Source organism: Miniopterus natalensis, chromosome 9 (assembly GCF_054644295.1).
Source record: "Miniopterus natalensis isolate mMinNat1 chromosome 9, mMinNat1.hap1, whole genome shotgun sequence".
NCBI lineage: Eukaryota > Metazoa > Chordata > Mammalia > Chiroptera > Miniopteridae > Miniopterus > Miniopterus natalensis.
The window spans coordinates 60,630,159-60,702,247 of record NC_142089.1 but is presented as its reverse complement, the minus strand read 5'-3'; the positions used below and the strand labels follow the sequence as shown (position 1 = coordinate 60,702,247).

Below are 72,089 nucleotides of genomic sequence, written 5' to 3'. Positions count from 1 at the left end.
AATTGACCTACACTTCATCCTGACGGTCCGATGATAACTTACAGCCAGTCTTACTTGGTTTTAGTTGGGGGAGGGTCTTCTTTTAGGGAGCATAAGCTCTGGGTTATGAATTCCTGATTTCTCTGTATTTCTTCCCATATATCATTACATTAATGGGGTCTTAGCAAACCACAAGAACAGTGCAGATTTTGTCATCTAGTACCACCAGCTCCGCTTTGACAAAGTTAGATATTAACTTTTGATCATAGATATTTACAGAATACTAAGCTTCGATAAAGAAAAGGTAACATTATTAGGTTTTATTAATCACTTATAAGGATGGAATTCTGAAGAGATCATTGCTTTTTTCCCTTTGTTTATTACCTTTCAATCACAGAGTTTCTTTACTCACATCTGTTCTCTTTTTCATGTGTATATTCTGCCAGGTATTAATTATCTTTTTTAAATATTGGAAAATGGGGGTGTTTTCTTAACAGAATGATGACACATGCTTGAAAAATATGATATCTGTGCAAACACATGGCACAAGTAATAAAAAATACCATATGAGGGTCCTAAACCAAAGCATGAGCATAGAAAGACAATTAATGCCAAGTAAACTCTGGAAAAAAAACACCAATGCCCAGCTTTTAGAACTTTAATTATTGCCTGTGTCACATAGAAGAAAAAAACAACAACACTGTTTCCAGCACTTTGAGTACCTACTAAAGACGCTAAATGGAATCAGATATAGCGGTATTTCTCTGGTAGTTAAAAGAGGTTAGTATCCAAGCACTGTGTAAAGACATTAATTAAATCCCGATTTCAATCTGTACCAAGAAACTGTTCTCTTGAAGTTGTAAATAAATAAGAACTGCTCTAAATAGATTAAGTGCATTGCACGCCAAGGAAAAACAGGAGTTTCGACATGTAGATAAATGCATTGTGAATTAGCTCTTTCGGGAAAAAGAAAAAGAAAAAAACAGAAAAACAAAAGTGAGGTATTTTTAAATGTCACTGAGATCGGCAGATCACAGTGGGAATGCTGGTGGACCTCCCACACATAAATACAGGGCGTCCTAAAGAGATGTATACACACTTGGAACGATTATAAGGTCAGTGTTTATTAACATACAGTTCACTTTCAAAACTTAAAAGAATCTTCAGAAATGAATAATTGTTTTTGGTCAAAGCCTGTTTTCAAACTTATGACTGTTCTGCTCCCGGCACTGCTGATAACTCGAAGCAATAGGATCGCAAACATCAAGAATCATTTCATTCGTATTTGTGGCATTTGTGCACTCTCAATTCATCAGCTGTTGCCGGTTTTGTACCGTAAACTTTATTTTTTATGTATCCCCATTAAAAAAAAGTCTAGTGGCACTTTAGGATACATTTTCTTTGTTCAAAATTTTGTCTGCCTTCACCCACTATTTCAGAGCAGTTAAACCTGAAAAGGAGTGAAAATTAAGTGAGTTGTCAGCTGTTAAAGTGTGTGTACATTTTGGGGACACACCCTGCATATATCAGGCCTCTTCTATTTGTGTGGCATTGAAACATGCACTGCCTAGAGGCCCTCATCCAGTTGATGAAAATGCACATACATTCAGAAAACGACATTGTCACAGTTTTCTAAATAGAAAATCACAAGAGACAAGCCAAAAATAAAGGCTGAGAATTATACATGAGCTTAGCACAAAGTCACAGGATACAAAATCAACACATAAAATCAATTGCATTTCTATATACACTTATAACAACCATACAGAAAGCAAAATTTCAAAACACGATATTATTTAAAATCTCGTCAAAAAAGATGAAACGCTTAGGTATAAACCTAACAAAACAAGTGCAGGATCTATATGGATAGTATTAAAAAATGCTGGTGAAATAAATCAAAGAAGGCCTATATAAATGGAGAGAAATTGTTTCATGGATTGGTAGGCTCAATATAGTAATAATATCAATTCTCTCTAAATTGGTCTACAGATTTAATGCAATTGTCATCTAAATCTCAGCAAGATATTTTGTAAACACAGGCCAGCTTATTCTAAAATTTATAGGGAAAGATGCAGGCCCTAGAATAGCTGAAATAATCTTGAAAAAGAAAATTAAATAGGAAGAATTACTTTATCCAATGTTAAGTCCTATTATATAGCTACAGTAATTAAGAGATAAACACATGGATCAATGTTACAGAATTAAAAATACAGAAATAGACCCACACAATTATGCTCAACTGATTTTTGGCAAAAGTGCAAAAGCAATTCAATGGAAAAAGGTACCCTTTCAACAAATGGTGCTGGAGTAATTGGATATAATAGACAAAAAAATGAATTTCAACCTAAACCTCAAACCTTAGGCTAATCTTAACTCAAAATGAATCACAGACTTATATGTAAAACAAAAAAAACTATAATTTTTTTAGAAAAACATAGAAGAAAATATTCAAGATCTAAAGTTAAACAAAGAGTTCTTAGGCTTGACACCACCAACAAAATTTGTAAGAGAAAAAAATGAATTAACTGGACTTTGTCAACATTTTTAATATTTGTTCTGTGAAAGACTCTGCTAGAAGAATGAAAAGACATATCTGACTAAGGGCTAATACTTAAACCATAGAAAGAACTCTCAAAACTCAACAATGAAACAAATAATCCAATTAGAAAAAGAACAAAAGATATAAAGGAAAAATTCATTGAAGAGAACAGAGAGATGGCAAATAAGCATATGAAAAAATATTTGACATCACCAGCTATTAAAGAAATTAAAATTAAGACCACCATGGGAAATCACTACATAACTATTAGAACAGCTAAAATAAAAAATCATGCCCGGCTGGTGTGGCTCAGTGGATTGAGTGTCATCCCAGGCACCAAGAGGTCATTGGTTTGATTCCTGGTCAGGGCACATGCCCGGGTTACAGGCTCGATCCTCAGTACGGGGCATGCAGGAGGCAGCCGATCAATGTAATGTTCCTCTCTTATCGATGTTTCTCTCTCTCCCTTTCTTTTCTTCTCTCTCTAAAAATCAATAAGAACATTTAAAAAAAAAAAAATCATAATAACACCAAATGCTGGCAAGGTTGCAGAGAAAATCAATCTTCCATACACTGCTGATGGGAATATAAAATTGTAAGGACATTCTGAAATACAATTTGGCCATTTTTCATAAAAAATAAACATACAATTACCATGTGAGCTACTAATGGCATTTTTAGGCATCTACTCCAAAGAAATGTTCTCTAAATAACCCAGTTGGAAAGCACAGAGGCAGAGCGCCCCAGTTCTCCAAATAGAACAGCTCAGCTCCTTCCTGAACATCTGAGAGTGAAAGGGGTCTAGTCAGGCTGTCTTTAACAGTATAGAACAATAACCTTCCACATCATAGCCAAACTCTCTTCCTGCTCAACAGGTCTTGCCATAAAGACATGGGCTGTAAGATGGAGCTCGAAGAGAACTCAGTAGACACTTAGAAGAGAGACAGCAGGGTGCATCAGAGCAGAGGTGTAGAAGAACAGCAAGGAAATCAGAGGGTTAGAACCCGTTTCTAGTTCTCTGTTTCAAACCAGTGTCCCTAAGAAGGGATACCAAACACTTCGGTGCTTAGAAAACAGTCAAATTTTCTACAACTCCTCAGTAGCACCCATGTTCTAATCATCATTGCTACCCTCAAGAATAAGTTATGCCACCACCTTAAGCATAAGAGCAGTTAAACAAGATTTGAGAAATAAATGATAGTTTTGTCATAGGCTCCAAAGAAGAAACTGTCTTCCCATTTCTTCTGTGAATTATTCTTCTAAGAATCAATCTGTTTTTGTATTTGCAAAACCTCACTTTTTAGAAGTCCTTCTTTATGGCTCATTTTAAATCCCTTATGTTATAGAATAACTCCTTTTTCATTGCGTTCCAACCTCAATAGAAATAAAAGAAAACTGATTCCTCCACTATGACATGGTTTCATTGCTTTGAAGATTTGAATATGATAGGACCTTATTTAGTCCAACCCCCTCTTCCAACAGGTAAGGAAACTTGAACTCTAACAGGTAATCGGCCTTACCTGAGGCCCCACAGCTAGACAGGGGAACTGAGAGGTCAGATGTGACTGACCAACTGGTTGGTGAAGTAGACGTGACTGTAACTTTGAGAGAAACCAATTATCTATTAGAGCCCTTGATGTCCAGGGAAAGGAATTCTGAAACTCCTTAAAGGTTGGCTTGAGATTTTAGAAAAGTTTGGAAAACACATCAGATAAGCCATCTAAAATGAAAGCAAGTAAAGACCCCTATTTGAGGGAGGGAGAGGAGAATGGGGATGGTTACATACATCTCTGGAGGAATAGCTTTTGAAGGCTACCTGAAGCGGTTGGAATGAGAAAGACTATCAATATTAAATGCCAATCACAGACCTATAACTTGAATACTGTCAGAAATTCTAAACCCCAGAACCAAATACGACTGCAAAGAAAACCTGGGCAATAATAATAATAATAATAATAATAATAATAATAATAAATAACTAGTATAGTAAAATGGCTTTTTAATTACTCTATGAGAATAAAAGAATGAGTGTTTTATCCATTTCTAAAGGCAAAGGGTTTTACATGAATTGGACCAGAGGAAGCGAAATCACCTCAGGTTTCACTCTGTATTCTCTGTTGAAGAATCTTAAAGGGTGGAACAAACCTATTACAAGGGAACAGGGCTCAATATTCTCATTCATTCCTCCACCCATAATTTAAAAAAAAAGTTAGGGTCATACAATATGCTAGGTACATTGCAAAGGGTACAAAAGTGACCTAATGAAAGATAAAATTGTGACAAGGATCTAAAGGTGAGCAAAACAAGGTTGTACCTGTTTTGTCAAAACGTTCATTGATTTAGTGAAAGAGACACTTAATTCCATTGTCACTCAGACAAATGTAAAGTTGTATTTCCAAAGTGCTGAGACGTGTATGGTGCTATGACAACATATGTTAGGAAGAGATTTAGAGCCACAAAGGACTGTGTGAGAAAGTGGTTGGGAAGGGCCTGCTTGGGGAGGGAGGGCTAAGCTGAGACCTGATGATGAGCGGGAGTTAAATTAGGATAAAGCATGGAGAGAAGAGGCTGCCTGGCAGATGGAATTATGAGTGCAGAAGCCTCCTGGCAGGGAGTCTCATGTATGCTCACACACGGAAAGCAGGCCAGTGTGACCAGGCATGGAAATGAAGGCAGGCTGAGGTGTAGTTACGGAGACAGGCTTTCTAAGACATGGTCAAAATTTTAACTCTCATCTTAGAACAAAGGGAATTCATTGATGGAATGACATAATCAGATTTATATCTTAAAAAGGCCATGATGCCCATCAGGAGTAGACTTGGGCATCCAATTAGGAAGCTATTGCATTAACTAGCCCAGGTGAGAAATGATTTATTTTGAACTGGTGTGAAAGAAGGGAAAGATTTGAAAATATATTTAGAAGGTACAATCCATTGAATTTTTTAATGGGTTGGATATGGATAGTGTCCCAGGTTGCAAAATATACCAGGTGGTGGTGCCCTTCACCAAGCTAAGACACAGTGAAGAAGGCCATAGTAGGGGCTGGGAATCATGAGTCAAGATAATTTGAATTATGTTTGAGACATCCAAGTGGAGATGTCACAATTAGCAGTTGGATATGTAATTCTGGCATCTAGAGGGAAGGCAAGATTTCAAAAGAAAGTCTTTTGCTGCTTGATGTTAAAGTGTATATATGTGTGTGTGTGTCTGTGTGTGTGTATTTACATATATACTTTATATATATATCTCATCTTGTATCTATGGATTTTAATCTTTTAGGAATCACGCACTAAGGGATTAAGTATCAAAAGAATGGGAATGGAAAAATGTTTTGAAGGGAAAGAAGCAGATTCCACAAACAAACTTTGATTTCAAAGTTAAGCACCAAAGGACTCTAACACAGATGAGTAATAGGATGATTTATGAGGTCTTCAAAAAGGAAAACCATAATTACTAGGTGCCAGAACAGGATAAGTTTAGTCACACTCATTCTATCCCTTTAAAGTATTATCATTAAAATGTCATGGACTTAGGATCTGAACTCAGCAAGGCTTTTGGCAAACATTCTCAAAGGACCCTTGTGAACGATGTCAGCTAGATAATATTGTTAGTGGATTGGCAACTGGCTCCAAAAAGTAGATTTATGGTCCATCAGGAAGAAGGTAATGGTGATCTGCAGTGCTTTGACCTCAGTCCTGTCCTTTTTTTTTTTTTAACATTATTACAACTTTTACATCCTAGCATTTGGCTACAGACAATGATTTTCAGTAAAATTGCGAGATGATAAAGTTAAAATAAAAAAGAATGACTTGAATTTAATGTAGGTCAGTAGCTTTTCAACTCATGATAAATTTGCCCCAACCCTCCCCCCCAAGACATTTGGTTATGTATGGAGACTTTTGTTGTTGTTTCCATAACTGGGGGGAGGGAGGAAAGGGGCGAAGTGGTGCTATTAACTTCTAGAAGCCAGAGATGCTGATAAACATCTGAGAAGCTGATAAACATCCTACCTAATTAGTCCAGAGGACAGCCCCCTCCATGACCCCACCAACCAAGAAAGAATTATCCAGTCCAAATGAGAAAACCTAATATAAGTGAACAGATTAGAATGAAGGGCCAAATATAGCAAGATTTAATAAAGATCATTATAACATCTTATATTTACTTCTTCCAAATGTCAACTGTATAAATCGTGGGCAAGGATTTAGAATCGCTTCCTTTCACAACAGTAGGAGCTGAAAAAAGCCGTCTTTGCTCCAGCTATTCATTCAAAGAATTTAAACCAATTCCCAGAAACTGACTTACCTTCTCAAGGCTTCTGTTGTTTTTTTGTAGAAAAAGGAGGTTGAATATGATAGTATTTAGTGTAGGTTGAAAAAGGAGCCCCCATCTGGAAGACATCCACATCCTAATCAATGGAATGATATTTGGAAACAGGGTCTTTGCAAATGTGATTAAGGATGTTGGTGTGGGGGTGATCCTAAGATTATCTGGATGGGTACTAAGTGCCGTCACATGAATCCTAACAGGGGAGAGACCAAAGGAAATAACACACAGAAATGAGACGGAGGCTTTGTGACGATGGAGACAGAGATGGGAGTGATGCTGTCACAGTCAAAGGAAGCTAGTAGCCACCAGAAGCTGAAAGAGGTGAGAAACAGACTCCTCCCTAGAGCTTCTGGAAGGAGCATAGTCATGCCAATGCCTTGATTTTAATCCAGGGATACTAAACCCAAACTTCTGGCTCCAGAACTGTGAGAGAATACATTTCCACTGTGCTAAGACATCAGATTTATGGTAATTTGTTACAACAGCCATAGACAACGAATACAGTTTGGTACCAGATGTGGAACGTTGCTATAATAAATACTTGAAAATGAGAAAATGTCTTTGGAATTAAATAACGTGTAGAGACTGTAAGAAATTTTTTAAATATATCTTTTATTGATTTTAGAGAGAGGAAGGAAGGGAGGGAGGGGGAGAGAGAGAGATAGGAACATCAATGAGAGAGTCATTGATCAGCTGCCTCCCACACACCCCCAACTACAACCCGGGCATGTGCCCTGACCGGGAATCGAACAGCAATCTCCTGGATCCTAGGTTGATGCTCAACTGCTGAGCAACGCCCGGTCGGGCTAGAGACTGTAAGAATTTTAAGGCATGTAGTAGCTGAAAAAAATTACCCCCAATAATATATCCACACAATCTGTGAATAGTCTTATAAGGCAACCCATGTGATTAAATTACAGATTTTGAAAAGAGGTATTATCCTGGATTATCTAGGTGGACTTACACGCAGTCACATGTATCCTTATAAGAAAGAGGCAGAGTTTAGGGACAAGCACACAACAAAAAAGTAATGGAAAGATGAAGAGGGAGAAGGTACAGCACAGCCAAGTAATGCCCAGAGCCACCAGAACTGGACGAAGCAAGGGATGGATTCTCCCCTATAGCCTCTGGAGGTAGTGTGGCCCTGTACACCTTGGCTTTTAAATTTCTGACCTCTAGAACTGTCAGATAATTAATTTCTGTTGTTTTAAGCCACCAAACGTGCGGCTGCATTTGTTACAGCAGCCATAGGAAACTGATACAGATTTTGATATGAGGAGTGGGAAGCTGCTATAACAAAAACCTGGAAATGTAGATAGAAGTGACTTTGGAATTGAATAATGGGTAGAGACTAGAAAAATTTTGAATCACACAATAGAAAAAGTCTAGATTGCTTTGAACAGACTATTGGTAGAAACACAGATGTTAAAGATACTTCTGGTGAGAGCTAAAAAAGAAATAAGGAGCACAGTAGAGAAAGCTTCTATGATCTTAGAGGAAACATATATCATCAGAAATAGAATGTTTGGTGGAAATATGAATGTTAAAGGCAGTTCTGATGAGGTTTCGGAAAGGATGAGAAACACATTATTAGAAACTGGAAGAAAGGTTCTCCTTGTTACGTAGGGGCAGAAACTTGGCTGTATTGTATCCTACAGTCATGCGGAAAGCAGAATTTGTAAGTGATGAACTTAGATATTTAGCTGAGGAGATTTCCAAGCAAAGCGTTGAAGGTGAGCCCTGGTTTTTTTTCTTGCTGCTTATAGTAAAATGCAAGAAGAAAGAGATAAATTGAGGAACTGTTAAGCAAAAAGGTACCAGGATTTGATGAACTGGGAAATTCTCAGTTTTTCTAGATTGTGAAAGATGCTAAAATTAGGAGGCTCGCTTTTGGGAAAGCATCCTCTGAAGGTAAGACCAAGAGTGTTAATTGATGACCTCTGGGTAGTATTAAAGAGTTAGGTAGGCAACTCATGAATGTACTAAACTGTCAGCAGAAGTCAGCAATAGAGGTAAGGTTATCCAAGAAAGGCCTGTGGATGACCTTCTTGTCTAAAGGTGAGAATCCTTATGACAAACAAAAACCAACAAGGTTTTCATAGACGTTATCCCAGCAGAAGCACTGCAGCACGGACTGAAAGGAAAGAAGGCTGCCAGACTCCTCAGCCTACAGTCAGGAGTCAGGATGATAAAACTACTCAACTGCAAATACGTGCTACCACCCAAGCAAAAGGTCACCCTTGTTACATAGGGACAGAGACTGGAAGAGCTGGAAGTGTGAGTGCAGAGTCAGGGGCCTGAGCCAGAGGTACAGAGGCAAAGGGTAGAGTCCGAGTCCCAAAGGCCAGATCCTCAAGTCACAGTGAACACTACTCAGGCTTTGAAACCTAATAGAATTTGCCTCGCTGAGTTTGGAATTATCTTGGAATGGGTGAACCTCTCATTCCTGACATTTTCCTTTTGGAATGGCAATATCTGTAACTATGATCCTATGCCTGTTCTACACTTGTATTTTGAAAGCAGGTAACTTGTCTTCTAGTTTCACAGGTCTATAGATGGAGAGGAAATGTGTTCAGAATGAATCTTGAGAGGAGAAACGTATCCTGGATTTTCTAGGTGGTGTCTAAATGCAGTCACACTTACCCTTATAAAAGAGGCAGGGAGAGTTCGGAGACAGACTTATACTCACAGAGGTGAAGGTGATATGAAGATGAAGCGGAGAGAAAAGCAGCCACAGGAATGCCAATAGCCACCAGAAGCCGAAAGAAGCAAGAAAAACATTTTCTCCTTAAGCCTCTGGAGGAAGTACAGCCCTGAGACTTCTGGCATGCAGAACTGCGAGAGAATATATTTCTCCTCTTTTTAAACTTGCAAGTTCATGTAAATTTGTAGTTTCTACAACACTAAAAATAGAATGAGGTGTGATGTAGTGAAGTGTACACTTGAAGAACCTGGTCTTCATGCAGAGTTATGTGGTGGTCATCAATTCAGGGTCGCCTTAGGCTTCCTCAGCAGAAGGTTACAGGATCAGGAAGCCGATGTCCTGTTTCCCTTACCATGTTTACTCAGCAGCATTACGCCCAGTTCTCTGTGCTACAACTTTAAAAAGACATTGACATGTTGAAATTCGTTTAAAGGAAAAAGACCAAGAGGAGAGAGAAATCACACATATGACAATGAGTTGAAACAACTAGGTAGTGATGATTAGTGCTTATCTTGAAAAAAACCTTGCAAGGAATCTGGCAGTTATCCTCAAACCACACAGAAGTCTGCCTTGTAAAGGAGGGAAGGGAGGACCTCACTCCCTTCAACTCTACAGAGGAGAAGCTGCAGAGAGACAGATTCAGGATCCATAAGTTTTAAAGCTTTGAATTTTGAGCATACTGCATAGTGGTGCTAGATTGTCTGTCACCTGGGGGGTTCACTGACTGAAATGGTGACCAACTGGGGCTTGCTGTCTAGAGCATTCCTGTGTAAATAAGCAGATTAGATAATATGCCTCAGGGTCCGTTCAGACATGATTGTGTAACTCTACTGCCATTAGGAGGCGTGGATGTGTTCATCTGTTATCATCCAACATTAAAGTACTCTCAGCTTTCTCTGATCACTCCAAATTCTTCTAAACTATCTCAGTTGGTGAGTCTAGGTAGAAAGCAGTCCTCAACCTGGGGGTGACCAACTTTAAGCCAAAGTAGACAATAGCCTATATTCTATTTTCCTGCTAAAGTACCTATCAACACAAACTCATTTGCTTTTCGACAACAGTAAACTGTTCAACCTTTCCTCTTCCTTGAGTATTTTTGAACTTCATTTTGTAAAGCTTGTTGGTCCTCCACATACGAGTAAGGTAAAATCTTAGGAGGGCGGCCGCAACACCAGGTGGCAGGGGCCACAGCCCAGCAGTAGCCCTGCTGTGGTGACACAAGGCCCATGGTTTCGGGCAAGCAGGGCAATGTGCTGCCACTGTGGGGCAACGGGAAGACTATGAACCTCAACCCATGATCTTGACCAACATCCTTTCCTCAGCCTACCGCGAGGTGGTGGACGAGGTCTACTTTAAGGTCACACATGTTGAACTATGGGAGAAAGGAAGCTGGAAGACAGCAAGCCAAACAGGGACGTGCAGAGGGGTCAGTAGACATTCAAGGTGTTAGAACAGGAGGAATTGTTTCTACAGCTTTATGCCTGTTATACAAATTTTTTACTCTGAAGTTAACTAGTAAGCAAGTGATGGGTCTCATAACACACAGAGACTCTCCACATATAAGAGCCATCGGATTTATGTATATAGATGCACAGCCCCCTGCAGCTCTACGGGATGGTTTGAATCCTTCCTGATGACAAGAGGACCTGGATGTGAAGATCGGTGGAGGCTGTGTAATGGCCATTGGAGAAATGCTGCAGTCTTTTCTCACACAACTGGAGAGGTTTTCTACCTTGTTTCCAAGAATTTTAGTTCTCGTTCAGAAGAATATCTATCAATAGATTAAAAACTGGCCTAGAAAAACCAAGCAAGATAGGAAGAAGGCACCAAGGAAATAGATAGACATGTTGAAGGCAGATGTTCAAGGTCTCCAAGGAGATCACTGAGTCTACAGAGGCCCCCAAGAAGATCAAGAAGGAGAAGCCATCATTGGGAGGGCCACGGGTATTCTAGTTTTGACCAAGAGTTAGAAGGAGAGAAAGAACACCAGCTACTAGACCATAAAGAGAGAGAGAGAGAGAGAGAGAGAGAAGGAGAGAAGAGAAAGAGGGAGGGAGGAAGGGAGGGAGGGAGGGAGGGAGGGAGGGAGGGATGTTTGTACATATACCTATAGCTGTCGGGTCTTAGGGCAGTGGACTTGTTTGTTCAGTGGGTGAGATAAAACTCTCCATTTTTTCTTTTACCCTTCCATCCTCCTGCCTTAGCAGTTCCAGAATGATTTAAACTATGTATTCTCTGGTTAAGGAGGAGAGGTATTAACCATTTGCTCTCAGGTGTCCTTGGCTGGGGAAGACAAGGTCTTGTGATTCACAAGCTGGCTACAAGCTGCCCAAACTGTTTAGCCTGGTTTAATATTCTTGTCTCAGTTTCCCAATTCCACCTGCCCAGGAATTTTCCTAGCTTCTTACTATCCTGCCACAGGGAACATAGTCCCAGCAAAGAAAACTCTACAAAGCCTAGCAGAAGCAAAGAACATTCCCACAAAGAAGATCACAGTGATAGTAAGAACCAGTCTGACAAACACAATCATTTAAGGAGCCAAAGTATAGAAACAGAGAGCCAAAGAAAACAACATAAATACAAAGACAAGACTGTGTGAAAATTTTTTGTGAAAGTTGATCACATTCAATTCTATAAATATTTGATTTAATCTGCTTTCTTTCCCCCTTCAAAATAAAATAAAATAAAATAAACCTAGCAGGAATTGAACTCAGTTTTATTTGTTTCTAACCTCTGATTAAATGCTAATTCTATTCTCCAGAGATCTGATGTCCTCAGCCAACTGACACTGAGTGTCCTTTCTCTTTCCCTCTCATGTTCTCTAACCATCTAGATAAACAAGACAACCCAAGGGAGAAATCTGAACCTTCCTCTTTGGCTGTGCCTATAAAAGAGAAAAGCAATGCAGAAATCAAAGAACCAGTTATTTGAGAGATACAATATTAAACCACTGGTTTTTTAACTATTGTAACTGCTTCCAGAAGTGGCTATTATCTTTTCCCAAGCTGAAAGTGCTTCGTAGATTACATTTTCTAGGCCTGACTAATTATGCCCATGGCTCCAGCCTGGGATAGAATTACCCAGGAGAAATCAAATCTTTACCAGTGAGTTCCAAGTATTCCACAGAAGCCCACAGTTCTAATATGGGTTGCCCTTTTTAGAAAGCGATTCTTGAAAGGTGATATTAATATTCATGACCACTTACAATATGCCCACTTTGATATAATTATTTATAATAAATAATAATATATTTGGTCTTCACCCCCATGTTTAGAACAGAGCTCCTAAAACCCTTGGAATTTCTTAAGTGATGACAGCAATCAAGCCCCCAGATAACCTAAGTTTGAGGCTGGTTGCCTTGGAGCTCAACCACGTGATTAGAGGGTGAAACTGTTAGTCCCACCCACTCCCCAACCTAACCTAAGAGAAAAGGAGACCCAAAGGAGGTGAAACAATGGCTAATAATTTAATCAATCATGGGTATATAAGGAAGCCTCCATAAAAACCCAGAACAGGATTTAGAGAGCTTCTGGATTGGTGAACATGTGGAGATTTAGGGAAAGAGGTGTGCTTAGAGAGATAATACAAGTTCTGAGCCTTTTCCCCATACCTTGCCCTATGCATATGGCTGTTCCTGAGTTATATTGTCTTCTAATAAACCAGCAATGTGGTTAAGTAAAATGTTTCTCCAAGTTCTGTGAACTGCTCTAGCAAAATAATCTAACCTGAGGAGGGGGTCATTGGAACCTCCCACCTACAGCTGTTGGGTCAGAAGCACAGTTGACAACCCGCATTTGTGATTGGTGTCTGAAGTCCTCTGGGAAAGGGGCAGTCTTGTGGGACTAAGTCCTTTACTTGTGGGATTAGAAGCTATGTCCAGGTGGACAGTGTCAGAATTGAGTTGAATTGTAGGACACCCAGGTGGTGTTGGAGAATGAACTGTTTGGTGTGGGGAAGAAAAACAACTGCACATTGCAATTGGGTGCAGAATTGTACCCATTTAAACACACAACAGTGAGACTAAAAGTACACTACCAAAAAAATTATATCCACAACTACTTAGACTTACTACTTAGACAACTACTTAGACCTGTTCTAAGCTACTTATGTGTGCAATTTTGGCTTCAACTCTTCTGGAACAAAATTCCCAAAAAACACTTTTACCCAATATGGGAATTTTATTTCTGAGACATGCAAACAAATCAGCAAATATTTATTTGAATCTATTAGTAATACGTAAGTGAATTCTAAAGTCAGGATTTTCAACTTAACTTGAAGCTTGCATCTAAAAATTGGAAAATGGGCTGTTATACTCTAAGGTTGTTGTTGTTTTCTTTTATATAGACAGAGAAATTCACTCATCAACCAACACAAATGCAACAAAATCCCAAAAGGCACATGATCATCCCCAATAAAAATGATAGATGCATTTTGTTCATATAAAAGTGCCGTATAAATGCTGAATAATTGTAAGTCATTATTTCAAATCTGATTTAAGAGGCAAAGCATCTATATTTGGCAAGACTTGTTCCTCTGCTCCTAATTAGTCAGTAAACAAGAAATTGACAAACAGTGACTGATACCTTATTTACAAAAGCTTTCATTTTTTCAGGCTATAACATTTTCTACCACTATTGACAGTTCTTCTTTAGTCCACTTCACGGAAGACTCACAAAAGTTTGGACATGTACAGTGAATGTTAAAAGTATTTTCTAGGTACTAGAAAACCATCTTGGTTTCCATCAGCAAGATAAAGAGCAGGCCTCCAAAAGCAATATCAACTAGTACATTAAAGTGAGTTTACTAAGCCAATTAGATATAAACTACTTACTAGCACGAAATGTATTGAACTCCACTCTCCCTAAAAGCGAAATGACTACTATATCTTTCCTTCATAAAATAATCCAATATTCTATCAAGTATTACAGTAGTTTTCAAACTATGTTCGATCTTTTGGGCCCAAACACAGGCTTTGCCTGGCAGGACTCATGTTGAGAAAGCTGCTATCCCCACAGTTGGTGCACAGTCAGTGCACTACAGTCTCTGGAGGGCACTGCTGTCCAGGACTCTGCCCTTCCCACCCTCCCACCCACCATGCTCATACACATATTTGCATTCCTAGCCTAGGAACCTCTGTTCAGAAGCCTCCTTGTGTGGATTGGGGGAGGGGATGGTGCTCTCCATTCCCTAGGCCCTAGGAAGCCTAAAATAGCAGGACCCTTTTACGGGGCTCCCTTAAAAGTGAAAACAACCCCCCCACACACACACACAAACACACTTCTGTGCTGATCTATCTAACTCTGCCCGTAGCCATTCCATGGGGTAAAATGGGATATTGGGAAAGCAGCACTCTCTCTTTATGGCCTCTCTGTTAAAATATCACAGTAAGTGAATAAAGGCTTAATAGTTATTTCCCATTTGATTTGTTATCTTAATTGACCACCAGGACACCAGCCAGCCCTCTAAGTCCAACAGTTCCTTGGAGGTGCTTTGAGGATGTCATATGAAACACAGAGGTTACGTGACAATAGTGCTCCCAGAAACTCCCTTCCCAAAGCATGCTTACCAGCCGCAGTTGGAGTGGCTCTGTGTCTGTTTTAGATGTTGAGGTTATGAGCAAGACTTCAACTGAGAAAAGGATTATTCAGGGCTTATCATAGCATCTTATCATTACTGCAGATTTGGAAAACATTATACTAATAATTCTCGTTTTTACATTCTAAATAGTCATGCCATTTTGAAAAGGAAATAGCCCAGCACAAGTAGTGAGGTCATCATTCATTAAGGATGCCTCACCCTCAGACCAGGGAGGGCTCGATTATCACAGTAAAGAGGGATTTTTTTTTTTTTTTGATATGTCTTTCTTGATTTCAGAAAGAGGAAAGGAGAGGGAGAAAGAGAGAGAGAAACATCAATGATGAGAGAGACATTGATCGGAAGCCTCCTGCATGCCCCCGACTGGGGATGGAGCCAGCAACCCCGGCATGTGCCCTGACTGGGAATCAAGCCGAGACCTCCTGGATCCTAGGTCAATGCTCAATTGCTGAGCCGCGCTGGCTGGGCAGTAAAGAGGGATCTTGAGACTATAATGAAAACCATGATGGAAGCTAAAGACTATCTTTACTGGAAACTTCCATGCAGTGAGAGGGAAGAGATGGAACATGCCCTGTATGGATTCACTGATGAAAAGAGATGAGGGTTCTCACTATCATCATGGTTGTCATTATACCCTAATAGCTACTATTTAGTGAATATCTATACTGTAAACAAACACACCCCTGGGAATTTCATATGCTGTCAACATTAATCCCCTAGTAAAGCCTTGAAGAATAATCTCCATTTTACAGGTTAGGAAATTTAAACTTAAAGGGATTAAATAAAGTTTCCAAGGTCACACAGCAGATGATTACTTCTAACTGTATTTGAACCAGTTTTATTGCAAAGCCCATGCTTTTAGCTCCCACTCAATAATGTCTCCTCCACTAATGTTTCAACTGTCATAGAGTAAAGTAATATCTGTTCTATAACTTATCAATTGTATTGAGTGCCCTAATAACAAAATAATTCTTTCAAACTACCAACAAAAGAATATTTCCAGATAGTCAAAGCAAATTAGCTTTGACTTGCTTAGACACATGCCGTTAGAGCAAAACAAGCAAAAACAAAGTCTAAGGGCCTAACAAAATCAGTCACTGGCCCAGTCCATGCTTCATCTCTGTCTACCTTTCCACCTAACAGTCATCTCTTCTAGAGTGAGTGAATGAAGACAAGTGTCATCAGCACACTGAAGAGATACCCGGCTGGACTTTTCCCCTGACTCCCGTGATCCCTTTCAATCGCTCCACCCACAAGCACTCGCTCACTTGCCTTGTGATCAGAAACTAAGTCTACTGATTGTGACAATAAAATAGATGCTGAACTGGTCCTTGTGGGATCTGAACACTTTATCTTAAAGATATTTACTTAGGTTTAAATGAATTCACAGCCACGATTAAAGTTCCATAATGGAATAGACCCGATCTCACCTTCTGCTCTCATCGTCACCCCCACATCCTTCATGACCCTCACTTTCACTCTCTGCCACCTATAAAAGGTATGTGTTCAGGGAGAGAATGTAGACTTGAAGCAGCGTAACACCTTAAAATTAGCTCACTGCCCAGCTGTTCCTAACTTGAGTTACTTTGCATCCACGAACAACTAGGTGTGTTTCTGTGTCCTCATGAATGCCCTGGCTCTCAAGAGTCAGTGTGACTTTGTTGTTAACCACTTCCCAGAAAATAAACCGCTCCCACAACTTCTCTATGACTTTCATGATCAGTTACAAAAGCCCTCAGTAGTTCATAATCCATACACCACAATTCAGTAAATTATCATCGTCACTGCCATAAATGGCAAGTTTGCAATTGACTAGGACAGGTGTTATACAGTCTTGTCACTCAACCAAAATATAGATGCTCGGTGCCAGTGAGGGCACGGCTGACTCACTCGGTGAAGGATGCCGATGACTCACTGGGAAATCCAAAGATAGCACCAATGCAATGACTCTGTCTAGTGATGTTTTTCCAATCTGCCAACCCTGTTACAAGATTATGAGTTTGTTGCCCATTTCCTGTATGGTTCTTTTTTCTGCTTGAAAACAATAAAATTATCCACCTCACTTTCAGCCAGGCTGAACTGTGACTTTCTTTATGTTACTCCAAAACCATAAAGGGCAACGATTATACAAAAGTGAGTGAGAACCACTAGCACACCTGGAGCATGGAGACGCTCCGTGCATGTCACCACCACCTTTGTGCAACGCGCAGCTGAAAGAAACCACACCCGTTTCTAGGCTGTGTCCACAAGTACGGGGAGGGAGGAACAGGACTCCAGACAGGAAACATCAGAATTTTGAAAGGAGTTGACTAAGGTGACACTGTTCCAGCTCTCAAAATTTTGGTATTTCTATAAACTCTTACACAAAATAATAACTCTTATTATTATTTATGGAACCCTTGTTATGTGCTAGGCATTATGCTAAGTATTTTATTCACATTAAACCATTTAATCCTTGCAACCCTATAAAGTCGATGAGAATACGCTCTATTACCTGTGAGGTGGTAGAGCAAAGTAGAAAGGAGATGGAATCTAGAGCCAGATTGCATAGGTTAAATCTGGCTCGGCCACCCATTAGCTCTATCGCCTTGGACCTGTTACAGGCACCTCTCACGGACTCGAGAGAGGTGTTACAGGACAGCCCCCCCAAGTCAGAGGGGGAGGGCGGTGTCATGCTTGTAGGAATGAATTCAAATGAGTGACTCCAGATAAGAATCGTGTTGTGTTAAAGTGAATTTATTAAAAAATTAAATCATGCATATTTATTAAAGAAGTAAGGCAAGTAAATCTATACATCTGGCTTGTGAAGCACAGACGGGCTCTCAGCTAATCCGAAGAGCCAGTTGGGTGGGGCTTTGAGGCCTTATATACCCTCCTGTCTATAGGTCTCAGAATTCCTCTGCTGAATATCTTGGTACAGACTAATTCTCAAGGTCCCTTTTTACTTTATCATGGCCTTCCCAGAATTCATGAAAAGAGTCTGACAATTTTATCTTGCCAAGCCTTTAGACTGCTGGCTTTCCAGTTTAGGGAGTAAAAAAATAAAACTGTCCTTCCCTTCCCCTTCCCTCCTCCTTTCCTGCATTCTTCCCTTAGGGAGGTTTTTAACCATTTGTTCTCAAGTGTCCTTGCCCTGGGAAGATAAAGAGTCTGTAATTTACAAGCTGGCTGCAAACAGCCCCACACTGTTTGGCCTTGTTTTAACTTTCCTGCCTCAGTTTCCTTATTCTACTTGCCCTGGAATTTTCCTAGATTTTCACTGCCCTGTAACAAATCTACCCCATGGAGTGATTTTGATGATTCGAGGAGTTGAATTATGGAAAGCACTTGCTCAATATGCAGGCCAGCAATGGTTATTGCTACACCCTCAATGGTTAACTGGGCCCACAGAGTAGGGACAGAGGAAGTGGGGTGAGATACTTTAAAGGAGCTAGTGAGGATGGTTGTTATTGAAGGCAATAAAAGTTTTGCCATCCTAAAACTGACTTCTGGGATACTAATTTTAAGTTGGGTATTAAGAAACAAAAGACTCAGAAAAAAGTGTCTGTTTGACCCTGTCTTTTTATGCCCAAGAGATTCAGATGGAGAGACCTACTCCAGGAATGAAATCTTAGCAGTCACCTTAGCCTAACTGGAATTGAGTAGGATAGATAGGAAGGACCCAGGCAGGGCCCTGGTACCTGGATCACTCCCTATGTCCATTGTTTCTAGGTTGGCTAGCAAAAATTTGCCTGCCATGTATGTTCTGCTCTTCCTCAACTACCTGTAAATTGCCCATTTTCACTTTTGAAGCCTAAGTCCCTGTTCTCCCGTTTTCTCCTTTGTCCAAAATGATATATATGCCCAATTTTTCCTCACTGTCTTTGGGAATTTTTAGGCTTATGTAAATTCCCTGTGTGTACATATTACAATTTTATTTTCTCCTGTTAATCTTTGTTAATTTATCAGCCCATCTCGAAGAACTTAGAGGGTGGGAAGAAAAGTATTGGGGTTTTTTTTAGTCCCAGCACCATGTAAGAGCTGCCATCACCAGTGATGTTAACATGCACCTTCATTCCCTCCATCCGCTGCCTGTTTAGCAATCTACACACCAGGAAAAGGCAAGAGACTATTTCTGCAGTATCACTAAAATCAGATCCTTGTTTCTAGGAAGAGAATATATCTATACTTCCAGTCCTCAAGTATAAATTCTGACCCAGTGGCAATTGTCTATTCAGAATGAATCTCCTTTAACATAAAATAGGCATAGCTCTTGTCTCATCTGGGATTCCCTAGCAGCAGAGCCTGAGACAAGGGCTTAGCAAGCATGATTTATGAAGAAGTGTCCCTAATGAAAAACCTGAAAGGGAGAGAGAAAATCAGGGCTGGGAAAGGGAAAGAACTGAGCAAGAAAGGGGTCTCAGGTAAACAGTAGCCTTAGCCTGAATCACAGAGGACTCTAGAACATAAATCACACCATGAAGTTGTCCCCAGCTTGAGGCAAGAGGTCCAGTCTTTGCACCCTCTTATCAGTGAGTCATTGGCCAGGAGCTGCTTCTAAGGTGAATGGAAGCCAAGGCCAGCTCCACGGGGGATGCAGAGTGGAGCAAGCGGTGAGCCAAGCTGCCAGGCCCCATAGCACTGGGGGATCTGGACAGGGCACCAATAGCATCTATTATTGTCCTACCAGACAGTAGGACCATAAAAACAAAGGTATTGCTCCTCATGTCCTTGAAACAAGCACATGGCTCCATAAAGAGTTCAATCCCAAAGATTAATGGCCAGTTTACCTTCTTCCATCATAAAACAATCAAAATAAAATTCCTGAATTTTAAAGATCTATCCAAGCCAGGCAGACTCTCCAGGATCCTTTGTTTTAGGAGGGGCCACAATAGGCTAGGGTTTCATCTCAGCAAGAAGTTTCAGTTAGCAGTCCTCTTGCTCATCCCCAGAATAAACCTGTTCTCTAATTTAGCTTTGCTGAAATGGACACAGTCAAATGGAAATCATTCCTGTGCTCATTGGCAGACTACCATATTTCCTCCCCCAAAAAGGTCAGGGTAGGGAAAGGTGTTTCCAATCTTCCCTCTATAAGGAAATTGTAAGAGTGAGACAGTGCAGTTACAGGAGTATAATTAATGTCATTAAATCTCTGTCGGGGAATGATTATGCCTTGAATTTAGAGGTCACCTCCCTGCAGGGATTTGCAAAGGAAAATCCTCAGCTTTACATTACCTTACTCATCCTGACAGCACCTCCTGTGAGACAAGCAGAGAACCAGCTTTACTCTATGCAGTCACTCTGGGCAAGAAAGCAAACTTAATTCAGCATCATCAGATACTTGGGGTAGAGGACCTGTCTTCTAGCATCCTTTCCTGGGCCCTGTGCAGGTCCAGTTTTGTGAACATGTCACCTGCTCAGTTGCACAAGGCCCCACTCTTAGGAGGGTCCCACGTTTGGTTTAACATTCTGATGTCACTCTCTTGAGACTCTTAATAATTTTTTAGCAAGAGGTCACATATTTGCATTTTACACTATCGCCCACAAATCAGGGAGCCAGCCCCAGGTGTACGTATTGAGCAGACCTGAGATGTGAGTGAGGAAGCTTTGCAGCAAGCCCGCTGCCCCCTGTAACCTCTACAAAGGTGTTATAGTCACTAGTACTGGTGACCAAATACTTGTGGTTTTCCTTCCAGACACAAGTAGGATGGAACTGACACTTGCAGCCAATGAAATGTGAGGGGAAAGTGCTGATGTCACATCTGGACAGAAGTTTCCTAGGCCAGTGCTTCATGTACCACATTCCCTTTCTCCTGCCTGTAGTTCAGATGGAGCTTCTCTCAGCAGGTCCCTAAGGGAGACAGAGCTCCCAGACCACCTGCAACAAACATGTTCTGTGAAAAAGATAAAACTTAGTTGTTTAAGACTATTGAGATTGTGCAGTTATTTTCTCATAACTGAGGCTATCCTGATGGGTACACAAGGTGTGTACAAATTCTCCTAGCATCCTTTGCAACACTTAGAGAGGAGCTGGGGAGAAGCAGCAGGGTGCAGGGCAACAATGTTTCCGATCATGGGGAGGAAGACTCCCGCACCAAGGTATGAGGCTGAGAGGCAACCCATAGCTATTGTTTCACTTTAGTCCAACTATCACCGCTGACATAGCATTAGGAGGCTTCATTTGCAAAGGTCTAACAGCAAATGGATTTGAACCAGAGGAAAAAATCTGATCAAATTAACATCCCACCCCTGCCATTCTGTTAATACTCAGCAAGCGCAAATTGCTTTTTGTTTTTCAAATAAGATAAAGAGAAAGAGATAAAATTACCCTAAAAGACCCCAAAAGTTTCCTAGGGGTTGACTCGTCAAGCTCAGCAAATAAAGGGTATTTTATTGAAATGTTTGATGAGCTTGGGAGCTGCAGCAGCTTAATAAAAAACTGACCCATTTGTCTCTCTCACAAGCCAGGAATCAAGGTCAACATGAATTTACAGTAGCCCTTGGAACAGCTCTGTAAAAAAGTGTCTTGCTCTGCCTGCGCGCTGAAACAGCTGCAGTGTTTTATTCATGACCAAATGTTTTCAGAATGATTAAACCAGCACTGAATGTGGACAGTCTGTATCACCTGAGTGACAAGAATTAAGTGAGATTCAGATTAAAACGCTAAATGAGTTTGTACCAAGATTAAGCCAGATACATGGTAAACACTAAGAAAATACATGCTGGAGAGGTGTGGAAACAACCACCTAGAGGACACCTCAGAATAACAAACAGCACCAGAGCAAGTGTTTGGAGTGGAAAGCAAGTCAGTGGGGACTGAAATTACCTGCTGAAAATACAAATTGCCCAGCAATATTTAGAAAACAAAACACACACGGCCAAATGAACAACTTAATCCACATGTATATTCATAGTGGATTTGGCTCAAAAAAGAAGGTACAATAATAAAGTCCATTATACTGACACACTAAAAGTTGGTAAACAAATTTCAGAACAAAACATAAGTTAGAAACCAAAAATTACTCTAAGAAAGCTAGATTTCCTACTGCAAAAGAATAAAAGTGCTTTGAGTTATATAGAGTTTTTCTTTAAAAAAAAAAAAAAAGTCCACAGTTGAAAGCCAAAATGAATGGAAATTTATTATTCACCAAATATTACTGTAAAGATAGAATAAAAAATAAAACACCATTAGAAAACAATCTATAAAGATTACATGAGTAAGGTTTAAAAATTTTGTTATATAATGAATATAGAAATAAAGTCACATAGACCTTTGCGAATGACATTTGTAAGTAACCTGAGATACTGATGAATAAATATAATATTTGAACTGATACCCTCAAACCTCCCTGTATATGGTTTTCTAAGCTCCTCTAAATCAACTCGCGTTCCATGGAACATAACCCCATGGATCCGCAGGTCTTCCCTACAACCTGCATGTATGGATTTGCAAAAGGGGCAGCAACAGGCTGTCGTACTTAGAAATTCCCAGTAGTGGCCTTTTGCCTGGGAAAATTTCGCAGCCGGCTTCGTGGAAACGCTTGCTCCCAGACCCGTGAGGCAGGCCAAGTCCGTCCCACCGCAGGCAAGGACACACGCCTCACTCCTGAAGCCCTGGTAGGGGAGGGCGCAGTGGTTCCCTTTTCATTCTGGCTGCCAAGTAAGTAGGAGGAGGTGCCGGGGATAAAGCAAGTTAGAGGCCCCGGCACACACCGTGGTGAAGATCAAGGGCGCTGAGGGCATCCGGCCTAAGTAAAAACTGCCTATTGCTCTCGTTCCCACATCTGTAGCATGGGGATGTTCATAATACATAACACATCGGAACTCACGGTTATCACGCTCACAGAAAGTCAGCGCTATACGGCTGCTGGTATGATTATAGTAAATTCTCTTACTGGAAAACATTTTGTGGCACCATGAGGCTCGTGGCTCCTTCTACCCTCTTAAGAGGGTCACAGGTTTTACTTGAGCGCCGCAAATAAATGCTGATTCTCTCAAGTAGGTGAACAGATGCGGCTGTCCCAGAATTGGACAGGAAGATAAAATATAGAGTTTTGAAGAAAAGGTCAGGAAGAGGAGCTGCACAGGAAGAGTAAATAGAAAACAACATCCAAGGTCCGACCCCTGATGAGGTGCTAAATGACTGGTGAGAGCAATCCCTGCTGTAATCCAGTTAACATTTAGCATCTAATTATCACTTCTCAGTGGAGTCCAGATTAGATCATTGTGAACTGCCACCTCCCTGTTACACAGGAAATGCTCCAATCGTTAAACAGGCACTGGCTATCTAGAAGCAAGTAGTTGGAGATGCAGAATGTTACTCTTTTTAACCAGTAAAAGCCATCCCTTTTCTGGAAATAGACTGCAGTTTGGCAGATTCCAGCCAAGCAAGATGTGAATATCACCCAAGCTTTCCTTCTAAAATGCTTTGGGTACGAGCAGTCATGGACATGGCAGAAAATACTATCTGATATTTCAAACCTAGGTTTTCTTTCACATAACATACAAAGCTCTGCTGGTGATTCACCACCATTTTTTTTTTTTTGGTGGCATGAAAAATTTCCTAATTCTTCCAGTCCATCACCCCTGCCCAAAAGAAACCCTCCATTTTCTTCATATATAAGTGAAATAAGTCCTGGGGATAGACTTGTTATCATTACAATTAGCTAGTTTATTAATATTAATAATAGGAAGAGAGCAAAGGAGAGGCCAGACATTATAAGCATGATCATCTGGGCAGCTTTGCCAGGAAGCTACAGCTTTACACTCCCCAGGGAACCACAGGTCCATTCCCTGCTGATCACTGGGGGAAGGGATCCAACAAAGGGGAAGATGGGCACATGCACAGTGAAGTCAGGGTGACATGGGGAAGGTGCTTGCCTGTCAGTCTAGCCTGGGAAAAAGAATTGACTAGAAAGGTGAAACCACTGCAAAAGCAAGAAATCTTGGAAAGCTAATTGGTTAAGCTCCTGTTTAAAATCCCCAGACAAAAAATTCCCTGGCTCTTGCTTTCTCTTGCTCCGTGACCCCCACTCGCCCATACACTGGCCTGTTCTCTCTTCATAGCCTTAAGCAGCCGCTAGGCCCATGGCCACGCAGACCCTACATGCAATGGACTGCAACTGGGAACACAAGCTAAACTAGCCAGATGCTGGACTTCAATATGGAGCAGAAACTAGGGGGCAGTGGCCTTAATTCTGGCCCTGCTGAAGACAAGACTGGACTTCTCCCATGGTGAGATGGACAGAGATGGGACCTTGGATGGGAACCCCCTTAATTTTACATCATCATCAATAAGCTTTCCAGGAAACCCTATTCTCCCATGTGGGCCTCAGGAAATTCATTTCCTTTTGGCACCCCAAGAATTCCACTTCCACCAATAACAGAATGACAACTAAAACACTGCCCTTGCCCCTTAAGAAGCTCTAACACAGAAGTCTAATATGGAAGATGAAGGCAAAGATTCCCAGTACAATAATAAATGTAATGATAACTTTTAAAAAGGTATGGGAACACACAAGGCAGTGGAAAGTTTGCTGCTTGTGACAGAGTTGGGGGCAGGGAACCCTGAGTGAAACATGGCATGAGGAACATCATAAAGCAGTACACCTAGGCTTTTGGATCTAATCCTATAGAAAATGAGAACAAATAGTGAGTTTTTTGTCTTTCAATTTTGTTTTTGTTTTAAAAATAAGGAAGTGACACAAATGTTCATTTTGAAACATCAATACAATAAGTATAAAGAAAGTAGTCAGTATAGAAAATGGAGATAAAACCAGATAGGCTGTTGTTGCAATGGCCCCGGAATAAAGGTTGGGATTGTGGGCAGTGAAGAAAGAAGACAGGCCCATTTTAGAAGACATTTGTGGGATATAAACAAGAGAAATTAGTGATATTTAGATGTCTGGGCTGAGGGGGTGTGAGAAATTAAGAAAATATTTACCTTGACTAATGAGGTGAAAGCCATATTGTGGAGGCGGGAAAGAAGAAAATAGAAATCTCTCAAGCAGTTTGGTAGCAAACAAATGTTCTTTATGACGAAGGTGCATATCCTCAGGTTGCAAATTAGGTCATGGAACAAAATGAAGCTATCCTGGGTCACTTCAAGTCCACATTCATTAGCTTTGCCTCATTTTAACCACCTCAATCAACCGGCCCCGGACCAAAAATTTTGAAGTCAAACACATTTACCACGTGCACACGACTGTCAAGTAAACCCAGAAAGCAATAGCTTCGAATAGCCCTGCCTTAGTCTCGGTTACCCGGAAAGCAGAGGCCAAGACAAAGACATGTGTCTAAGAAATTCATGGAGTGAGTGGGATTCCAGGAGCAGGAGAGTGAAGCAAGGAAAAGGGACAGTCAACGCAAAGATGTGTCAGCTACTGCTGCAGGCAGCTTGTGGCTCAATCATCCCGGCATCAGCCTTTTTCTGAGTGCCAGGGAACTTCATCTCTGAAGGAGCACCTAAATGGCGCCCCCTTTCCCCTTCCCAGCACATAGCCATGAAGTCCCAGGGGAACTCTGGTTGGGGAACTCATAGGGGTGGGGGTCAGAACTCTGGGTCTGAGCATGGCCGCAGCTCCAAGTGGTGGCCTCCCGGGCGCACCCTCCCCCTCAGTGCCATGTGTCTGCAGAATCCAGAGGGGAGACTGGAGGCCGAGGGAAGCAACAGTCTGAGGGGGCCCTTGACTCAGAGCTACGCTGGGCTGAGGGCTGCCCCTAGGTCCCAGGCTAGGGGTGCGGGGTTTGTCAGCCCCTCCTGGGCCTAAGCAGGCTGGGGGCTCTTGGGGTTTCAGCTCCAGGAGTACATTTCGAAGCTGTAGCGAGTGTGGGCCTGCTCCTAGTTTTCCTGGCATTCATCTGCATTTGCCCTGGGGTGTTCCCAAGCTGCAGTTTGAGTCAAGGGGGATGGGAACAGAGAGGAGACAAACTGCAGAAATGGAGGCAAAATGCAGTGAGGTGGGGAGAGACAAGTTCTGCAAACTGGGAGGAGAATTTGGGCGCTAGGGATAAACTCAGTGCAACATCCCGTCGCTGGCCCCTGCCAGGGCTTAAAGAAGCTGGAGGAGTATGTTTTATTTGTGGCTGGGAGCTGAGCTGGGCTTGGAGTTTCTCTTAAGCATCCCACGGGGGGCTGGGGCTCAGCAGCTCCTTGTTGCTCTGAGGCCTGTGAAGGCTTCTCCTGTGGCCATCCTCTCGGGGTGGTGCTGTAGGATTCTGTTCCCCGGGCTGAAGCCAGGCTGGGCTCACCTGAACTGGCAGTGCCAGAGGTGGTGCAGGGCTGAGGTAAGGAAATGGACCAGGACAAGAGACAGAGGGGTAAAAGAGGGATAAACGGAGGGAGGTTAGGGAAGGGAGGTTTCATCTCACCAAAATCCAGGTCAGGTCTTCTCCTTCCCAGTGCTGTCCAGATGTGGGCCAGAACAGCTGCAGACGGCAGGGTTCTGGTCAGCTATTTCTTTTGCTGTTTTGCCCTCCAAGTGCTGGTTTGGAGGCTGTGAGTGGTAGGGAGCAAAGAGGAGATGCTTTCCACACTTCAGTCCTCTTGGAGGCCGGCCTGGTTCGAGATAGCTGTTATCAGGGAAGCTGAGATAGCCCTTTCTCCACTGAGTGCTGGGGGTGGAGTCCTTACGATATCAAGAGAAAAAGAATTTTCTGAGACTTTCCCAGGAGAATGAGTGATTTTTATTTGCATAGAATTATATCCCTGGGTTTACAAAATCCCATTTCACCTTAATCCATGCCTGGAAGAACTGTGGCTGGGATTCAGCAGAGCTAAAAGCAAAGCCAGTGTCCAGAGATTCCGTTTTAGGTTGCAGCCTGGTCTAGCTCAGCATCAGGCTAGTTGCAGTCCATTAATCCACTGTGTGTGGGGATCACATAGCCCTGGGCCATGTGGGGAAATACAGGAAGCAGGAGCGAGAGAGGCCTATAAGCCAGGAGTCAAGTGCATAAGAAAAACCTAGAACCCAAAAGCCCGAATCCCTTTGTTCAGGGAATGAAGTATCCCAAATCTTCCCGCACTTGCAGTGGCCATGCCCATTCTGGCCAATGACCTCTGTTCCCAGGTGTGGCTGACAGCAAGCACTTTCCCTACTCCTCCTAACATTACTGGGCATGTGTCAATCTTCCCTTTGCTGGACACCCGGGGAGTGCAAAGTTGCAGTTTCCTGGCAAAGCTGCCCAAATGACATGCCTATGATATTTGGCTTCCCCTTTGCTCCTTTTGTTATTAATAACTATGTTAATTAAAATGATATCACTAGGTTTGTTACATAGATTTCACCAGGCAACTTTTCTTATAAGGTTCGCAAACACTACACTCTTGATAATTCCAGACATTGGGATTTTGTCAGTCATCCAAGCCCTAGACAAACCATCAACCTACCTGCAGAGATTCCTCTCATCTGTATTTGCAGTGGCTTTATATCCTGAGTTTTCCAGTTGATTTCAAATTTTCTCTCTTGTCATAAGATAAAGTTTCTCAATTTTGAGTTTCTAAAATTTGTTTATGCTATCTTTAATTTAGAGTCAATTTAAAGTATAAATTTCTCTGATGAAGGAAGGGAGTGGGGAGAGGGAGAGAAAAAGAGAGGGAGAGAAGGAGGAGGGGGGAGAGAGAGCCATTCCTTTTGCCCACACATGGACCACATGAGGCACGCTCATTTATCCAGGAGATTGATATGGTAGCCACAAGGGATTCATTTACATGGAAAACTAAAGCCTTCTATGAGGCAAAATATATGATTCCATCAAGTTTAGCAGTAAAGCTTCACCCATGTACAGGTCTCTCTGCCCTACCACCACCACCCTCCCCGCCCCTGCTTTTTTTATGTTATTCATGGTCATTTGTGAAACTAATCCACTGCTAGATGAGGTGTGAACTTGTTTGGGGTTTTTTGCTTGTATTTGCTAAGACTGCTTCTCTTACCCTGACAAATTAATACCCTGTGAATACCGCCCAGCAGCCCTGGACTTTCTTAAATGAAAAAAACAGTGGGTACCAGTGCTCACGATCTCAAAATGCAAGCGTAATAAGTGGAGTGATCAAACCCCAAGGCTCTGACCTGGCGCCCAGGACAGAGAGTCTGCTGTGGGTTCTTTTCCACCTTGTTTTCATCAGCACAGAGCACAAGTCCCAAGACGGCCAGCGGCACGGATTTGATATTGCCGTGTGGGAGGAGGAAAAGCCACAGGAGCAAAGAGGGATTAGGAAGAGAGGCCCCAAGTTACTGAGAGGCTCAGCCTGGAAAGTTCTCCAGGAGAGTTTTTAAAGGCAAAGGAGAAGAGAGGAGGGTGAAGTAGGATGACTCTGCTGCCGTGGAGAAGCTCCCACCTTCGCTGGGGACAGAACAATGGGCTGCTGACCCTGCCCAGGGTGTTGGAGCCGGTTCTGGGTGCAGCAGCTTCCTGAGTTATTTTAGCACTTAGGGCTACGATTTTTTCATTATACTTGCAGGAGCTTTTTCCCAGTCACCTCGCAATTTCTCTTTAATTGTCCCACCTAGATCTGAGCCTCCAGCTGGTTTTATATGTCTCAAGGGCAGGAGCCAAGATGGCTGTTTCATTTGTAACTTTCTACAGCGCTGAGTAGCAAAATAGCACTTGCATAATGTTTTACTGCTTACAGATGGCCTCTTGTGCATCGGCCCTTTTGTCTAGCCCCTGCCCTAAGACCTGGGGACTATCACTGTTTCACCTGGCCAGAGTTCAGCACACAAGGAGAGTGACCTTATCTGTGGATCGGTAGGCCATTTGGTCAAAAGGCTACTATGTTATTTTTATATCCTGCTACCTAGAAAACATGTATAGGAGAGGAAAGGTGAGCTATACACAAGATAAAGTTTGGATAATTTTGAATATAAGATTTAGTTTCGAAAACCTCTCAGGAGTATAAAAGGATGTGACAAAAAATGAGATGACATGAGTTAGACTTTCATCTTCAGTTAAATCAGTAATGCCCTGGCAGAGGAGTTCCTTATCTGTCAACACAAGGGGTTCTGTAGTCCTGGTGACATGAAGAACCATCTGTACTAAATAAATAATATGTTTCATACATATATAACCATTTTGTGAATGATGTCACATTTAATTTAAGAATTACTTTACTCACAGTAGCATTTTTAAATTATTTGTATTCTCAAACAACAATTAGTAGAATAACTGCTTTCCTGTGAGATCCGTCATATTTGAAAGGAGTCCTCATATGGTAGGTGGTCTTGCTGCCCAAGCACAGGTGTAAGATTTGGGAATGGACCCTGGGTTCCAAGTCCCATATGGCCCTCAGAAAATGTGTGAGCAGGTCAGGTCGCCAACGGGAGTACATCCCATCAGCATCACTCTGCTCCTGACTGATGCTTGACCTCAATCAAAGCTCTCTTCAGCCAGGCCAGCCTGACTCAGTGGTTGAACACTGACCTATGATCCAGGAGATCACGGTTTGATTCCAGGTCAGAACACATGCCCAGGTTGCGGTTCTATCCCCAGTAGGGGGCGTGCAGGAGGCAGCTGATCAATGACTCTCATCATTGATGTTTCTCTCTCTCTCCCTCTCTCCCTCTCCCTTCCTCTCTCTGAAATCAATAAAGGCATATTAAAAAAAAAAAAAAAAAAAAAGCTCTCTCTTCAGATTTCATCTGTGCTGTATTCTAAGGAGACTTAATTCAGGAAAAGGGTCTCATCTAAAGAAAGAAATGGTGCATAGAGAAAACGACTCCTCACTAGCACTGTTATTTTCACTGTCCTAACCAATCCTGTTTGGAACCCCAGAAAATGCTTGAAAAGAGATCAGAAATCAATCCCTGTCACCCTCATCAACAGCACCGTTATCTTCATCAACTCTCCCAAAATAAATCAATGCATGCAATATAATTTCCGGTCAAAATCCAGCCAGTTTCTTCATTTAACATTTACACTGGTTCTAGAATCTACTTGCCAGAGCAAATGGTCAAGAGTAATCAAGAAAATTTTATAAAAGAGCTGAATTGGGACCACCCTCCCCAGGTGTTAAGACATACTAAAAACTATAGAATTTTATGGTATCGATGAAGGAATAGTAGATTATTTGAAAATAACCAAAAACTAAAACATCTATGTATTTGTAGGAGTTTAATATTTGACAAAGGTGACACTGTAAATCTATGAAGAAAGAGCAAATTAGTCAACAAGTGATACTAGAAATAACACACTTTCTTTTGAAAGAAAAGGAAATTTGTTCATATGGACATGCTATGTGCATTAAAGACCTAAATATTAAAATATATGAAAGTGCTAAAAGAAAGTATTAAAGAACACCTCTGTGATTTTGAAGGTAGAGGAAATTCACCTTAATCAAGATGCACAAAAGCAGAGGTTTCAAAAAAATGATGGAGTTAACTAGATCAAAATGCAAAACTTATATTTATCAAAAGATACCATAAACAAGGTTGAAACATAAACAAAAATGGGGAGAAAATATCTGCAAACTAGAGAACAAAGGATTACTATCCAATATCAATAAGGAAAAGGCAAAAAAGCCAGTAGAAAAATGGGTAGCATTTATTATCAGGCAATTCACAGAAAAAGAAATGTAAACAGCCAATAAGTATACGAAAGAGTACTCAGCCACAGTTGTAATTAGCACATTAAAACCACAAATGATATACCTTTTCTTTATTCGGCCACAAGATTATCAAAAAAATGTAAAGTGTTGACAACTTTGACAGGGTATAAGGAAAAGACTACTCTCTGCCTTTCCTAAGTGTATTTTAGCTGTGGTCAATAAATTCTTGCTTTCTTTTCTGTAAACAAACTAACTAACAGAAGACTACTCTCATGTACTGTGGGTTGAAGTATAAACTGGTATCACTGTTTTGCTGGTCATTGTTCAGAACTGATTGAAGCTAAAAATGTATATACCTTATGATCTTACATATCTCATTCCTGATAGTTCCCCTAGAGGAATAGGTACTTACACAAGTGAGCAATAAAGATGTCTGTTGCAACACTGCTGGTGCAAGTGAAAAACTGGAAGTAACCTAAATATCCCTCAAGGGGAATGCTTCTTAAAAATATGACGGCACCTAAAAAGGATGCTGCAGTAGTTAAAAATAATAAGGGTATGCCCTGGCAGGTGTGGCTCAGTGGTTGGGGGTTGTCCTGTGCACTGAAGAGTTGCTGCTTTAATTCCTGGTCAGGGCACACGCCCAGGTTGCCAGTTTGATCCCCAGTGGCAGCAGGCTACAGGAGGCAGCGATTGATGTTTCACCCTCACATCAATGTTTGTCTCTCTCTTTCTCCCTCTCCTTTCCTCTCTCCCTAAAAATCAATTTAAAAATCTTTAAAAAAATAATAAGGTTATTCTACATCTCTTAACCTGGGTACATCTTGAAAATATATTAAGTAGGAAAAAAATGCTGTAGAATAATACTATATATTTTCTCTGGGAGAAAAAGAGATGATAGAGATAGATAGAGATGATAGAGATAGAGACAGAGACAGAGACAGAGACAGAGACAGAGAGATGGAGATGGAGATGATAGAGATAGAGATAGAGATAGAGAGAGATAGAGATAGAGATAGAGAGAGATAGAGATAGAGATAGAGATAGAGATAGAGATAGAGATAGAGATAGAGATAGAGATAGAGATAGAGATAGAGATAGAGATGATAAAGACAGAGAGAGAGATAAAGAAAAATGTATAGCAAAAGACCAGGAAAAATACATCCAAAAATATAAAGAGTAATTACCTCTCAGTGGGAGAGAGGGAGAGGTTAAGAATGATTGATATTAGGGAGAATAAATAGCTTGAAGGGAACTTTGGCCTTATCTGTAATATTTCCATTTTCTTTTTACAGGGACAACACATTTTTATATAATTAAAACATAATTTAAAACTGAAACTGTTACTTGGCATTTATTGAAAATTTATGTGTCAGAAACTATACAAAGTACTTTATGTGAATTATTTTACCTCAAACTCAAAAGAAGCTCCATGTATTATTACTCTCATTTTACAGGTGAGAAAGCTGAGCCCAAGAAATAGAATGTTATAGATCTGCCTGGCCTCACTACCTATATTTTGCTGTCTTCTCTTGGAGTGAATTTGAGGGATGCTTAGGGACGCCACATCTCCTTGCTCATGAATAAGTCTTTCTCTAGAAGAGATGTCAGGAATTTGAATTTCTGGATCAGAAAGTATGCACAGATTCAGCTTCAACAGATTCGGTGAAGTTGACCCTCAAAGGTGTGCCAGTTTACACTAAAGCTTTCGGTTTTCAGAAGAGTAGACTGGCCCAGGAACCAAAGATTAGTCCCAGCATCCAGGTCACTGACTTGCCCACTATACCACACCCTATCACAGAGCTTCATTCCAGGCCCAGACTAACGTTTCCCCAATGTTGGAGTTAATGGGACAATGGTTAACATCTGCTAGGTGAGAATGAACGGCCAACAGTGTTACTCTTCCCTTCAAGGGACCCTGCAACTACTGGAAGTGAGTTATAATTGGGGTTTCTCTTGAAGCCATTTCTCCTCACTGATTTATCATAAAGAAATGAAACAATTAGGTCTCATTTGGAAACACTAATGAGTTGTTTAGCATGGACTAAGCAAAAAGAAAACATGACCTGAATTAGCCTCATTTGAGGCAGAGGAAGAAATTTTTGAAGAAACAGACTAATAAGAGTATAGGACACAGAAGAGAGGAGAGTTTTGCATTAAAACAGCTCTTGACATAGCCGCCCTCATTCTGGGGGACCTCCCATGCCAATCTATTCTGTACCAAGTCACAGGTAAATCTTGGTAAAATTTCATTTCCTCAGTCCTGTCCCTGTTTTTCACTAACTCAGGAAACAAAGATAAAGTTCTTTAGTATGGTGTCCAACTCTCATTCTACTGATACCTCCCTTTCTGGTCTTTGTCTTTATCTCCCCACAGAAACCAGAGGTGGCTCAGTCTCTGATCTTCGCAAAAGTCTTCTTAAAGAGCCTGTCTCCACCGGTACTAAGCATCACATTACATCTGCACAAAGGGGGACTTAACTCAGGAAGCTAGACCCAGTGTGTCTTCACATCAACAATGACCCAAATATGTCCAGATCTAAAACCCCAGCACATTCTCTATAGATTTCAACTAAGCTTGGCAGCAGACTTAACCATGAACATGATTTACTTCTGCCTGTGTGATGAAGAAGAAAAAAAAAAGTCACAATTTTTATATAGCAGCCATTTATGCCTGCAAAAGGGAATAAATGAAAAGATATTTCTCCCTAGGTAAGCTTTCCGAGGTGGTAGTCTGACAGTAAAATGACTCACCAAAACAACACAAAAACAAACAACAGCTATTATGTAGCATTTGCCAATCTCTGTGGTGTAAATACTCCTACTATGGCCAATTTCAATAGGCCCCAAATTCATGAATATTTAAATGATCAGCTCTTTCTAGCCAGCCCTAGCTGACTCCAGCATATAGCAGACTCTGATTGGATTCTTTGAATAAGGAAGGTAAGCCCCAAAGGCAGAATAACAAACAGCAACTGAACCAGTCTCTCTGTTCACTGAAGCTAGCAGTGACTGAAGTTTGAGCAACTAAAGCAGTAAGTAGAGGAGTTTGGGGAGGAGAGGAGACCAAAGAGAAATTCCTGTGACAGACTCCTCTAAGAGCTTTAAAAATCAGGCATGATATGTTCATTCCATTTAAATGATTTGCAGTGTTATACCATAAATTCCCCAGTAACTCTGAAGCTTCTGGTAAAGTGAGGCTCCCTGTTGACCCTGTGGAGATAGTTTTCTTGGGAGTAAGAGCTCACCAGATGTTTCCAGCATAGAGTACTATAAAAACGAAAATGAACAGCACACAGAGGGTGTCAAGGCTGAGATAATTCCAACAAACTGGATGAATTCAGTAGAAGCAGATAAACAGAATTAGTGAAAGAAAACTGCCCATTTCACTGCATTCATCCAAAATTCCGCCAGAGAGATTGGAAGCATCCTACTGCCAGAGGAAGAAGGGTTCGAGTGAATTCTATTTAACCTTGAAAAGCCAGGGTGACCCAGTAGCCACATGTATCACAGAGTCAAAGAAAATGGTGTTCTTTCATGTTTTGCCTTTAAGTATCAAGTCAGACATAAAAAACCAAGGAGGTGTTGGGACAAACTGGAAGAGTCAAAGTCCACAATGTCAGCTGGCATAAATCTAGCAGAGAACAAGGTTGGATATGAGCAAAGGCATTGGCCAAGAGGTCAGTAGCCGTAAGTACAACAGATCTGAACCAAAGTCCAGGAGGCAAGTGCAGGTGAAGGAAGAAAAGGGCAAATGAAGTTCCGCATCCAAAAATGTCAAAACAGTGGAGTAGAGCAAAAATTTAGTGAGCCAAAAATAGATGAGCTGCCCTTGCAGGACTAGAGACTCAGCAGTAGCAGCAGGAGGAGGCTGGCATCCTAATAAATGGCTCAGGAGATAAAGGGACAGCTTTCCCCAGGTGGCACTTAGGGACTTTGATTGCTGCTCTCTGCCCAGACACGGTGTTCCCTCCGCCGCGTGGGAAAGCAAATGCCAGCCTGTCGCTTTGCTGGAATGAGGCAGGGGATCCACAGCCTGTGGCTACAGCTGACAATCTCCTCTGGTGACTTTAATGGTCTCTCAGCTCTGCTCTCAGGTTACATGTCAACACTGTGGGCTACAAACTTCCTTGATTAAACTAGAGGTGGGCAGCAAGTCATCATCTTTTGCCGTTTTCCCCTTTCTGTGGAGGCCAGTTCTCAAGGGGAAGCTCCTGCCGGCTGATCAGTTCCAGTTCATCCCTGCCTAATGAGCCTGCTGACTCTTAACTGGGTGGCTCTTTTTCACCTTCGGAAACCATAGAGGAAAACACAGCTCTGGTGACGGGAGAGGAATATTTTAATGGGCAATATGACAATTTGCAAAATAAAAACCGGGAAGCATTACTGAACGCTAAACTGCCAAGGAGCCCAGTAACAGCGGCCACATTATAGCCCAGGAACGTCACCTCTAGCTGTCTGAGCACTTTCTGTCCCCTTTGCACAGAGAAGAATGGGCTCGGGGACAATACACTTATGAGAGAACGGAATGTTTTGAAACACTAGCATATGTTTTCCCTCGTAGGAATACACTGTTTTGGTCCTCAGCATCATGCAGCTCGGAAAAGGAGGACTTGACAATTAGCATGCTGCCTGCACACTCGCTCAGAAAGTCCCAGACGGATACACCCTGGAATTCGTCTTGGTGATGTTATTAAGTCTCACTCAGCTCGAAGTTTGTGATTCCAGGCTCGGGAATGGCCCCAGAGGAGGCTGAAAGAAGCCATCTGGACTCCCAACGTGTCCGTGTCCTCCTGAGTGGTCTGGCCAACCACCGTTGTTGAGGAAATTAGGCAAAAGCCTAAAGGACCAAACCATCTTTCAGAGCCATCACATCGCCCCCAGCTCACTGGCACCCCCCAACTCTGACCCCATTCCTCTCCAGAAGGCTTTCCTGCCCCCAGGCTCACCCCTTCCTAACTTCCACATAGCAACCCAGAGCGATCTTTTTCAAGAACAAATCTAATTATTTTATTGCTCTGTTTAAAACCAAGCAAAGAATAGGCTATACTGGGAAAGTTGTCCAACATAAATAACTAAATGGACAAAGAAAGCTGCACAAAATATATATAAAATGTTGCCATTTTTATTTTAAAGTGAAGTAGGCAGGAGCTAAACTATACCCTGGAAAGTGATTCCTGATCCACTAGACCTTCAGGGCTTAAATAAGATTATGTATTTGAACATAGTAGGAATTGAAACACTGTTTGGATTTGAATTGTAAGCAAGCAGCAAAGAAAAGAGATGCTTTTGGCAGGAATCCTAGCAGTTGAGACAAGGTCCCAGCTTGATAACCCATTAAGATATAAATGACAGCAATGATTTTTATTTCTTAAGCACTTCAAACTTTATAAAGTACGTTCACATATATTCTCTTAATTAAGTATGCTCATCTATTTCTTGAGCTTGGCATTTTCATTTTCATATTGTGACAAGGAAATCTTTAGAAACTTTAAACGTCAGCTTTAGAAAGATAAAGATCATCTGATCAATTCCCCCACAATATCCCAGGCTCTTATCACAGTATATCACACAAACACAGTGCTCAAAATTTTATTTAAATTGGGAAGGAGGGAGAGGAAGAAAGCAAATTTGCCCCCGGGTCTTTTTTTTTTAAGAGATTTAAAAAGATTTTAAATTGATTTGTAGAGAGAGGGGAAGGGAGAGGAAGATGATCCCTCCTGCATACCCCATCGCAGGGGATGGAGTCCACAACCCGGGGCATGTGCCCTGACCAGGAATCAAAACCAGCAACCTTTTGGTGCATGGGACTGTTCCCAACCAACTGAACCACACCAGCCAGGTTGTCCCCAGGTCTTTTTGCTGCAGACAGAACCTCTTTGCATTCAACCCTACCACTGCCAGGAGATAGGCAGGCAGGGGGCAATGAATATGAAACAGAGATCGCAAGGCTGGAAACGAAAACATTCAACCACCTCACCCCCATTTCCTATAGCAGTGAAAGCAGAACTCTCGAGGCCAGAAGCGATGGCATCCATTCTGAGGGCCTCTGCAGGACAGACTCTCCAGTGCCCACAGGACCCTCAGTGCAGCCCAGGAGGTCCCTGGGGCACTGCAATTCCCTGAGCCCCTGCTCCCTCATACCCTTGATGTCTGTTGCATGGAAATATGGTGGAGTGGGGCAGAGGCCTGTCTCCATGTCTCTGCTCTACTCCTCACCGCTTCATGGACTGAGGCAAATCAAGTAACTTCTCTGAGCCTCTGTTTCCTTGTCTGTAAAGCAGGGATGCTAATGATTGCTACACAGCAGGAATATGAAGGAGCAATGGGATATGCAAACAAAGTATAGCATCTGATACATGGCAAGCATTCAATAATTGCTAGTAGTTTCTAATTATGACATGGTAAGATAAACATCAAGGAATGGGCACAGAGAACATGTTAAGCAAAGGTATATGTGTACAAACATGTGTGTGTGTGTCTAAGGAGAGCAGGGAGCCGGGTCCTGAGCAGAAGTGGGCTAGTGTTTGGATAATAGGGCTATTTCAAAGAAGCTCTCTGAAGAACGGAGCTCTTAAACTGTGTTACTGCCCTTTTGGAAAGCCATCAAGACAACTCCCAGACCCAAACCAAAGACTGGAGTCACCCCAGGCATCTCTCCCCTGCCTGGCAGCCTTGCTGACATCCTTTCACACACATGGTTACAATGGGGGACCCTATAAGGAGCATGTATTCTAACTGAAGGCTTGCTCTTTCATCATTCAGCCACCCAAGTACTGATGTTTTGCTACCTGATTATTGTAAAAAATGAGAGTGATGCCAAAACTTGCTGTTCTTTTACATCTCGATCACATTTATTAATCAAGAGTCTCTATTCCAACACAGTACCAAAGCGTTATTCCTTCAAATTGGAGATGTCTCCTTTAGCGATTTTGCTCAGAGTCCATAAACACTGAGCACGTGAAAAGAAATAGCTTTTCTGTTCTCACCCTCATCTCCCACCTGAGACTGCTCACATCCCTGTTGCTAACAGAGCAGCACCAACCACAGGAGCTCAGCTGTGTTTTTCCCACTGGCAGGGTTGCCATGATACTCGAAGTAAGCTACACCCACAGGGCAGAGCCTGGGCAAGGCTGGCTCGCTCTCTAAAAGCATCTAACACAGATCTTTAAAAATGTCATGGAATGGCACAGGAAACAAAGAGGAAGGAAAGATTTTCCAGAACGTTCTGGTGTTTCCCCAATTCCACATCAGCCTTTTCTCAAACATTGAGCTTTTCCCCCAGCAAAATTGCCTGTGCTTTCCGTTTCTTTCCAGAAGAGAGAGCAGAGCAGTTGTAACTCCCCACTAGCCTGTCAAAATTCTAGGTACAGCCTGTGCTGGCCAGTGGAGGCTGTTCATTCCTTATCAGGAATGGCTCACCTTGGATGAAGGGTCAGGTGCCCATTTGCCTATTTTAAGGACACCAAAGACCTTTGAGTGAGAGCACACAGCAGGTACACAGAAAGCCATAGGGTGGTGGGGAGCAGGGAGGAAGGCAGAGTTGGCTGTTAATGTAAAAGGAAACCTGGGTGGCCCGTTCCAGGGGTCTCTACATCAGCTGTCTTCTAGCCAGTCCCCCAGGAATATGCCTGAAAGGCCCACACAAAAGTTTGTTTGCATCCAGCTGGCATGGTTCAGTGGTTGAGCCTGAACTTATGAAGCAGGAGTTCGAGGTTCGAGTCCCTGTCAGGGCACATGCTGGGGTTGTGGGCTTGATCCCCCTTGGGGGACGTGTAGGAGGCAGCTGATGAACGACTACTCTTTCATCATTGATGTTTCTCTCTCCCTCTTCTTTCCTCTCTCTGAAATCAATAAAAAAATATTTTAAAAAATGCTTGTTTGGTTTCACCAACATGTATAGATCATTGTCCTAGTGCTGAGTATGTAAAAGTGAGCACATTGGTCTGGCCCTTGAGGAGCTCAGAAGCTAAGGTTAGAAGGTCTGCCTATATTCCTGCTGCTCACCTGGTTTAGGCTGTTTTCCAAAGGCCCAGAACTGTGCAACACCCAGTGACAAAGAAGTTGCTGGTCTGAATTCTCAGGGAACATGGAATGGAGTGGGCAGGGACCACACAGAAGGGCTACCCAGGCCCGGCAGTACCTACAAGAGGGACCATCTTCTTAAGGCCTAGTTTCTTCGAAGTGGAATGAGCAGGAGAACAGAATTTTCCCTGCTTATTACTTAGATGATGTTAACTCTATTTTCTGTCACAAAGACTATAAAACTCCTATACAAATGTCAGAGACTCAGAGCCTGACTAGTATGCAAAATGAGCCTTAATTCATCCCAATGGAGAGACATCAGCTCCCAGCCTTGTCCCTCAAGCCACTTCTCTGATTGAAAGTACAATTACTCGGCTAAGGAGAATTGTGTTGAGTAATGTACATGCTAGCAGTATAAAAATAAAAATATGCTCAGTTCTCCAAACCTCGACCAAAACCAAATGTAATCATATAATTTTTTCATGTTGATAAATATTTTAATTATGCTACATCCATAAAATGGAATAGTATATAGCTAGTAAAAATCAGATTAAAAAAAAAAAAAAAAGACAGCTGGGTCAATGTGGCTAGGTGGTTGAGCTTCAGCCCATGAACCAAGAGGTCAATGGTTCGATTCTTAGTCAAGGCACATACCCAGGTTGTGGGCTAGATCCCCAGTAGGGGGCATGCAGGAGGCAGCCAATCCATGTTTATCTCTCACATCAATGTTTCCCTCTCTCTCTCCCTTCCCCTCTCTCTAAAATCAATGAAAACATATTTTTTAAAATATGATACTCTGTCATGGCTTGAATTGTGTTCCCCAAAAAGATATGTTGAAATTTTAACCCCCAGTACCTGTGAATATGACCTTATTGGAAATAAGGTCATTGCAGATAAAATTAAGATCAGTCCAATATGACTGGTGTCCTTATAAAAGAGGAAAATGCCCTTGAAGACAGAGACACACAAGGAGAATGCCATGTGATGGCAGAGGCAGAGATTGGCAAAATGCAGCTGCAAGCCAAGGAACATCAGGGATTGAAGGCCACCACCAGATGCTAGGAAGAGGAGAGGAAGGTTCTACCCAGAATCAGAGGGAACATAGCCTTCCCAACACCTTGATTTTGGATTTTTGGCCTAAGAACTGCAAGAGAATAAATTTCTGTTGTTTTAAGCTACCCAGTTTGTGGTACTTTGTTACAGCAGCCTTAAGAAATTTATATACTCAATATATACTGTTAAAAAGAAAAAAATGACACAAATTCTTATTTGGTACCTAGTGAATTAATATTTTTCACCATATGTTTACTGGCCCTCTAAAGCCCTTCTGTAAATGGTCTGTTCACCTACTTCCAGGAAAAGAAATTCTTAAGGTAGAGAATTAGTCAGCACTCAAGCCCAGGGCTCTGGGTGCTCCAGGGATGACTATTTGGCCAGCCCCAAGTCTCTTTGCTCTACTCTGAGTAGGAAACCAATCCTTGAAGGGTTAAAATCTGATCTCCTCCATTGTCTCTTAGTTCCCTTCCAAGGTGTGGTCTGGCCACTGACCTAAGGTTCATCTTTGGCATATAACATATTTATTGCAAAATTATCTCCCTTAAATTACATCCAAAGTTTGAACACATTTCCTGTTCCAGAACTATAGAATTAATACAAGTACAATAGCTTAGGAAAATTAAACATTGCACAAATTGCCCGGTTGGCTCTCACTGTTGTCAGAATCTTGGCTGAGCATTGTTGGAATTTAAGATGGGTCCAACTGGGCAGGATGTGTATTTCTTCCCTGTCCCTTCCCTTCCTCACTCAAGCCCTCCTCAAAACCCAACACTTTGAAGTGGGAGTTCACAGGCACAAAGATCTGCAGACTGGATGTCTTTCTACAGCCCTCCTCCCCATCTACAGCAAACCACATCCTCTTTCCCTCTCCAGAGGAAGTTGGCCACAGGGGCAGGCTGGTGATGATGGGGTAGGGCATGGTCATTCCACTGGAGACATAATACAGCATCAGTTGCTCATGGAGTAGCTTCAAACTATACACCCTCCTCATATGTAGGGACTTCTAAACATAATCTGTAATTGTTACAGTTTTTCACAAGACATCTTTATCTGTTTTAATGTCAAATCAATGACTCTCAAATTAGGAATACTGAAAGCAGTCCAAACATAAACCTTGATTCTATTATAGCCCTTATCACTCTGCGTTGTGTTACATACGTGCATGGATCTCTACACTAGACTATAAGATCTTAAATTCAGAGTCATGGTTTACTTAGACGATGTTAAAAAGCATAAAATCTTAGGTCTTGAAGAGATAAATCTTAGGTTTAGATGCATTTCTAGAAGCTACCACTAGCTATCCAAATTAGGAAAAAGGATGGGCAGGACTCTACCATTGTCCATATTCCTAAGGTTCCAGGAAGCATACAGCAATATTAATTTAACTCAGATTTGATTAAGCAACTCCAGGATATTTAAGTACCCCCAAATTTGTGGTCCTGATGTCCATGTTCTGAGCCATCTGGCAAAAGGTGAGATGGCAGTTACAGCAGCTGAACTAACAGCTCCTCAGTACTGAGTGAATTAGGCTAATAGAATTTCAAAGCATGAAAAGTATCACAATACCCTTTCCTCTCTACTTCTGAAATACAGGCTCCAAGTTCTGGGCCAGAGGACCCTGTCTAGATTGCATTACGGATCCACATTCATTATTTCTGATAAGCCAAGTTAACCGCACTGTTTCTACCTTGTGCAAATCAAACTGCTTCTCAGATTTGCTGCTCCCTGAGAGAAGAAACAATCCCTCAAAGTTCCATTTCTCCTTCTTTTATGGCCTTGGTGGTCATATGGGCGTCGCAGTAGTGACACATAACTCTCTTGTAATGTTTTTGTTGTATCGGGTTTGAGTAGACCTTGGACAGAAGATAACTAATGACACACCCTCCTTCTTCAGTGAGGGGCAAATGAATCAGACACCACACCAGGAAGCAGTGGAAATATGAATCAGGCATCTTATTTAAAGTTGTATCTAACTAGTAAGAAAACTTTGCAGAAGTCCCTCTAGGCATCATCGATTACCTCCTTTTTAAAATGTGTCCCCATTAAACTTTAACATCTTGACTATTCCTCTCACATCTAACTGAATTACTATCTGTTATGAAATTGATTTTATATTTTCACTGTCTGAGTATTTTGGAGGGCGAAGTACTCTATCCAGGTATTTGGACACATAGTGAAAAAAATACCAAGCTTATGCATAAGATTTGTCTCCATGGCAGCCATTTAAAACAGAGGAAGCCTTTGGCACAGATTCCTCTACAAAGGTGAGCAGCTACTTCATACAGGGCCTGCCATGTTGTTACAGAGACATGTTCAGGGCATTTTCATCCAGCTGGCAAAGCTGGAGCCAAGGTAAGCTTAGGAAAAAAACAATGGCACAATACACTGGCCTCTGAAATCTTAATGCAGAATCTGGATGCAGCCATGAAGACCTTACACTGTGAAAAGAGACAATAGATAATAACTCTGAGTTCTCCACTCTGGTGTCTTCAGGTTTGAACACAGTTCATTCATGGTCTTTCCTTTTCTTCAACCACCCCAAAGAGTGGGATAACAGTACTGATCTCTTCCTTTCCAGTCATAGTGTTTTAATGCAGTTACAACGATGTGTGCACATATTCTTCCATATTTGACTACATCATAACAAAGAGATGATAAAAAATACAGGCATGTGCTAAAAGGTCTGGTCAAAGTTATTCAACAGGAGTCTTACACATATAAAGACTCAATTCCAGAGTTTGTTGAATGCTTATACATTATCTTTGACTGTGATGGGGCTCAGAAAAAACAGAAGCAACATGAATCTATGCCTGTGAATGACTCCTTGGTGGCTTGTCTTAAGAATTTCATTGAAAATGCCTGTCTCTTCATATTTGAGACTTTTTGTCACACCCCCCAGTGTATCAGCATTAACATGTCGGCAGATAAATTGAGCATGACTCCGGAAGAAGCTGAAAGGCAGATTGTAAATTTGATTAGAAATGCAAAACTAGATGTCAAGTTTGATTCCAAAGTAGGTTATGTGGTTATGGATAACAATGCAGTTTCACCCTATCAGCAAGTGATTGAAAAGACCAAAAGCCTTTTATTTAGAAGCCAGATGTTGGCCATGAATATTGAGAAGAAACATAATCAGAATAGCAGATGAGAGGCTCCTAACTGGGCAACTCAAGACTCTGGCTTCTACTGAAAAGCTATAAAGAAAAGATGAACAAAAAAACCTATAAAAGATGAAATAATAAAACTATTATATAAAGGATGGCACAGTTTAGAAACAATTAACATATTGAATATATATTTTGGAGAATTTGAATAAAATTAGCTGTGTTAAAAAAAAAAAAGAAGCTATGGAACACAGTCGTTTTCTCCTCCAAGAAGTCAAAGCATTCATTCATCAGAGCATTCGGTTAAACAGTAAAACAGAACTCAGAATGAAACAAAGCCTTAGTCACTTGCTTCCGAAGAGGTAGGGACATTTCAAGCTTTTTGAGCTACCTCATTAATATTATAAAGTAGTATAAATATACAAATGTTGGTACTGATAGTTGTTTATATTTACCATACCAAAAAGGGAAATTGTTCACCTTTAACCCAGAATTTCTTCTGTGGTCCCATTTAAACACTGAACCAGTTACTGTGCCATGTAGCAAATATGCATGCGACCAAACATTCCTGGTGGTAATGTATACAGTGACTTTCGGTCCATACCTCACTCTTCCAGAGGCTTATGCAAATGTCCATGGCCTTAGCAGCCAGTATGAGGCAAGGAATTCACCAAGTTAGAGGAGCTGAGATCTGTAGGTATATTGCCATTTACACAACATTAAACTTGGAAGGAGCAGGAAGGCCAGGTCTGCACTCTTCCTTACAATTATGAAAGGGTATTCATGCTTCACCAGCTACACCCTTCCTTTTTTATTTCTTACTATATTATCAAGGTTCCAATGCAACAAGCCTAGCTATGACCTACCCCAGAAAGCAACTGAACGGGTTTTAGCTTCTTGAGAAACAACCAAAAACTCTTGACTATATTTGAGAGATTTTCTGGCCCTACCCCCAAACATCTTTTACATATCCATATCCATATACTGCTATGCTTAACCAACATATGTATATATTTACTAACTTCTGTCTCAACTAATAACCTTACCCTTGATACTGAAGCCAGAGTATAATGACCTCTCTGTAGTGACCACCACAAAGCATACCTGAAACCTATATTTAAAACCCTCAATCTTAGTGTAACACATAAACAAATATACCCCTGTCCATTCTCACATGATACCAACTGGTTATAAAAGCTTTTCCCTCCAAGATTAGATGTGATACAAGATTAAATCTTTACACATCATATCTCTATTTTCATAAAGAACATAAACCTTCAGAAAGCATAAAACATTACGACCACATAATGTTCATTGAGCATGTGTTAGGAAAAGGAACAAGAAATACTTGAGAAGCTTCAAATCTAATCGGAAGAGGTAGGACATAAACAGAAAAAGAAGAAAAAAAAGATCCCAAAGGTAAAAACTCATAGATTTCTAGAGCTATATGGGTTCTGCTCAGCACACAGGGTACGTGTGCCTGACCTCAGTCCTCCTAGTCTCCTTACCAAACCCGGGGCAGGAACAGCAAACAAGTAACCAGGAGGTGGGACCACATGTAAACTGAAACCCACTCATTCCCCAGGTTTTAGGCTGAGAGACTCTGGTCATGGCAGCAGTCCCTGCAGTGGCTTGTAAACTGACTCCAGCCCCTCTTGGCCATGGTCCAGGAGCCCCTAGAAAACACTACCTTAGACAATTACTCTCAAACAAGAGACCCTTTGTGAGAGCCCAGCAATGTTTCGTTTTCCCACTAGACTTCACTTATAAAACACAAATTCAAAGATAAAATTATTAAGAATTTCATGATAGCAACCCTAGAGCGTCAAACTCTAAGTGTGGGGCCAGCTTTCAAGCACAGAGCCCTGTACAACTGCACTGGTTAAATGCCAGAACAATCAGGCAAGAAAAAGAAATAAAGGACATCCAACTTGGAAAGAAAAAAGTGAAACTGTCTTTGTTTGCAGATGATATGATCTCATATAGAAAAAATCCTAAAAACTCCACACATACACAAAGCTGTTACAATAAATGAATTCAGTAAAGTTACAAAATATAAAAACAAAACACACAAAACTTAGTTATGTTTTTATACACTAACAATAAAATATCTGAAAGAGAAAAAAATCCCATTCACAATAGCATCAAAAATAATGACATATTTAGGAATAAGTTTAACCCAGGACTTTAAAAGACCTATACACTGAACCCTGTAAGTCTTTGATAAAAGAAACTGGAAACAGACACAAACAAATGAAAAAATATCCTATGCTCATAGATTAGAAGAATTAACATTGTTAAAATGTTCATGCTCTCCAAGGTAATCTATCGATTCAATGCAATCACTATCAAGATTCCAATGATATTTTTTACAGATATGGAACCACAGAAGACCCCAAATAACCAAAGCAATCCTGAGAAAGAGGATCAAAGCTTGAGGCATCACACTTCCTGATTTCAAACGATACTACAAAGCTATAGTAATCAAAACAGTATAATACTTGCATAAAAAGAGACACATAGACCAATGCTACAGAATTGAGAGCCTGAGTATAAGTCTTCACAAATACAGTTAAATAATTTTTCACAAGGGAGCCAAGAATACTCAGTGGAGAAAAGACAGTCTCTTCAATAAATAGTGCTGGGAAAATTGGGTATTCAGATAAAAAAAATGAAACTGGAACCCTATCTTACACCACTTACAAAAATTAACTCAAAATGGATTAAAGATTTAAAAATAAGACTTGAAATCACAAATCTCCTAGAAGAAAACTTCCTTGAGGTTGGTTTCAGCAGTGATTTTTTTTTATATGACACCAAAAGGACAAACAACAAGAAGCAAAAGTGAATAAGTGGGACTACACGACACTAAAAAGCTTCTGCATAGCAAAGGAAACAATTAAAATGAAAAGCAACTTATGAAAAGGGAGAATATATTTGCAAATCATATATCTGATAAGGGGTTAATATCCAAAATACATAAAGAGCTCTTACAACTAAATAGCAAAACAAACAATTTGATTAAAAAATGGACAAAGACCTAAGTAGACCATTTTTTTCTGAAGACTTGCAAATGTCTAACATACATGAAAAGATACTTAACATCACTAATTATCAGGGAAATACAAATCAAGACTACAATGAGGTCATCTCACATTTGTCAGAATGGCTGTCAAAAAGAAAAAAAAGAGAGGGATAACAAGAGTTGGTGGTGTGTGGTAGAAAGAGAGCCCTTGTGTGTTCTTGGTAGAAATGTAAATTGACGTACCCACTATGGAAAACAGTATGGAAGTAACTCAAATAATTAAAAATAGTACTACCATATGATCCAGAGATGCAGCGTCTGGAATATATCCAAAGAAAATAAAAACAGGGCCTCAAAGAGATATCTTTCACCTCAATGTTCATTGCAGCATTATTCACAACAGCCAATACTTGGAAACAACCTAAGTGTCCATCAGGAAGTAAATGGATAGATGTGGCATGTATATATACAATGGAATATTACTCAGGCACAAAAAAGGAAGAAAATCCTGCCATTTGTGACAACATAGATGGACCGTGGGGGCATAACGCTAAGTGAAATAAGTCAGACAGACAAAGACAAATACTGTATGATCTCACTTACATGTGGAATCTAAAAAAATCCAACTCATAGAAACAGAGAAAAGAAGAGTGGTTGCCAGGGTCTGGAGAATGGAGGAAATGAATAGATGTTGGTAAAAAGTTACAAACTTTCCATATTAGATGAATAAGTTCTAATTTACAGTATGATGATTCTAGTTAATAATACAGTCATATATACTTGAAAGTTGTTGAGAGTAAATCTTAAATGTTTTCACGAGAAAAAGAAACAGTAATTAGATAACGTAAGGGAGGCGTTAGATAGTACTATGGTGGTAATCATTTTGCAATATATGTGTATCAAATCAACACCGTAAACCTTAAACTTACACAATGTTATACATCAACTATATCTCAGTAAAACTGGGGGGGGGGAACACAGAAAAAACTACTATGCAGATGTACCACTCTGAGATCCTAGGTGAGCTCTTCAAGCTCTGAACATATATTTCCACTCTAACCCTAACCTATTCCTTCTCCATCCCTAAATCATTCTGTTACAAGAAAGGATCTGATTGACTCTTTTACTGGTAACTAAAGAGCCACTTATATATTTCCCTTTTCAAAGAGAAAGTTTTAAGAAAAACCTATTTCAAATGCCAGATATTTTCTTCTAACAATGGATTTACAAGATCGGAAAAGGTCCTATTGCTAGTGGGAGAGAAAGAAATGCAGAAAAGCAAATATATCTGGGTGAAGAGCATGCCCAGTACTCCCTCCAATCACCGGCTCCACCTGAGCAAGGCTAAGTGCTGTGGGCCCCTCATACTCACTGCCCCCCTGTCAATACCAACCTGCAAAGCAAAGATTCTCTGCAAAGGGGGAGGCTGGGCCTCACAATTGGCCAAACAGAATTTCTCAGCAGCAGAGTTTCAGAAAATGTGAAATTGGATCTTGATCATTGGGAACCTGCCATCATCATTAAGCAGAAAAAAGCAGACAGACATCTGTTCTGTCCCGGAACACAGAGAGCATACTAATTACAAGCTACTGTCTGGTACAGAACACTGTAGCCTCAGCTTGGACAGGCTGTCCGCCAGGCGGACAGGGGCCAACCAGGCTGCAGTCATCCCAGAAGCAATGTGGGCCACCACTAAAGTGTCTGGTGGCTCGAGACTCTGCCTCTCACCAGCAAGTGAACGGATTGCATGGCACTGCTTCTCCATCATGGTCCCACCCTCCTCTTCCAGACCTGACTGTCAGGGACAAATCTCTGCTCTGGGCCTGCATGCTGAATCTTGTGCTTTTTATTCCCTAACCCTACCCCACGACTCTCTTCTGTCCTGCTTTTCCCCAGAATTTATCCACCTGTCAAGGCTCATCTCTAAATCCACATCACTCATTCACTAATTTGTTCATTCACCAAAAATGAGTAGTTAATTTGTGCAAAGTGATATTCTAGTCATTTGTAGAATACAAAGTGAATTACGGGTAATTCCTTCCTTCATGGGTGTTTACAAGCCTAACAGGAGGGAGTAAACAGATACCCAAATAATGCTAAACCAAGGCAAAAAAATAAATAAAAAATAAAGCGGCAGGTAAGACAGGTAGGACTAGGTGCTCTAGGGGTTCAAAATAAAGAACAATGAATCATATTCAAGCATATTCAAAAAAGGCTTTATTGAAATGTGGCGGTCATGCTAGGACTTGAAGAATGGGCAGGACTCAGAGACATGCATATATGGGGGGAAGAGACATAGAGAACCACCAGAGTAAATGAAGCAAGGAACTGAAGGTGTGTTTGAAAAACACAGAATATACTCAGTATGATAAGAAATGAACTTTCAAGGGAATCATGAAATATAATTTTACGAGGGCAGGTTGAGGCTTAATCGGAGCATTCCTTCGGAAAACAACCCAGAAATCCACAACCTCTGCTGATCCCTCTTCTCTGTGACTTTCCACAATGCTTGTTTGTATCTCATCCTTTGTGCTCTAAATGACAGACATTCAGTAAATGTGTGTTGAATAATGAATTAAGACATTCACTGGTTGACGTTTCTGTGATTATACCCAGGGAAAATGTGCAATATGTTGTAAATGAAAACTTAGTTGTTTCAAGTGATCGTCTTTGTTTCCTAATGTTTGCAAAACGAATAAATAGAAGCTATGATTTGTGAAAGGCAAGATAATGGTGACAATTTACATCTTAAGGGCATCTTGGGATGTGTAAATTACTCTATCTCGCTAACTCAAGTTACTTCAGATTGAGAGAGAAGCAAAGGCGGATGCGTTAGTGGAATTTGGTCGACCTGTGCTGGCTCCTGGACAGGCAAGTCCACTCCTGTGCCTCCTCATCAGAAACTTTCACAGAGAGGCCAGTGATGGCACAGGTTAGAAGTGGATGTGGTAAAAGAAGAGATGAGGCAAATGGAGAGCGCTTGGAAAACTCAGAAGACGAGACTTCACGATGAAAATTTTCATAGATCCCCACAACATTTAGCTAAATAATAACCTACTCAAAACAATACCTGGCGCATAGTAAGCACTATGTACATGTTAGGTGTTATCATTGTTTTGTGTGTGGAATGGCTGTGCAAATATTACCTACTTTAGGAATAATTTTCATTAAATGCTGCTTACCAGTGGTCTGCAGAAAGTCTCACGAAACAAGGGTCATTGTGCTTACATACTCTCTTGCCCACACCCACACACATTTTCTGAGATATTCACAGGTATCTTTCTGGTGTGTTCTTGTCTTCATGCATGCGTGTGTGTGTGTGTGTGTGTGTGTGTGCGTGTATTTCTTGAATATCATCATTTAATCCATTTTCTTCATTGTTCTTCCATCTTGCCCACTGAGCCTTCGCGATGCTGGGGTCAGGGACGAGGTGAGGAACTGAAAGGGCTCACAGGGGTGAGAAGGTTCTTTCCGTCGGGCAGCTCTTCACCTGCGTCTCCTGAAGGACAGAAACAGGGTGGGGAGAAGCCTCTGCACATCTTAAATGGTGGGGGGTGAGGGGGTGGGAAAAGCAGACATCTGCCTGCCTTCTCCATGTACTAAAAAATATATGTGTCCCGAGCGTGCTATGGCCAGACAGTGTGCTGGGCAAGAGAAGAAAAGGGTGCACAAGGCGGAAAAACAGACAAGGTGCCCGGCCCCGGCCCGCGGGGCTTCTTCGGGGCACAGCCACCAGGCGCCCACCTGGCAGCTCCTTTGCAGGGACGCAGAGGCCCGGGGCGCGCGCTGCCGCCCTGAGGCCCCGCCCACTCGCAGCCCGGGCCCCGCCCACTCGCCGCGCGCCCGCGCAGCGCCGATCCCGCCCCTTCGGCGGCCGCGGCTGCGCGGGGCCCGGCGGCGCGGGCACGCGGGGCACCCAGCTGTCAATCCGGCGCAGGCAGAGCTCGGCGCGGCGGGAGCGGCGGCGGCGGCGATGGGACCCCGGCGAGAGATCTGCGGCTAGCAGGCTGCACTTGCTCCACGGGTCAGGGGACTGAGGGGCAGGTAACGCGCGGGGTGCGGATCTGTGCCGCCGGTCTCTCCGCTTCTCCCTCGCCTCCCTTTCCCTTTCCTTTCTCTTGCCTCACGCACAAATATTCCTATTCCTCCCCCCCATCTCTCTCTCACACACAGATTTCTCACTCGCCTTTATTATATATGTGTGCACAGATCTCTACAAAAACCGTGGTTTTAAAATCCGTGAACACACAAGGATTTCGAACTCCATGCTTAGGCGGTCTGTGGTTCGTTATGTAAGAATTCGGAAGGCATACGGGGAGAACTTAAGAGTTTCTTTCCTGTGAGACGAGAAAAGTTGTATGTTGGGGAACAGTGAATTTTGTGCATTTGGAGTCTGATTTGCTTTCCAGGCTGAACTGCACCCCCACCCCGACTCCTTTGCTCTCCCTACTCCTTTGCCACGTCTAACAATGTTGGAGTATTTTCCTATCATCTCAGGACCTACTTCTGGTGCGATTAGAAAGGGTTGCTGGGTGGGGGTCGGACCAAAGCTGATGACCTCGAAGGAAACGGAGCTGGAGTTAAACAGCTGGTGTGTGTTTATTTGGTTCCTGGCTCAAGAGCAGAAATGTTTTCAGGACCGTGGAGAGCTCCCTGGGCGCCAGGCCAGCCTTTGGTGAAGGGCAAGTGTGGAGTCAACTCCTGCAAAGGAAACGGGTGGAGGGGAGGCAGGCGAGGGATAAAAGAAGGAAGGTTTAAATGAAAACACAGGCACCAATGAGAGAGGGGGTGGGGAGAAGGGGAGAGGAGGGGAGGGGAGAAGAGAGGAGGGGAGAGGAGAGGAGGGGAGAGGAGAGGAGGGGAGAGGGGAGGGGAGAGGGGAGGGGAGGAGAAGGGAGAAGGGAGGAGAGGAGAGGAGAAGAGAGGAGAAAAGAGGAGAAGAGAGAAGAGACAAGAGAAGAGGGAAAAGATAATAGTGGCTTCTTTTAGATTCAGGATACCCACAAAATAAAATTTTGGAGCAAAGAAATGAATCTTGGAGAAGGTTTGGCTGAACCTGCAAAATACCGAACCTGCCAAATACTGAAAACAGTTTGTCAGTTCTCAACTAGGATTTTCACCTTACGTCTTTGAGGTTCTCCTGTAAGTGGGTGGGGAACTGCTCATCAGAAAGAATTCCTAATGACCTCTTGAAAAATATGCCCCCACTTATTATTTTATTTCACATGACTAGAGTAATGCAGGAAACCAATAGGTCTGTTGCTGGCAATGACTTTTTAATTAAATCTTGCATGGGCACCTGGTTTTCTTAGTCAGATAAGAAGTAAAATGACCATGATAGGAAGAAAATGGATATAGGAATGAAAATCAACCTAATCATCCAAAGAGCCTTGATAAATCTAAAATGCATGTAAATATATCAGAAAATGCAATGGCTATAAGATCCATTTATTTTATAATATAATGGAACAGGCACAAAATAGATTAATTCTGGAGTATCTAGGAAACAAGTAATCTTTTTACTTAGAATTTGTAAAATGCAAATGGATCCGCCTAATTGGTATTATTTACTGTGTGGGGTATAATTATATCTGGATTAAAAATAGTGTTTGCATAGTGTGTTATAGTTTACAGAGCCCTTTTCATTTATATTGTCTTATTTACTCTATAAACTCTCACAAGAGCCCATTAAAAAGTTACAAATTATTATACTTTTATTTTAAAAAAGCTATCTCTGCTCTTAAACAAGAAGTTCTTTGTTAAGGTTTTTGTAAAATGATTCTTTATAACTTATAAGAATGGCTTATGAAATTTAGGTTTTTATCTAGATCCCGTTCTTCAGAGATTTTTTCCTAAATAGGATTGAAGAATGTGTGGTTAAAAAGGAAGGCCAAAGAGTAAACAACAACAAGAAAAAGAGGAGACTTCAAGGTAAGACCTAAACCTTGTCACGTGCTGATTTATAAGCACCTTGTGATCTGCATGCAGATAAAGAAGAGATGTAAAGAGAATATGGGTTCTTCTTTTCATTTTGTTTCTGGACTTTATACACCTTTCTTAAAAATACATCTTGAAGGAGTAAAGTAGTAAGATAATTGCCTATCATTACTCCTCTTTTAAAAATTACATGGTCATGGTAGCTTGCATGTCTACTGACTTAGAGGGTTTAAAATGCTCATAATTATAGAGCCACAATCTCTGCCACTATTCCAGGAAAATAAAATACCTCTGAAATGATCTAGAAACACATTTTCAAGTTTTAAGGTCATGCTTACATAATTCCAGAATGCCTGACTTAAAAGTGAAAAAGCTGTTAGCAGGCTTTCATGCCTTCCTGCATCCACTCTGAGCCTTGAGTCTTTTAAGTGAATTGACCTTTTGGTTTGGTGTTGGATAAATGGTCTAAATCAGCTATGTGCCTATACCTTGCAGCACTGGCCCTGTGGGAAAGTGAATCTAATGGGAACCTCACTCTCATATCTCAGAGTGATTTTATGGGGGAGAAAAGCAGTATGAAAATGGAATGATATTTCAAGCAGAATAAATAGAACAGGGCCTGTGCCTGGACGCACAACTGACTCACACACAGAGCCATGGGAAAACACTCATCCTTTTTATGCCTCAATTTTCTGTCAATCTTCTCTCAAGGAGACCATGAAGACAAGTAATATAAAGTCTGTGATATTCTTAGAGTTTCATGAGACATAAATATTTATTTCTGTTTTCATGGCTATAAACATTTTTTAAAGTAAAATAAAAAGTAACTGCATATCTTAGACAAATTCAAATTTCCAACAAATTGATACTGTAGTGTATTGGCACACAGAGAGATCAAAATAACACATGTATGGGTTTGTTTGCCAAATAGAGGAATTGTTCAAGGGGTTCTCAGCATTCGTACTTCCTCCGGCTGCAAATATCTCAGTTTGTTGCAATTATTGCCTTATGAGTATTTCTCCTTTTCATCCAAGGGTGTATTAAGAACAGACTGTGTCCTGTTCATGTTTGTAACCATTATCTCACATAATCTAGCACATACTTAGGACTTTAGAAACACTGAAGGAACAGAGGAATGAAAAACGAAGGACCACTCAGGCCGTCACCCACACCAACCCATGTAGAACTCTGTGCCAAGAAGTTTCAAAGTGCTTGAGATCAAAGTGGTAAACAGGACTGAAAATGTTCCTGCCCTTGTGGAGCTTACAGTCTATCATGTACCTGGTCTATCAGACCATACATAATGGAATATCAGGTAGTAACAAATGCTCTGAAGACACACTAATTTGGACAAGGGGCTAGAGAGTGCTAAAGGGCTGATATTTAACACCCTGACTGCAGAAAGTCTCTCGGAAGAGTATGGAAGGGAACTTAAGGTATGATTTTCTCCTTCTATGGATCTCTAGGATATGATAGGTGTGCTGTGCTAAGAATTGAATATCCATTTAAAGTATAACTGTACATGCAATTCAGATAGGAGACTATAAAAGAAAAACATGGATGGATCCTTACTTATCAGCCCCTAGGATGTCCTTCAGAGAGAAGGAAAATAGCTGCCTCTTCACAGATGACGAAGCAACCAGATACTAATGTTCCTTGTGCTCCATCAAGATGGCCACGCTGGCAGTGAGGATGCAACGGGCTCCACAAGACATGTTTATAAAATGAACATTCATAGAACCCATTTAAATACAATACTGAAAAATATTTTCACTCACCTCTACCCCAATTCATGCACTTCTTGAGATGTTAAGGCTTTCTCTCAAAAAAAGAGCCCTCCAGCATCTGTCACTTAACAATAGTCATAAATTTAACATTACTGTTTTTCTGTTGATACTACTATAGCTATTGAAATACAAATATCAGAATTCTTATGAAACTTGCTCATTAATGCTGAGCCAAGCTAAAAAGCCTTTGACGTATCTTCAGTTTCTTCTCAACCCTAGTTTATTGTATAATAATTGCTCAGCTCTTAATGTGACTTCATTATGTGACCTCAGGTATCCTCTTTATGACACTGGACGTGTTAATTAACCAAGTAGATTCCAAATTATTGTAACATTTTCTATATTGGGACAAAAAGTTGTTGGCTCCTCTATAAGGAATGTAACTATTTGTTGAGATTTTTGTAGGTGTAAAATTCTCATTCTATTGTGTTATATTTTAAAATTCTTGTTTTTCCAAGTGATCATTCTTTTCTCAGAGTTAATCCCAAGTTATATGTTTGGGAAGATGGATAAATCTCTAAGACCCCAGAAACTACTATTTTAGGCCACATAAATGATACTGAAGTTAACTTATTAAACAAACCATATACACAACCATTCATTCTACTTAATACCAACTAACTAACCCAATTAATAGCTTATATGCTCTTTTGAACTGAAGCTTCATACATACAAATAGTAAAGCAGAATTTGGGACAATGACAATCAATCAATGAGGGTTTAGGAAAAGGTGGGAAATTAGTAAACCCAGTTGTTTACCCAACAAAAATTAACTCTGTAGATTCATGTCCATAAACTCCTGGACAACTGTATCTGGAAGGAATGAGAGGTTATGTAGTGCGCCCATCTTATTTTAAGTTGATAAAACCAGAGCCCAGGGAGGTTAATGAGCTTGCCTGAGGTGTCAGGACCAGTAAGTTGCAGATCAGGAACTAGCATTAGAGCCCACTCTCTGCTGTGTGTGGTTAGCACAGTGCAGGCCAAGTTCTTGTGTTTGGAGAGGGAGAAAAGGCTCATTAGGATTCTTTTTCTAGAATGTACTTAGCATCACTAAAAATCCATTCTGACTTAGAGTAGAGCCTTCCATCACTCAGCCCAAAAACATTTATTTTATGACACTTTCTATCTCTTATGATTTTACCTATATTGTGTTTAACAAAGTTGGATTACTGAGTCTCATCCTATAAAGCAGAAACAGTTAACCTGGTGTGCTGGAGACAAGCTGTGCAGGGAATGACTAAAGTATGTCACACGGTGCTGCTCTGCATGAAAGCTCAGTCCTGAGAAAGAAAGACTTCAGCATCTAAGAAAAATAAATCTTACTGTTATTATGAGAGAATTTTTTTTACTCCTATAATATTTATTTTTGTCCTTTATATTAAAGTCCCTGATACTTTATAGAAAAATCTGAAAATATATATTTGAATGAGTTGGTTCTAAATATCTAAGTATGTGATTCAGTCCATGTATTGTCATGTTTCATCTGCTCCCTGACTCATGGTATAACCTTTAGCAGATGATTTTTCTATGCCTCAGTTTCTTCAATGACAAAGCAGAATTGGTAATAATAATTCTGTCTTCCTTTTACTGATATTTTGTTAGAATGTCTTAAAAGAAAGTGCTTTTAAAATTGTTCTACTTGTAGATCACTAGTAATGGCCCTTATTAATCATCTTCATTGTACAAGCATTAAGTAAATGGTACTGAAGAAATCATCTTGGCATTTAAAGTATGAAAATTAGGTTAACAAAAGAATGTGTTCCATCAGACTTTGCTGTTCTAATCAGGCAAAGTACATTATAACGCTTGATTTGAAATGTTTAAAAGTGAAAAACAAAAAACTACCTTCCCTGCTCTCTCCTGCTGGGTGGTTTCTTTCTATGGTAACTATACCTGAAGCAGGAAGAAGGCACAGGCACAGGGAGTCGGCTCTAAATGTAGTAGTAACCAGCGCTTATGAGGATGAAGTTACTGATCACCATCTTTAACACCTGATTGCATCATTTTTCTAAGATCAGGGACGTATTTTCCTGAATTTGACTACATTTTCTAACTAAAACCCATTATGGCCAAGGGCAAACATTTACAAGATATTCTGATGGGTTCACTTTTTGGCTCTGGAGCAAGAAAATGCCAAAATCCCTGGCTTCAACTGATTTTAGCCCATGAGTCTATCCAACCAAACTAAGTGGACACACAGGGGCACTTGCCAGAAATTTAGATTAATTTTTTTCCTGGTAGATATACATGACTACTTGGTTTCTTGATAACTAATTAGAAACATTTAATATATCTTCTGTTAGCTTGAATTATAGCATAAGCTCTTAGAAAATCTGGTTCAACTGGGGAAATGCCCTTCTATATTGTTCCTTGCTTTGTCATTTTGAGGCTATGTCCGCCCAGGGAAAACCATCCAGAGGTTAATTGAAAAATCTAAACAATATTTCACATCTCCAGCTACATATTAATCTGCTTATATGGAGATCAGAAAACCAAACAACTGAGAATAACCGAGAATTCCTTTACTCACCAAAATTGCTATCCCTCCATAACCCTTCCCCCTTTTTGCCATGAATTAAGCAAATGCCTCTCTTTACGGGTAATGATTACGTCAACCAAGAAGAAAGCAGAGTCCCAAATAACCTATCCAGAATATAGTTTCATTTAATAATTCTCTGAATTCTTATTCATAATAGACACTTTATGGAAAATAACTAAAGGCTCGTTCTACTCTCTACATTACACTTTAGCATCCCACATAGACAGATGTAACCACAAATAATTACTGAACTACCTGATGTTAGAGTTTGTGAGGTGTAAACTATTGTCTAAGTCATTTGTGATTAATTAAGCATGATGCGTAGGTTGCTGAACAGCTTTTTTAATAAAGCTTCTGTATAACTTGACAGTTAAAATGTTAGAGCAAGATGCATTAGACCCAAAGGCAGGATTTCAAACTGCAAAGAATAGTAACACCATGTAGTTTCCACAAGGGAACATGGTTAAGCATCTGAAAGGACAGCCCAACACAAGTTCCATCTGTAGAAAGTGAGTGCCTGCCTAATTCTTTACATGCAAAGACTATTGGATTCCAAGAGATTAAAGATTACAGTGGTACCTCGGTTTTCTAATGTCTCGTGGACGAACATTTTGGGTTACGAACGCCGTAGACCTGGAAGGAAATGCTTCGGTTTTCGAACACGCCTCTGAAGTCGAACATGCCCCCCACCTTCTGCTGAGGGCAAGATCCTGGGGCCCGGCTGTTAGCTGTTGATCCCTCGGTTTTCGAATGTTTCAGAACTCAAACTGTCTTCCGGAGCAGATTACATTAAAAAACCGAGGTACCATTGTACTTGTCAAGACAATGAAAATGCCAGCTTCTTTGTTGCCATTTCTTATGTGCTTCTTGCATAAATTTTTGCGTAATTTAAGTGAGCTCTGCTGTTGAGTCTGGTTTTACTTATGGAGAACCAGTTCTAATCATTGTGTATTTAGGGAAAGTTTGTATTAAGCTTACAAGAAAGGCAGGTCTTGAAAAGTGTCCCTTCTCTTAAGGAAAGAGCATTGTACAAGTAAGCTGACATTACTCAGCCTGGTTCTCATCTTTAACATGCCCCTGATCCTAAGGCCTGGGCCCCGGGCTGATGCACATGCATGTTGTCGTTGCAGCTGAGAAGGATGAGTTCTTGCAGCAACATCTGTGGGTCCAGGCAGACTCAGGCTGCTGCCGAGGGTGGGTACCAGCGCTACGGAGTCCGGTCTTACCTGCACCAGTTTTATGAGGACTGCACCACCTCGATCTGGGAGTATGAGGATGATTTCCAGATCCAGAGATCACCTAACAGGTGGAGCTCAGTATTCTGGAAGGTAAGTCAAGAGCGTGTGGTTAACTTTGGAAATGGAACAGTTATTGGCTATGGTAAGTACCCTGGCTGCAGAGAACTGTGAGGTTAGGAGTTCTGTGTGCATCCCTGCTGGTGATATCAAATGCAGCAAGGAGAATATAAACCTTGAGCTGAAGAAAGCCTCTAAACGGCATTATTGTTCGTTTTCTGGTTAAACATAGATGCAATTGCCCTCAATTATTATTATTTTTGCTACTGTTATTAATGTGCTACAAAATTCACAAACTGTGAAGCCATCTGTAGGCAAAATACTATATGCTCCCAGCATCCCTTACAATTTTGGTAACTATAACATTCGACAAATTATAACAATTATTTATAAGAAATAACTGGGTATTTAGAGAAGGTTAATGTTGAGACATAATAAAGCGGTCAGTGTTCCAACACTAGCTCTACCAGACATGTGATCACATGGCTCTCTAAGTATCAGTTTCCTCAAATGAAAGAGCTTCATTAGACAGTGTGTTCAGTTATTTAACATATAATTAGTGAGCACCTATTCTGTGCCAAAAAGTTGCCAAATGCTAGGTTTTAAAGTGGTGAACAGGAGAGGAAAAAGCCCTCGCCCTCATGGAACTTACCATCTATCATGGTAAACAGACCATAAAGAAATAAAGCACATAATAGAATGTCAGGTAGTGACAAGTGCAATGAAGAGCAATGAGTCAGGGTAAGAAGACAGGAGTGATGGGGGACTGGTATTTAGGTATGCTGATCATAGAAAAGTTTTCAGAGGAGATATTTGAGCAACTATGAGGATGAGCTGAGCATGCAGACCATAAAAGTACCTAGCTGAAGGTCGTTGCAGGCTGGGAAAATAGCAAATCTGAAAGCTCTGAAATGGGAACAAGTTTGATGTGTTTGAAAAAAATAACAAGAGGTGCAATTTGATTGGAGTAGAATGAAGGGGGAAGAGGAAAGGCGATGAATTCAGAAAAATAACGGCACAGATGATATATGTAGAGCCTTATAGATGACCGTGAGGACTTTGGCTTTTACCTTGAAAGACATGAGAAGTTATGTGAGCATTTTATGCAGAAAAACGACATGGTCCAATTAATATTTTAACAGGATAATTCTGGCTACTGTACAGAAAATAGGCTATAGAAGGAAAAGGGTAGAAGCAGCTAGATTATTTAGGAGGCTATTAAAGTACCCCAGCAAGAGATAATGGTGGCTTAAATTAAGGTGATGTTAGTGGAGATGGTGACAAGTACTCAAATTTGGCATAAAGTTTGAAGGCTAAGCTATCAGAACATGCTGATGAATTAGATATGAGACAAAGTGGAGTCAAGCATGACTCCAGGGCTTGCAACCTGAGCTATTTAGTGAATGGTGTTATCATTCACTGGGATGGAGAACACAAGGAGAGCAGTAGGACGGGTGGGGAACAAAGAATTTGATTCTGGTTATGTTGTTATATTGGTGATGACTATCAGACATGCAAGTGGAAATCTCTAGTGGGAATTTAAATATACTGATGTGCAGCTCATGGATTGGGAGTCATGTAGTAGTATGTAGAATGTATGTATTTAAAGCACTAGTCTAGATGAGATCACCTAGGAAGACGGTAGGGACATAGAAGAGAAGGGTCATGGGGACATTCCAACATTTAGAAATCAAGAAAAGGCTGAGGATTCAGGAAGGGATGCTGAGAAAATGCAGCCTTGGATGGTGTCTCTGGTCCCCTCCAGCTCTAACATTCTGTGCCTCAGGGGTTTCTAATCATCTAGACTTTCTGCAAAAAAAATCTCAAAATTTTTGACATTGACATAAACTTGTGATTTATTGGCAATAGTGTAACAAGAAACAATGCAGCATCAGGATTATGAACATGGACTCTGTTCTCAGACTGCATGAGTCAAATCTCAGCTCTTCCATTGACTAGCTCTGCAATTTTGAGCAAGTAATAGACCTTAATGGAACTCTTATAGTGTTACTTATAGTACTAACCACATAAAGTTGTGAGAATTAATAAGATAATATTTACAAAGTGCTTAGAACAATGTCTGGTATGCACTCAATAAGCATTCAATATAGTAGTTACTATTACCAGATGCTGTATGGAACATTAAGTCCTGAAATGGAAATAAAACTGGAAATCTAGTTAATAAACAAAGTATTGGATAACATAGTTGTTAACATAGATTACCCATGACCCGTGTTAATTCAAAATCTCACCAGTGTCACGTGCTCTGTATTAGAATTGGTCAAGCTATTGTCCTTGCCTGTCACCTCCGATGATTCCTTACTGGCCTGGACCAATGAAATAAATAGCCAAGCTTGGCACATATTGTATTTATCCACATAAGTGGGAGGTTGCTTCAGTATGTGTCAAAAAACAAATATTTGCCTCCCAGATCTGTTGTGCCAAGAGCCTAAAATGCCACTGCAGTACAGAATATTGTCAGCATTTGTCTGGATCCAAAGCGCTGGTGATTGTGATTTGTGATGCTATAAATTCATCAAATAATATAAAAGTATGGATTTAAAATAAAGAACTCACAGCAAATTACCAACCACAGAATTCAGATTTCAATGTTTTCTCCCTTTTGTTTTATCCAAACAAGATCCAAAAGTATTTGCTCCTGTTGTGCTAGGCCTACAGCAGAGAAGAAAAACAGGCAAAATCCATGACCTCATAGAGATTATATTCCAGCAAAATCAAAATCTTAGACTCCTATTCCAATCATTAACACCAGACTGGGCAATCAGAACTCCAAAGTCAGCCTGAACAACCTAAGCATCACTGTCTTAGAGACCCCACCTCTACCAAGGAAATAAACCAACCCCTTGTGGCTTTCCTCCTCGGGAATTTAACTGACTTCACTCCAGTAGGTTTATGAAGTGGTCTCTACCAAATACAGAGAAAGGCACTGATTATGCACATGTTTCTAACATGATTCTTTTTTTAAAATATATTTTTATTGATTTCAGAGAGAGGAAGGGAGAGGGAGAGAGAAACATCAGCGATGAGAGAGAATCATTGATCGGCTGCCTCCTGCAACCCCCCCACTGGGGATCGAGAGAATCATTGATCGGCTGCCTCCTGCAACCCCCCCACTGGGGATCAAGCCTGCAATCCGTGCATGTGCCCTGACCAGGAATCGAATCCTGACCCCCAGGTCCATAGGCCGACCCTCAAGCACTGAGCCATGCAGGCCGGGCTGATTCCTTTTTATATATATTTTTTCTTTCATTTCAAATTGCATCTGGAGGTGGTTCAAGCTGTGAGCTATCCCTTCCCCCTCTTCCACAACAGGGTTGCCGTGGTCATGTTGGTATCTCCCTGGGGACTCTGCCCTCACGCCAGCTCCCTAGCAGTGGGAAGCATGAAGGGGGTTAATGAGAATGGAGATTGGAATCAAATGGGCCTGAGACATAATCTTTGCTCTGTGACATGGATCTACATAACATCTGTCTTACAGTGCTATTCCTTCTACAAATGTTTACGTGTCCACTGTGCACAAGAATATGTGGTAGACTCTGGGATTCGATTCTGAATCAGATTCTATTCTTCACCTGTGAGTAAGATACAGCCTTTACTCCAAGGAGTTTACAAGTAGAAAAGGCGGACATGTACACGGATTGTTACAATCCTATGTGATAAACACTCCCCTAAAAGTAGTCAAAGTAGTTACTGGAAGCAAAGGGAGAGGAGAATCGGATGCAGTCTGAGGAAGAAATAGCTCCACAGAAGAGGTCCCCTGTGAGTAAGCGGAGACAGGACACCCGGTAGAAAGAAAGCATCACAAAAACTGAGTCGTGAGAGAAGATGGCATGTTCAGGAGACTGCGAATAGTTCAGCATTGCTGGGGTAGAAGTTCAGAAGTTGGAGGGAAGGGGTCAGGAGATGAACGTTGGACTGCATACAAGGGCCAGATCACAGATGACTTTGGAAATCTGTGAAACAGAATTTTCTCTAGAACCTTCCCTTTTTTGAGTACAGTGAGGAGGCAATATAATAATCAGTTTAAGCTTTCTTGGGGAGCTTGTCTCACATACAGGTGTAAACACAAACACACACACTCAAGTATTACACACATTCTCTGTGCCTTGGGTTCTAGATTACCACATGGCTGCCTCAGCCACCACTAATGTATCCTGCCTGCAACCGCTGCCACATGCAAAAATCTATGTGACGTGGTCCCACTCACCCCTGCCACCCTGTACTGCTGCCAAGACAGAATGTTTCTTATCCTTGCACTAGACTTCACTAAGGCTGTTGCCACTTGTTGTGCAGCAAACAGCGTCAGGATGGCAGGTGTGAACTGATGAGAGCAGTCCTCTCACTCCCAATCACACCTTCCTCACCTCAGAGTTACCCTCCTTCTTACCGTCTTCTCCTCCATTGATATGCAAAACCACTCAAAGGGTGTCCAACAGCCATGTGCACGTACAAGGCAAGCGCCCCCCCGATAGCCTTGCTAAAAGTGAAAGTGACCCTGGTCCCTCTCTTTTCTCTCAAGACAATCCTATCTGTCCGCATGTCTCCAGGTTCCCCCCTAAGCTAAGTCAGAGTTTAAACTTACATCTTAGATTTCAAAGTTTTGCTAGATATTAAGGAGATGGTTTCATACTAGAAATGAGAGGAGCTATGGAAGCCTCTTAGAGAGAATCCATGTGGTGTTCGTTGTGCTTTTTAATGTTTTCTCAGGTGGCACTTGGAGAATGTATAAAGAAAGGTAAGACTGGCAATGAAGACCGTAAAAACGCTATTGTGATGGTCAGAGCGAGGTATAATAGTGGTCTGTGCCGTTAGAGTAGCCATGGTGACAGAGAGGAGAGACAAGATTCGAGAAAGCTTTATGGCGTAGAATCAATAAGACTTAATGAGCTATTGACTATGAATGTGAGGCAAGAGTCAGGGAATGGGTGGCTAGCAGGAACACAGAAAGGAAAAATGGAAGGGAAGGAAGGAAGCAAAGGGTACCAGTTAGAATATTTGTGTTTGATGAGCCTTTGGGACATCCTGTCGTCTTCTCCACCCAGTGCTCCCAGTAACTACTATGACTACTTTTAGGGGAGTGTTACAATCACATTGGATTGTAGCAAGCCTCCATTTGTCAGAAATAAGAGGCTAGAGCCCAGGAGAATTATTTAGGCTGGAGTTGGAGATTTGGAAGTCATTGGTATAGAGATGGTAGTTGAAATGCCAGCCACAGATTAAAGCGTAGAGAGAGCACATTGGACAAAAGGTATGAGTCAAGGATGGAACCCTGGAGAACACCAACGATCAAGAACAATACGTGGAGAAGCAGGGTGTGAGTGGGCTGTTAAAGGGGTAGATGCAGAGAGAGAAGAGAGTTGTATCAGGGATAACAGTGGTGAGGGTTTTAAGAAAGCATGATTGTTTAACACCAATGGCTGAGGAACACTCAAACGAGATAAGACAAGAAAAATCACGTGGGATTTGAAAAGTAGGAGGTCATTGGTGACCTCGGAGAGAGCAATTTCAGTGGAATCCTAGAGGACCAAACTTGGCTGTTAAAAGTAAAAGGACTTCAGGCAGTATCTCATGAGGAACACAGGGACCTAGAATAGATACTGAAGATTGAAGCGACTGAATGGGTTCACGTGTGAGAGGGACAGAGCCTCTGTAAAGTAGAAGATCTAATGCAGGCTAATAGGTACCACTACCCAGGTGAAGGGGGGCTGTGAACACTGTAGGAGGTAAGGCATGTGAAAGGACCTAGATCAGAGCCTGGCATCGGCTTTTGACTTTGTAAGGCTCAATGTCCCTACAGGCAGGTCAGGCAAGAAGGTCGGGACATAAGCAAGAATCTGTCATCACTGCTGGCAAGTAACACCACCCATAGCTCAGATCCTGCTAAGGAGAGGTCAGCAGCAGCCCTCGGGGCTAATGAAGAAGAAAAGCAAGTCTTCACTCTCTATGTGCTTCCCCCGAATTACCTCTAACCCAGATGGCTCCGTTCACATTTAGCTCCATCCAGCATCTTCCCCCACACGCTGCTCTTCCCTGCCACACCAGGTCTTGCTTCCAACAGTCATGACGGCCTCCTCTCTGCCAGAACAGCTGCGTTGCTGCTGCTGCCAATTCTGCTCATTGGAGTAAACTGCATTTTCAGAACTCATCAGCTCAGAGATACAATGAAGGAGATGTTGGTCAAAATAACAGCATTCTCTGGCTTGTCGCCCCCAGCAGCAGAATTTCTGGAATCCAAGTTCTCTTCCCTATCCAGTCCTCTTTTCCAACAGCAGGGACTGGGTTTTCACACATGCTCCCCACAGCCAAGGGAGTCATCAGAAATTACAGCTCAAAAGCTGTCCTTGATACTGTCTTTAAGCTTTGTCCCAGTCTGGGGAGGTCTTTCTTTCTCACTAACCATCCCACAGCCCCAGGCTGCTCTGCTCTGGTATGCCTGGGGGAGGCGCCTTGCCAAGCAGCATTTCAACTTGCCTGCCTTGCTCTCTTTGACCCTCAGAAGATCTCTGTGTTGCATTTTTAAAACTATATTTAATAGAACTCTTATCCTCTTAGATCTAGGACCACTTCAGCTTAGATCTGTGTCCAGAGACAATTGTTAAGATACCGTATAGCATCTCTCCCCAAGTATTTTATCCTTTCCAGCATTCCCACATGGTATCAGAATTAAGCTGATGTATGCCAGCATCCCTCCTCACCTCTATTATATGCGGAGGGAAGTTAAGATGCAGGGAAGTTTGATCCCATCATTGATCCTTCATGCCTTCCATCCCAAGCTCTCCCTGATACGTTTTAACAGATTAGAGTCCCTCTCTGGACACATTTCTTGAAGATTCCCATTAGACTTACATTGATGACACCTTCAGAATCTTTGGAGTTAGCTATTCATTATATCATGGCCCCCGCCACAGACGGCAGGCATCCCTCAGATACAGGGATATAGCAAGGCAAAGGGAGAAGGCTCAGGGAGGCCAGCCACTTTCCAGTCCTTGAAGTGAGCAGAAGTTCTGCCATCTGCAAGTCATGGTTTGCCTTTTAGCTTTTGAGTGATACTCCAAGAGAAAATTTTAATCTATAAAGCACTGCTCAGTTGAGGAGCAGACTGCTCTGAGAATCAATCACCTGGCCCCATATTCAGCAATCTGGTGGCTTAGGTTATTCAGTCAGGAATATTTATTGAGTATAGGCTGGAATCAGAGCTGTGGGGAAACAAGACAAATAAGAAATGGAGAGCATTGGCCTCAGTTGTTCTAAAGAACGTCAGAAGCTGAGATGGATACATGTTTTTGCCCTCAGTTTTTGGAAATTAGTGCCAGTTCTTGTTGAGGGAGGTAATTTAGTGACATAGGAAGCAAGTCACCATGGATATTTAAGTTAATTTAGTTTGTGCATTCAGAATTTTCCAATGTGAGTCATTTTTTAAAAGTTATTTTTAAATAGTGGTTAGTCTTTGAAGGTGAATTTATTCACCACCATTTTTAGAAAAATGTAGAAAGCCATTTGAAATGTTATATTTTACAACCGAATTTTTTCTGCACTACTTATATCTTACAGAGAATAGTTTTAATTTTTTTCAGAAGAGATTATATTAACTTTTTTGTTCGTCAGTTTCCTCACATCATTATGTATTAGAATTTTGTCCATCTATGGTAACAAAAACCCTGTTGCAATAAAAAAATAATAGCAAGTAATATACAGAGTAGTAACTGGTGAAGCATCATGGGAGAATAAAAGAGGTAGGGGGCTTAGAAGACCTTGGATTAAGTGCAGTCAAGCCATCTGCTAACTATAGGACCTTGAACTATACACCACAGTTTCTTACAGGTGAAATAGGGTAAATATATCTACCTCTAGATAGAGGCAGATATAGGGATAAACACATCTAGCACTATGCCTAAGTCATAATAGATGCTGTCAACAAAATGTCACTGGCACTAATCCAATTCCACGAAGAGTACCCAATCTCAGGTGTGGTAAAAGGAGAAACTTGACTCAGGTAAAACAATTTATAAAACGGGAGAAACTCAGACTCCGGGAGAAACTGAAAGTCATCTTCTCAAAGACAATGGGAAGACTGGCTATATACAAAAAACTTCCCCCCTGATTCCTGATTGGTCCACTTTTATGTAAAATGAGGAATCCAAATTTGTGAGGTTTGATTGGCCCAAATAGCACTGTCCCAATTGGCTGGAATTGCTTATTCTGATTGATCATTATGGAGCTGCTCTGATTGGTCAGTAAATATGCAAATGAGGCTATAGCTGTGCAACTCTGAGTAGACAGGCAGGTCTCAGCCTATTGGTTGAAATATGATGCCGGGAAGTCCTTTGTAAGGGCCAGCTCAGGCTGTGCAGGAGCACAGTGCAGGTGGCTCACAGTTCAACCTGAGGCTTTCTCCTGAATCTTAGCATGCATGAGAGGCCTTTGCCAGCAGTGGCTGTTAGACTCTGATTATGAATTTGAGCCCAATTAACTATGAGGAGTTCTTGGCAGATATATTTCTCCTGGAGGTTCACAATGCTCAATAATACTAATTCGCCTCTCCCCCTTTCTTAAGGTAATGGATTTGCAAATATGTTTTCCTTCTATTATCTAAACCTTCCCTATTAGTGTCTTACCATAGAACTTAATCAATCAATAAATAACTTAAATAAACATACTTTAAATGTTCAAGATTAAATGGTTATGCATTTAGTTATTTTTCCAACCTTGTTATTCTAGCTGAAAGCAATTAGAAACCAGAGGAAATGAAAAATGTGTTTAAAAAATAAATAACTATATCAGCTGTTCTTTATTCTAAGTATTGAGCAATTGTAATGTGCTTGCCAAAGTAGCATAATTTTACAAGAGGTGCATTTCCAAATAATAACAGCTACTTATTACAATGCATTGCTTAGCCAGGCAAAAGACTAAATCTTTCCTGCATGGTCTCATTTAGTCCTTACAACAACTCTATGAGGTGGATACTATTATCATTTATCTTTTTATAGGTGGGGAAATTAACAAAAGCATTTAGGTAACTTTCCTTATATGATTCAGTGCTAGTCGGCAGTGCTAGAATCCAAGCCTGTGTCTGTTAATTCCAAACCTCTAGGTTTAAACCACCAAATGGCATGTTACTTTCCATCTTTAGCATGTTACGTTTTATTAGAGCTTGAGCCTATGCAGTGAAATTTCCATCTGCTACTCCTAACACTTCTCAGCATCTGCATAAGCCCAACCAAATAGCTCCATGTTAGAGAAAGAGCACTGGCCTGGGGTCAGATCTGAGGCTTCTTGGCCCTGCCTCTGCCACTTGCTAGCTGTTCATCCTGGGCCAGAGACTTGCCCTCTGCAAGGTTACATTTCCTCAGCTGTGAACTGTCAAGTATGGTTCCTTCCCCACTTACCTGGGGAAGGGTTGAGTAGTTAGTTATACAGACTGTCACTGTCTTCCAGACAAAATCACCAGGACATACCTATATATTGAATGAATTCAGTTTATCACAGTGAGATGACACCATAAGGGCTCCTGGGGTGTTTCAGTAAGGGTGTGTGAGGAAGGACATATAGGATGTGGGCTTTGGCTGGGTGATTTGGGGGAGGATCTAAGGGAATAGGAGAGTTCACCCTGGGGCAATCCTATGATTGAATTTCTTAAGGAATCTTATCTATAGGGAGGGCAACCCAGAGCGAGACTAAAGCTGTAATTGGTAAAGCAGCAGCAGTCATTCATATTGGCAGAGGGGAGAGAATGGTGTTGGGTACTTGACCTTGTTTTTGTCTATGCTTAGCGAAAACTGTGAAGTTTCATGGGGCAAAATGCGCTTGTCTGATGATCGACGGTGTCAACAGGAGAACGACAGCCTTGCTGTAGGCTCCAGGCAGCTTCCAACAGCATCAAGGCCTCATGGATAGTCAGGCCAGCTCCTGGGTATCAGGGCTGCTTTCTGTTCCTCGAGACTGGATGAGACAATGTTAGCAAAGGGGGGCTTTGTCATCTGCAAAGCCTTGTACACACTGAAAGCTCAAAGGAAATATCAAGACAGTTTCTGGTTGGCATTAAAATCAGAAAGGTGTTCTTTTCATCACCTTCTTTAACCAGAAAATGGTGTAGGCTGCTTAGATGTATTTGGGGTTGACTGGGGAAATTCACTCCACCCCCCAAAACAAGCCTCATCCTGGAGGGCTCAAGGAGAGCTGAGGCACTGGGCTTATCGGTCTCACTTCATTGTGTCTTTCTCTAGGTCGGACTCATCTCCGGTACAGTCTTTGTGGTTCTCGGACTGACTGTTCTGGCTGTGGGCTTTCTTGTGCCCCCCAAAATCGAAGCCTTTGGCGAAGCGGATTTTGTGGTGGTTGACACACACGCCGTCCAGTTTAATGGAGCCCTTGACATGTGCAAGCTGGCGGGAGCCGTGCTCTTCTGCATCGGGGGCACGTCCATGGCAGGCTGCCTGCTGATGTCAGTGTTTGCCAAAAGCTACTCCAAAGAAGAAAAATTCCTGCAGCAAAAGTTTAAAGAGCGAATCGCAGACATCAAGACCCATGCCCAGCCCATTACAAAAGCTCCAGGCCCCGGGGAAACAAAGATACCAGTCACTTTGTCCAGGGTTCAAAATGTCCAGCCGGTGTTGGCAACCTGAACCATTTCCCCCACCCTCTCCTCTCTAATTTACGCAAATGGTTACAGTGGAGCAGGCCAGCTTTCGAGGTGACCAGGACATGGGCGTTGATTTGCTCCACGGCTGTGCTCGGCTGTGGGCAACCTAGGGCATGGGTTCACACTCACTTAGCTCAGTGGCTCTGGTGAGGGTGGATGCCTTGTGTCACCCTGGGCACAGGCACCCAGCTGCTTAGAGGGTGCCTCTGTGTGTCCACCAGGAGCCCCCTGAAACTCCCCTCTCATTGATTGTGGCTTTGTGTCATTTTCCGTGTTATTGGAAAGCCCTGACCAGTTCAGACCAGCCTACCAATTGCTACCGTGGCCCGTTTTATTTTCTAATATTGGATTTTCTAATCTTTCCTGTGTGGTGCTGCCTTCCATCCCTGTCTCACTATGTGTAAGATATTGTCACGTGTTCTTAGAAAAATCGAGTTCCCTGATTTTGACCCAAACATTATTAGTCTTTTAACTGTACCTTAACATGAGGCTCTTGAGATTGGATACATTTATTAGAGTTCTTCACAGATCCTTTTTGTTTGGTTTGGGTCACCTAAGCTAAAATTGCCGATTCTAGAATCTGGGGGAAGGAAGAGCGTCTGTTTATGCAAAGTCCAAAAGCACTTAATTAGAAGCCAAGAAATTTGAGCTCCTCCTACTAAATAGCTGTGTGACTTGGGGAGATCCTTTAACTTCCCAGGCCTCAGTTTCCCCATCTATATAATGGGGGTCCTGGGCTGAGATGTCTGAGATTCCTTTTTTGCCAGGTGTCATCGGGTCCTGTTTACGATGTCCTGTGGCTCTCCTGGCAGCGAGGTGAGGCTCTTTGAGACTGGGACTCCAGGAAAGCCTCCAAGTCAGCGGCCTCCATCCAGCGGCCCTTAAATATCCAACCCCAGCAGTTTATAGGAGGCGGCCATATTTTTATAAAGACAGAAGTAAGCCATCCTCAAATAAGAAACCACTGAGTAGGTATTAACCTTGAAAGGGGTTTTCTTTCTCTAATAAGACGTGTTATTCTCCGGCCAAGATATTCGTCTCATCCCTTTGCACTTTGATTTAATCTGTGGGTTTAAATGGACTGAGGGGAATGGAGGATGTGACCTTGGTATTTGTTCTCTCAGAATTGGTGCCCCTTCGTGTTCTTTCCCCCCTTTCCTTCCTTCACTGGATAAATAAAATGTGAGCCAGCAGAACCTGAATCGCATTGTCATTCCTTCGGTGCGGCTAGTTTGTCTCCAACATGTGACTTGCCATTCTGGGCTGAACGAGCTCTGATGTTCCCTGGCTAAATGGACGAATAAATGAGGCAATTAGTGCTCTTTTGTGCACACTGTTTATTTTGCCTAGTGTAGCATAAAACACAGGCAAATCAGCCCCTCAACAAGGATCATTGGCCAGATTTGGGAGAAATCGTTCCAGTTTCCTCCGGTTCTCTACCTTGCTGTAGAAAGACATTTAAATGTTATTCTTTGAAGCCTTCTACAGGCCCCCGAGCATCTGTTCAAGGCAATAGCACGTGAAGCCTCCCATACTTGCTTCTGCGTTGTGTACCAACGAATCTCTGAGGATAAGACTTGACTTTTTAAAAAATTTTCTTTACTGATATTAGAGAGGGGGAGAGAGACAGATACTGATTTGTTGTTCCACTTGTTGATGCACTCATTGGTTGATTCTTGTTTTTGGCTGACCGGGGATTGAACCTGCAAACTTGGCATATTGGGAAGATGCTATAACCAACTGGGCTACCCTGCCAGGGCGAAACTTGACTTCTAAAAGCCTCCAAAATGAGAAACAATAGCTGAAGTCATGGGACCTTTTAGGTACAGTCATGATAGCATCCACTAAAAAGCAACTGTTTCTCAAAGGCCTAAAAGAAACCAAGACGGATAAAATAGGAGCTGGCTCTGAAAGAGTAATTCAGCCTATCCTGCCTTTCCTATCCTTGCCCAGGCTTTGGGGGCGTGGGGGCTCGTCAGGAGGAGGGATTGATGGATCTTGTAGGAAAGCAGAAGTGGAATGGTATAGGAAATACACCTTGATCTTTAAAAAATGTATAGGGCATATGTAATGATGCCATGGAGCAGCAGACCAAAGACTTTTTAAAGTGATTTTCAGGCATGGTTGGGGAGACATCAGTGGTATGACAAACCGGATGGTCTTAGAGCCTTGGCCTCAGCCTGTTGCTTGCACTGAGCCAAGACTTCTTGTCAGTACTGAAACTTCTGAAGCAAAGTGAAAATGCATAGCTATCAATGGGGGTGGAGGTGGGGGAGAAGGTACTGAAACTGAGAAGTCAGTTCTGGCCTGGAGATCATGTAAGACGAGGCACATGGCGTTGGTAGACACCTTAGATGATGTGGCTAGTCATACTCAGCGACTTTCCCCCCTAAGTGTGCCTGCATTTTCTTGCCACTGTGCCTGTACTCACAAAGCTTATTTTCCCAGCAATAATATTTTCCCATCTGCCCATTTTCTGGATACCGAACTTCTCATTCAAGGCCACATCAAGAAATAATAGTAATAATAATGACCTAATATGTATTGAATGGAAGGCACCATTGAAGAATTTTATGGGTAGTAATTCATTTATTCCTCACTAAAACACTAGGAAGTCAGGACTTTTATCATATGCCTATTTTACAAAGAAGGAAACAGGCAAAGAGAGAACCTGTCCAAGGATAGGCAGTAAGTGATGGAGTCGGGATTTAAATCTGAGCAGACTGATTCCACAGGCTGCAGCTGCATTTTCAATGACTATACAGTTTTGCCTCTGGGATGTCACTTTCTCTTTGCATCTCTTTCTCTCCCCAGTCTCCCAGTTCAGACTTAATGTCTCCTTCTCAAGTGTCAGCATTCTGTACAAACACATTCTGTCGCACTTATCTCCCTTTATTATAGTGATTTGTTCACACATCTGTTTCTTCCATTAGAAGCTAGACTATTAGCTGCTTGCCTACAGGGAGCATGACTTAATGAGTGGTGAACCCTCAAGAGCAAATACATAAAAGCTGTGTGCTACTATCATATGGTCATTTAAAACAATTATTGCATTTTGTTACCTAGAGCCAGGCATTGTGCTGGCACTACCGAAAACAAAACAAAAAAGATGCTTCATGGGGAGACTAAAGATTTTTCATATTTAATGTGTACATGTGTGTGTCTGGACTAAGACTGAGAGTGTGGCTATGGGTACCTCAGAGCAAAGCTTCACCTCAATCTAACACTGAGGCCTGGGAGAGCCCAGCCTAATGGCTATCTTGCCATTACTCCATCTAAAAGTGAAATCCTCCAACCAATGAGTCTTGCTCACTGACAGAGCTCCCAGTCTTACTTCCCGTTCCTGGGGGACACTGAGGGGAGAGCTGGGCCTGCCTAGTTAAGAGCAGAGTCGCCCGTCTCCAGCAGTCCTGAATCAACAGCGAGATCTTCCATTCCTAAAACAGGAACTTACAACCGGAATCATCAGACATCTGAGGAAAACCAGCATCTTGAAAGAAGATATACATAGAAAATAATGGACTCCATGGGAAATATAAGTATTTCAGAAATCACAGGACAACTTTAAAAACATCTAATCAGTCTTCAAGAAAAATTGTAGTAATAAGATAAAAATGGAATACTATGAAAAGAAACATCAAATAGTTTATAAACAACACATTCATAAGAAAATAAGTTGAAGGCATTTTCCCAAAAGCAAAATATCCTCCCCCATAAAAATAATAATATGAGACAAATAGTAAAAGACAGAGAGTCAATCAAAGAGAAAAAGATAAAACAAAAAAGTAGAGAAGAAATTATAAATAAAATAATAGAAGAAAATTTCTCAAGGCTGTAGAATACAGAAATCTTCATATTGGAAGGGCTTGCTAAATATTCAGCAGTGTGAATGGTTAAAAAAAGTCATATTTGACAATATACAGAGGATGTATTATAGAATGGTGCACTTGAAACTTATAATTTTATTAACCAATGTCACCCCAATAAATTTAATAA

At 41.5% G+C, this 72,089-nt stretch overlaps 1 protein-coding gene and 2 pseudogenes across 1 annotated transcript; all 3 read left to right on the top strand.

The window, feature by feature from the left end:
* Positions 1 to 11,077: 11,077 nt before the first annotated feature.
* On the top strand, positions 11,078 to 12,150 carry LOC107534663 (pre-mRNA-splicing factor 38B-like; annotated as a pseudogene).
* Positions 12,151 to 34,281: 22,131 nt separating this feature from the next.
* Positions 34,282 to 42,936, top strand: LOC107534664 (eukaryotic translation initiation factor 3 subunit E pseudogene; annotated as a pseudogene).
* Positions 42,937 to 57,001: 14,065 nt separating this feature from the next.
* Positions 57,002 to 68,104, top strand: NRSN1 (neurensin 1). Its single transcript, XM_016209833.2, has 2 exons — positions 57,002 to 57,466; positions 67,678 to 68,104. The coding sequence occupies exons 1-2, from the start codon at positions 57,254 to 57,256 to the stop codon at positions 68,074 to 68,076; spliced, it is 612 nt and encodes a 203-aa protein (XP_016065319.2). The 5' UTR covers positions 57,002 to 57,253; the 3' UTR covers positions 68,077 to 68,104.
* Positions 68,105 to 72,089: the final 3,985 nt, after the last annotated feature.

Excerpts from the sequence above, each read along its gene's own strand:
- NRSN1 (XM_016209833.2), top strand. The coding sequence starts at position 57,254 with ATGTTGTCGTTGCAGCTGAGAAGGATGAGTTCTTGCAGCAACATCTGT. Across the intron at positions 57,467-67,677 it reads GGAGCTCAGTATTCTGGAAG|GTCGGACTCATCTCCGGTAC; the intron begins GTAAGTCAAGAG and ends GTCTTTCTCTAG.